At 40.1% G+C, this 72,089-nt stretch overlaps 3 protein-coding genes across 3 annotated transcripts; all 3 read left to right on the top strand.

Annotated features, from left to right (window-relative positions):
* The first annotated feature begins 35,202 nt into the window (after positions 1 to 35,202).
* LOC138883285 (uncharacterized) lies at positions 35,203 to 36,750 on the top strand. The gene has a single exon (XM_070163964.1). It carries the CDS (start codon positions 35,203 to 35,205, stop codon positions 36,748 to 36,750), a length of 1,548 nt encoding a protein of 515 aa, XP_070020065.1.
* A 363-nt stretch (positions 36,751 to 37,113) lies between these two features.
* Positions 37,114 to 37,776, top strand: LOC138883284 (uncharacterized). The gene has a single exon (XM_070163963.1). The coding sequence runs from the start codon at positions 37,114 to 37,116 to the stop codon at positions 37,774 to 37,776; it is 663 nt and encodes a 220-aa protein (XP_070020064.1).
* Positions 37,777 to 40,385: 2,609 nt separating this feature from the next.
* Positions 40,386 to 40,784, top strand: LOC138883283 (uncharacterized). Its single transcript, XM_070163962.1, has one exon. The coding sequence runs from the start codon at positions 40,386 to 40,388 to the stop codon at positions 40,782 to 40,784; it is 399 nt and encodes a 132-aa protein (XP_070020063.1).
* Positions 40,785 to 72,089: the final 31,305 nt, after the last annotated feature.

Raw genomic sequence — 72,089 nt, 5'->3', positions numbered from 1 at the left:
TGGACTTTAGGAGACTTTGCAAAGTTCCTGAGCATGTTTGGTACATTGGCTTAGGCGAGATTGATCTCCATTGCACCAACTACTTCATAGATTGGGAAAGGAGCTCAGATTCCCACCGCTCGTACTCCAAAGCAGTAGGCTCATGTTGGTCATACTCCGAGTGTGGTGACGTTATAGCTTGGTATTCTGGTACAGCTTGAGGACATGCCTGAGGCATCAAAAGAGGAGCAGAAGAGGCTTGAGAGGTTCAAAAGGTACAATCCACCTACTTTTAGTAGCACAACTGCCAAGGATGTACATGGTTTTCTAGAGAAGTGTCACCATATTCTCTGCACCATGGGTATTGTAGAGGTGAGCGAAGTTGCTTTTACTATATTTCAGATGCCAAGAGCAGCGTATCAGTGGTGGAAGGTTTATGAGGAGGGTAGATTGGTCGATGCAACACCACCACTTGGCTCAGTTTTCAGAGATGTTTTAAGGAAGTTTATTCCCAGACCCTCCAGTATATGTGGCGCACAGAGTTCGAGCAGTTGCATTAGGGTACCATGAGGGTGTCGGTGTATGCCATCAGGTTCAATGAGTTATCCTATCATGCACCTACTTTGGTTCCCACAGTCAGAGAGTGAGTTCGCAGATTTATTAAGGAGCTCAGTTATGGTCTTAGATTCAGCATAGCTCGGGAGTTGGAGACTGATACTTTATTTCAGCAGGTTATGGAGATTTCCAGGAGGCTAGAGCGTATTCAGGGTAAGGGGATAGAGGATAAGGAGACCAAGAGGTCTTGAGGTTCCGTAGAATTCAGTGGATTTTACACTTGAGATATGACCTATCATGGCGGAGGCTCAGGCAGTCGGCCAATCCAGTTTGCACTTCAGACTACTCGTGGTGCTCCAGTTAGTCAAGGTACTCATATGGGGAAGTCATATTTTAGTGCACCACCTGCACAGAGTTCCCACGGTGGTTATTCTAGTTATCCGGCATAGACTCAGTACGAGTAGCCACACCCGTAGAAGGGTTGTTAAGAGTGTGGCGATACTAGGCACATCATGAGAGATTGTCCAGACTCAGGAGAGGAGGATTTCATCAAAGCACTCAGGCTATAAGCTTTATTCCAGTTGCTACTCCACCTTCACAACAAGGTAGGGGTAGAGAACAGGCGGGTAGAGGGCACCGTAGAGGGGAAGGCCCCACCTGTTGATATGATTTTCATGGTAGGGCTGATGTCGCTGCACTAGATTGTGTTGTTATAGGTATAGTTTCAGTTAGTTATAAAGGAGCATCATTCTTATTTTTATTCGGTTCTGCTTATCGGAGTGAGTCCTCCTATCTTGCTTCACATATGGGTGTGTTTCATGATTCTTTTACTCTGCTTATGTGTTTATCCCTGTTGGAAGATTTTATAGAGGTAGCCTGTGTTTATCATTTTGTTTTGTTCACCATTGAGAGCTATAAGACCCGATTGAACTTTTATTCACTCATTATGGTAAGTTTTGATGTGATTTCTAGATGGTTTAGTTACGATTTGTGATTTAGGTGCTTTACCGGCATGGGAAGTTCATTACGTGCTATGATTTTGTCTCGAGAATTGAGTTAGTGGAAGATTTCGATCGGTATGATATGTATTATACTTGTGATTCAGAGTCAAGGATGGGATCCTCGTGTTTTATGTGGTTTGATATGTTTGAACCGGGCTACGTGCTGCAGTAGAGTTATATTAGGAAGAGATCCATGTGATTAGTTCATATGTTTTCTCCCTTATGGAATGGATTCGTTGTGTGGTACTGATAGGTAGTTGTGCCTGTCGAACTTGTTTGATAGTTCTTTCATATGTTTCTCTTTCAATATTCAGTCATATTCGCGTTGTGCTTATTGTGTTTAGCTTGTAAGGTATGCGCCCAGGTGGCGTTGGGTGTGACTTGTTGATTTGAGTAAATAGTTATGGGATCTTCATGTTTCTTGCATCATTGTCAGTGTTGTGAAGGTTGGAATAGGGTTCTAGTTGCTATGAGATTATTTACCGGTGCTGGATTTGGTTGTGGGCAGCTATCATGGCCAGAGTTATTGTTATGGGAATCTATGTGATGTGTTACGTCGTGTGGTTATACCTTGTGGGTGTATTCATAAGTCGTTGTAGCTGGTTGAGGTTGATACATTGTGTTAATGCGTGAATCGAGTATTTAGAAAATTATTGGATGGTGAAAATTTTGGTTCTAAGGCTTATCGGTGTGGGTGGAAGGAACAATCTTCAGTTGAGATGGTGATGTCAGGCTTATGAGGATTGGGGTGACATGAGATAACCCGCGAGTATGTGAATGATGAGTACATTCAGTGATTTGATGACCTCGGAACGGTTCTTGGCGCATTCGAGGATGAATGTTTGTTTAAGAGGAGGAGAATGTAATGATCCGATCGGTCATTTTGAGAATTAGCATCTCGTTTGGTGTCTTAAGGTCTCGATCAGCTTTGTATTATGTATTATGAATTGTGTGTGTGGTCGAGTTCAGTTTTCTAATGATTCGGGATTGACTTGGAAGAACAATTCTTGTTTTAGAAGCTTAAGTGAAAAGAGTTGACCGAAGTTTGACTTTTGTGTAAACGACTCCAGAATGGTATTTTGATGATTCCAACGGCTTCGGATGGTGATTTTGGACTTGGGCATGTGTCCGGATTTGGATTTGGAGATCCGTAGGTGGATTTGATGCATTTTGGCAAAAGTTGGAAGGTTGAAGGTTTGGAAGATTGAGAGGTTTGACCGGATGTTGACTTTATTGATATCGAGTTCAAATTTAGACTCCGGGAGTTGGTATAGCTCTGTTGTTTCATTTGGGACTTGCATGCAAAATTTGACGTCATTCCGGGTTGATTTGATATGATTCGACTCGAGTTGTAGAAGTTGAAAGTTCATCACGTTCGATTCGAGGTGCGATTCATAGTTTTAATATTATTTTATGTGATTTGAATTCTCGAGTATGCCGCATTATATTTTGGGATTGGTTGGTATGACTGGACGGGGTCCCGGGTGCCCTAGATGTGTTTCAGATGTGTTGTGGATCATTATGAGCTTTGTGGAACTTGCTGAAGAACCTGTATGCTGATATTTTTGCACATGCGGATAGGGGACCGCAGAAGCAGCAAAGGAAGCGTAGGTGTGGATTTTGGTTTGGAAGACTAGGACCGTAGATGCGGTCGTGTTGTCGCAAAAGTGGAACCGCACCTGCAGTGTATGGTCGCAAAAGCGTGAGGACAAAAATGCTTATGGGACCGCAGATACGGTCAGTGACTTTGGTTGGGTTCTCGCAGGTGCGAGCTCTTTGCTGCAGAAGAGGCCATCGCAGAAGCGACCTTGAATATCTGGCAGAATGTTTATAATTCGAGGGTTTGCCCATTTTTATCATATTTTGAGTTGTAAACCTCTGTTTTGGGTGATTTTGGAGGGGCTCTTCACGATTTGGACTGGGGTAAGTGTCCTTTACTCAGATTTGATTATTCCACCTTTATTTTTATCATTAAATTGGTGATTTGAATTGGAGAAATTAGAAATTTTTGTAAAAACTTTCTAAAGGCCGATTTGACGCCGAAATTGGATAATTTTGGTATGGTTGGACTCGTCGGAATGGGTGTTCGAATTTTGTGAGTTTTATCGGGTTCCGAGATGCAGTCTCGGGGTTGAATTTTCTTTGATTTTTATTTATGATATTGAGTTATTTTGGCTAGATTTGAGCCGTTCGGAGGTTTGTTTCACGCGAGAAGGTCATTTAGAGTATTGATTTGGCTTTTTGACGTAAGTATCTTGCCTAACTTTATGTGGAGGAACTACCCCTTAATATTTGAGTCGTTTGTGCTATTTGTGTCATGTAAAAGCCATGTATGCGAGGTGACGAGTACGTACTCAGGCCTTTTGTGAAAATTGACTGGTTTAGACTCTTAGGCTGCTTTCATAAATTTGTTTGAACTGGTTAGCACATGTTGTATCTTTTATTGTGTATTTTACTCTCACATGCCTTATTTGAATTTGTTAATACATGTCATATCCCTTACTTATCAAGTTTACTCTTATATGTTTTATTTAATGTTGTTAGCTCTTTTATCATTACGTGATTTTCGTTATTGTTGAGTTATTCTTAATTGAATTTGTTGTTACATGATATGCTTTTGTTGCTGGGTTATCCTCATGCATTTAGACATAGTTGTTAGTTCGTGACATCTCTCTCATTTTTAGCTTATTCCATAAAATAGAATCCGAAGTTTGCAATTTCATGGAAATACCTTCATTAGCGAGTTTATCCTTAAGAAATTAATTGAAGCTGAAGTTATTGAAAGCCATGGTTCTATTTTAATTGAAGTTGTGCTTAAAGGGGGCTTTGTTCTCTGTTGAATTACTTTCCCATTCATTTTGTTATATTGAGATTCTATACACACTGTGATTGAGCCATAGGCTATGTGATATGGTGATAATTGTGTCATTGTTTTGGAAAGGTTGTGGCCTATGGGCACTTGTGGTACGCGTTGATATGTTGTGTTATTGTGATGTTGGCATATGTGAATTGTTGATTGGTTGTTGTTATGCGGATCATAAAGGTGGCATCTCACTGTTTTTGTTATGTGGGATATAAGGGAGGCATCTCACTGTTCTTAATTGTGCGGAGTGATACGGGTAGCTATTGTGTTATTGTCCGGGCGAAGCGATAAGGGTGGCTATTATACGGAGTAATATATGTAGCTATCAGAGTAATATGGGTGTCTAATGATATTGTCAGGGCGGAGTATACGGGTGACTATCGAAGAGATAAGGGTGGCAAATGTCAAGGATGATGTGTGATTGCCTGGAGGCATTTTGTTGGTGATATTTGTGTTATGGCGTGTTTTTCCTTGTGTATGTCATACACATTATGTGACTTGTTGTGTTGCTTCGATGAGCTACTCGATGTCTTGATATTACTTGTCGACTTGGCTGTAATAGTACACGTATACAAGCATACACCATAACATGCCACTTATACTAGTTCAAGTGTATGAAACTTAACATCTATTGACCATGCCCACATATTCTTGTATTATTTGCTTCATGTTAATATCGAATCTATGACTATGTCGGGCGGATTGTGATTGTGAGCCTGTGATCATGCTGGGCGGATTGAGATATTGGCGTGAGTTGTCCGTTTAGTCGTGATTAAAAATGTGAGCACAAGGTGTCGTGAGTATATGATTCGTGGGTTTAGACTTGTGACTTGAGATTATAAGATGAGGTATCTCGGAGTAATTTCGTTGCGAAACCTGTGTCAGAATGACTTGATTAATTTGTTGTTATTGTCTTCCTTATTTGGTTTCAGTGGTACTTTCACCGTGTTCTTATTACTTTAGTATTTTTTATCACATGTTGATTCTTGTTTCCATTTACTGATTCCTTCTTTCATTATTAGCTTTATACTTCTATACTACACAGGTTATTTTGACTAGTAGGTGTTTTGACTTGCACGTCGTCACTACTCCACCGAGGTTAGTCTTGATACTTATTGGGTACCGACTGTGGTATACTCATGCTACGTTTTTTCGTATTTTTGTGCAGAGCCAGCTATTGGAGATATCGGACTCGGGCAGAGTTAGCTTATCGACCGCGAGGACTCAAGGTAGAGCTGCTTGATCGTCGTAGTCCCTTGGAGTCCTTTCCTTTCATTGTACTTTCATCTTGTTATTTGAACAATATTGCATTTCGATCTTTGAGATCTTTCCATGTGAATAGCCAGAGTTCGTGACTTTGTATTACCTAGTCTTAGGAGGTTGTGTGATTATTGCAACAAGGGTCATTTTGCTTTTGTTTCGGTATTCATATTGAACTCTGTTTTAAATTATCATAGTAAATCTGGCTTAATTGTTGAAAGTAATCATCTTACCTACTTAGAGACTAGGTGCCATCACGACACCTGTGGTGGGATTTGGGTCGTGACAGTTGGTTTAGATTAGTTAATTTCTTTGTTTTATTTTTAAAATTATTTTTCTTTTTCTTTTTTGAAATAAAAAGTGTATTTATTTAGTAAAATTCAGACAATATTAATGAGAGCAATATATTAAAATTTAAAATAAAACATATTTCCATGAGTACTAAAATATCTTCTATTATATTATTAAAAAAGCAGCAGACAAAAATATTAAATAAGTAATATACTAATAATTCTTATTAACAATATAATTGTATTAAATATTGAATAATATGATAAAGAAAAATACAGAATAAAAAATTTATCTGATGACTATATAAGTCCCTTTAATTTAATAAAGATTTTATTCATTAAAATTTAGGCAATATCTATTCTATCTTTATAGAATAGAAGAAGCAACTCAATATGATGATGCCAAGAGTAACAACAAAAATTTAACAAGTATCAAATTTAGGACAAAGCTCCAACAAATTTAGAGATTCAAAAACTATTTAAAAAATGATTTAAAAAAAGGACAAAAAGAAATTAACTACCTAAAATTAACTACTCAAACATGTGTGAGAGTTGTTTTAGGTTAGTTAATTTCTTCGTTTCTTTTTTTTTTTTAAATTATTTTTGTTTATCTTTTTTAAAATAAAAAGGGTATTTATTCATTAAAATTCACACAATATTATTGAGAAATGAGAATAATAGAATAAAATATAAAATAAAAAATCTATCAAAAGTAATAAAATAAATATATATCTTCTATTATATTACAAAAAGAACGCAACAGACAAAAATATTAAACAAAGTAATATGCTAATAAGTTTTTTATTAAAAATAAAATTATACTAAATATTGGATAATATATTCTATCTATATAGAATAGGAGAAGCAAATCATTGTGATGATGCCTGGTGTAACAACAAAAATTTTAAAAGTGTTAAATTTTAGGACAAAGCTCTAACGAATTTGGAGATTCAAAAATTATTATTTTTTAAAAAGGAAAAAGAAAATGATAAAAAAAAAAGCCACACAGAAATTAACTATTCAAACATGAGTGAGATTATTTTTTTTTGGTAACTAACTTTTTATTAATCACCAGTATTACAAACTATACAAAGTACCATAGTTAGCTAACACAGCTAACTATCATATTTACAGTATACTCTTTCTCTTCTGTCACGACCCGAATTTCCCACCCTCGAGAGTCGTGATGGCGCCTATAAATGAGAGTTGGGCAAGCCAAACCTTAATTACTTGCTACACTTTCATTTTTGCTTCTTTTAACAAACACAAGTCGATAATATGATAAAAGCAGAATTTTAAATAAATAAGCGGAAATCAACAATTATATATCTTAAAGCTACGTCTATTACAACTTTTAAAAACCTCAAATACCCCAAAACCTGGTGTCACAGTGTCACAAACTGTCTAAGAGTTACTACATACAAGGTCTGAAGAAATACAATACACTATTTCTGAACAAAGGAAATGAAATAGGAAATAGAGATAGAGGGAGACGCCAGGGCCTGCGAACGCCTACAGGTCTACCTTGGGTCTCCGAGTGGACTGAAGGAAGCCCTCCAACTACTGTCCGAAAGCTTCTCCTGGATCTGCACACAGTGCAGAGTGTAGTATCAGCACAACCGATCCCATGTGCTGGTAAGTGTCTAGCCTAACCTCGGCGAAGTAGTGACGAGGCTAGGACTAGACTACCAAATAAACCTGTGCAGTTCATATATATATATATACACAACGGAAAATAAATACAGAAATAACCAGTCAATATGGGAGGGAGAAACATGTTGTGGGGGCGATACTAGTTCCGAATAGATAGGCATCAAGTAAGGAAAGAAACGACATAACTAGAATATCAACAAAGAAGCAGAAATCAACAATTGCACGGCATCACCCTTCGTGCTTTTACTCTCAGCCTTACCAAAGCAGTTATATACTACAAACGTGCACGACATCACCCTTCGTGCTTTTACTCTCGTCCTCACCAAAACAATCATGTAATCAAAATGTGCACGGCATTACCCATCGTGCTTTTACTCTCTTTCCTCAATATATAATCAATAGAATCGACACGGAATGGTACGTCGTGCAGCATGACATCACCCTTCGTGCTTTTACACTCTTTCCTCACAATAACAAATAATGCACAGCATCACCATTCGTGCATTAACACTCTTCCTCACACAAACAACAATCACAAACAAAGGGGCAAAGGAATAAACAAAATAATAATAGAAATCCCGGCAAGGGAACACAATTAAACAATTAAATCCCGGCAAGGGAACAACATCAATAATCTCAACATCCCGGCAAGGGAGATGATTAACAAAGCAATAATATCCCGGCAAGGGAACAATTTAATAACTCTTTCTCAATTTTACTTCACAATTCACTTCACAACTCGAGCCAATGCTCTATAGGTTTGATTATCATTTATTCTTTCACAACTCGAGCCAATGCTCTAGAGGTTCGATTATCACTTATACTTTCACAATGCATTTCACAACTCGTGCCAATGCTCCAAAAGTTAAATTATCACTTATACTTTCACAATTTCACTATACAACTTGAGACAACACTCCTCAATGTTCATAGGTCACAATTCTTTCCACAAGCTTTACACAACAATTAGGAATCTTCACCAAGGCATAAATAATACAACAAAATCATGAAAACCATAATATAAGACCCACGGTCATGCTTGATACCAACGTGTAGATATTCGTCATCATGCATATACGTCGTAGTCGACAAGAAGCAAATAGAAAATAGGACACAACTCCTAATCCCTCAAGCTAAGGTTAGACCAAACACTTATCTCGATTCCTCGAACACAACTCAAGTTTCAATTATAGTTTTACCCCTCGATTCCACCACCAATTCACTCATATCTAGTCACAAGTTCATTAATTACATCAATAAATGTTAAATGAATCAATTCGAATGCATGAAAATGAGTTTTCTAAAGTTTTACCCAAAAAGTCAAAAATTGACCCCAGGCTCGCTTGGTCCAAACCCAAAATTCGAACCAAAACCCGATTACCCATTCCCCCACGAGCTCAAATATGTAATTTGTTTTGAAATCGGACCTCAAATCGAGGTCCAAATCCCCAATTTTTGAAAAACCTAGGTTCTACCCAAAATACTCAATTTCACCCATGAAAATAATTGATTTGAAGTTGAAATCATGTTAAAAGATATTAATGATTGAAGAAAACTAGTTAAAATGACTTACAATTATTTGGAGAAGAAAGGTTGTTTGAAAAGTCGCCTCTTATGTTTTAGGGTTTTGAAAAGTGAAGAATAATTGAAAAGTCCGTTTAAATATACTCCTCTCAGACCCTCTCCGCGAACCGCATAAAAAGAACTGCGACCGCGGAGCTCCACCGCGGACCACAAGAAATCGAGCGCAGCTGCGAAGGCTTGGCCTTGCTCACCGCGGACCGCACAAATCCCACCGCAATTGCGAAGTCCCCACCGCGGCTGCGAAGCTTCCACCGCGGACCGCGAGACCTGGCTTCAGAGACCGTAACTTCTCTGAATCTGCAACTTTTTTCTAAGTGTAAAAACAACCCGAAACTCACCCGAGGCCTCGGGGCTCCAAACCAAATGTCATACTAACTCAAAAACATCATATGGACCTACTCGTGCAGTCACATCATCAAAATAACATGTAAAATGATGAATTAAACCTCAAAACTCAACATTTTCATCACGAACTCTCAAAGTTCATACTCTTCAACCGAAAGTCCAACTCACGTCAAATAAACTCCGTTTTCACCAAATTTCACAGTTATCTTTCAAATACTATAACAAGTTTGTACCGGGCTCCAGAACCAAAATACGGGCCCGATAACAATGGTTTCATACATTAATTCTTTTCTTTATTCCTTAGATAATTCAGCAAAACAATTTCTTTCAAAAATTAATTTCTATGGTTTGGGACCTTGGAATTCATTTTCAGGTATACGCCTAAGTCCCATATTTTACTGCGGACCTCCCGGGATTGTCAGAACACGGATCCGGGTCCGTTTGCTAAGAATGTTGACCAAAGTCAACCATAATTAAAGTTTTAACTCTAAAATTTCTATTTCTCATATTTTCACATAGAAGGCTTTCCGAATATAGGTCCGAACCACGCACGTAAATCAAGGTGGGGTAAAAAGGGAGGTTTTTAGGCCTCGGAACACTGAATGCACTTGCAACACAAGTGATGACATTTTGGGTCATCACATTCTCCACCTCTAAAACAACAGTTCGTCCTCGAAAGGACATAAGAAGGAAGTACCTGAGTCCGGAAAAAGATGGGGATAACGGCTCTGCATATCGGACTCGGACTCCCAGGTCAATGCCTCAGCGGGCGGACCTCTCCACTAAACACGAACAGAAGGAATACTCTTCGATCTCAATTGACGAACCTGCCAGTCTAGAATAGCTACCGGCTCCTCCTCGTAAGACAAGTCCTTGTCCAACTGGACAGTGCTGAAATCTAACACGTGGGATGGATCACCGTGATATTTCCGAAGCATGGACACATGAAACACTGGATGCACGGATGATAAGCTCGGCGGCAATGCAAGTCTATAAGCCACCTCTCACACTCGATCAAGAATCTCAAACGGACCGATGAACCTAGGGCTAAGCTTGCCCTTCTTCCCATATCTCATCACGCCCTTCATAGGCGACACTCGGAGCAATACCCGCTCTCCAACCATAAAAGCCACATCTCGAACCTTGCGGTCTGCATTACTCTTTTGCCAGGACTGAGCTGTACGAAGCCTATCCTGAATAATCCTGATCTTGTCCAAAGCCTCCTGAACCAGATCCGTACCCAACAATCGAGCCTCTCCCGGCTCAAACCATCCAACCGGAGATCGACACCGCCTACCATATAAAGCCTCATAAGGAGCCATCTGGATACTCGACTGGTAGTTGTTGTTGTAGGAAAACTCTGCTAAAGGCAAAAACTGATCCGACGAGCCTCCAAAGTCAATAACACAAGCTCAGAGCATATCCTCAAGAATCTAAATAGTCCACTCAGATTGCCCGTCCGTCTGAGGATGAAATGCCGTACTCAACTCAACCTAACTCTCGCTGAACTGCTCTCCAAAAATGCGAGGTAAACTACGTACCTCGGTCCGAAATGATAGATATAGGCACACCATGAAGACGAACAATCTCCCGGATATAGATCTCAGCTAACCTCTCAGATGAATAAGAGACTGCCACAGGAATGAAATGCGCTGACTTGGTCAGCCTATCAACAATGACCCATACTGCGTCGAACTTCCTCCGAATATGTGGGAGTCCAACAATAAAGTCCATAGTGATCCGCTCCCACTTCCACTCGGGAAGCTCAATCCACTGAAATAAACCACCAGGCCTCTGATGCTCGTACTTAACCTGTGGACAATTCAAACACCGAGCTACATATGCAAAGATATCCTTCTTCATTCTCCGCCACCAATAATGCTGCCACAAATCCTAATACATCTTTGCGGCGCTCGGATGAATAGAGTACCGGGAGCTTTGGGCCTCCTCTAAAATCAACTCTCGAAGCCCATCCACATTAGGCACACAAACTCGACCTTGCAATCTCAAAACTCCATCATCATCTAAGGTAACCTACTTGGCACCTCCACGCTGCACCGTGTCTCTAAGGACACACAAATGGGGATCATCATACTGCCGATCACGGATACGCTCCAATAAAGAAGAACGAGCAACTGTGTATGCCAATACACGACTAGGCTCAGAAATATCCAACCTCACAAACTGATTGGCCAAAGCCTGAACATCCAAAGCAAGCAGTCTCTCACCGACCAGAATATAAGCAAGACTGCCCATACTGACTGACTTCCTACTCAACGCATCGGCCACCACATTGGCCTTTCCCGGGTGATACAAGATAGTGATATCATAATCTTTCAATAACTCCAACCACCTCCTCTGCCTCAAATTCAACTCCTTTTTCTTGAACAAATACTGAAGACTCTTGTGATCTGTGAACACCTCACATGCCACGCCATACAGATAATACCTCTAGATCTTGAATGCATGAACAATGTCTGCCAACTCCAAATCATGAACGGGATAGTTCTTCTCATGAATCTTCAACTTCCGCGAAGCATAAGCAATGACCTTGCCATCCTGCATCAACACTACACCAAGACCAACACGAGATGCATCACAATAAACTGTATAAGGCCCTGAACCTGTGGGCAAAACCAACACCAATGCCATAGTCAGAGATATCTTGAGCTTCTGAAAGCTCGCCTCACACTTGTCCAACCATCTGAGCTGGGCACCCTTCTGGGTCAACCTGGTCATTGGGGCCGCGATAGATGAAAACCCCTCTACGAACCGACGATAGTAGCCTACCAATCCCAAGAAACTCTGAATCTCTGTAGCTGATACTGGTCTAGGCCAGTTCTTGACTTTCTCAATCTTCTTCGGATCAACTTGAATACCCTCTGCTGATACAACATGACCCAGAAATGCAACTGAACTCAACTAGAACTCACACTTCGAGAACTTAGCATACATCTGGCTATCCCTCAAGGTCTGAAGAACCACTCTAAGGTGCTGCTCGTGCTCCTCCCGGCTGCGGGAATATATCAAAATATTATCAATGAAGACTATCATGAACGATTCCAAATAAGGCCTGAACACTCGGTTCATCAAATCCATAAAAGCTGATAGTGCATTGATCAACCCAAATGACATGACCAGGAACTCATAATGCCCGTACCGAGTGCGGAAAGCTGTCTTAGGGACATTGGATGCCCTAATCCTCAACTGATGATAGCCAGATCTCAAATCAATCTTTGAGAACACCTTGGCACCCTGAAGATGATCAAACAAATCATCGATCCTCGGTAATGGATACTTATTCTTGATTGTAACCTTGTTCAACTGCCTGTAATTCAATACATATTCTTATCGATCCGTCCTTCTTCTTAACAAACAACACAGGCGCACCCCATGGCAAAACACTGGGTCTAATGAAACCCTTCTCAAGCAAGTCTTGCAACTGTTCCTTCAACTCTTTCAACTTCAGCGGGGCCATACGATACGGCGGGATAGAAATGGACTAAGTACCCAGAGCCGAATCAATGCAAAAGTCAATATCCCTGTCGGGTGTCATACCCGGCAGGTCCGAAGGGAAAACATCAGGAAACTCTCAAACAACGGGCACGTAATCAATAGAAGGGACCTCAACACTAGAATCACGAACATATGCCACATAGTCCAAACACCCCTTCTCGACCATATGCCGAGCCTTCACATACGAGTTAACACTGCGGGTAAAATGACCAGGAGTTCCTCTCCACTCTAAACGGGGCAAATCCGGTAAGGCTAAGGTCACAGTCTTGGCATGACAGTCCAAGATAGCGTGGTAAGGTGATAACTAGTCTATCCCTAATATAACATCGAAATCGACCATGTCTAGAAGCAACAAATCCACACGAGTCTCAAGACCCCCAATCACCACAATACAAGAATGATGGACTCGATTTACCACAATGGAATCACCCACCGATGTAGACACATAAATAGGAATACTTAATGAATTACTAGGCATGACCAGATACGGTGCAAAATAAGATGACACATACGAGTAGGTAGACCCTGGGTCAAATAACACTGAAGCATCTTTATCACAAACCAGAATAGTACATGTAATGACTGCATCTGAAGACTCAGCCTCGGGCCTGGCTGGAAGGGTGTAACATCGGGGCTGGGCCCCACCACCCTGAACTACATCTTTGGGACGGCCTGCAGCTGGCTGGCCTCTACCTCTGGTGGCCTGAGCTCCACCTTTAGTACCTCTACCTCCACCTCTAGCACCTCTACCCCTACCCCTAGCTGGCTGGACGGGCTGTGGAACACCTGGTGCCTGTACCATATCACGAGAACCTTGATGTTGAGAGCTACTCGGTGCTTGAGGGCAAAACCTGGCAATATGACCCGGATCACCACACGTGTAACAAGCCCTCGGCTGTTGAGACTACTGGCCCTCATAACCTGAATGACCACCCCGAAAACTCTGAAGCGGCGGTGCACTGATAGGAGTAGGTGGTGCATTGTAGGACTGTTGATCGGGATACTACGTCTGGGGACCACGACCACCTGGAGTACCGTGAGAAACCTGGAGCGCTGACTGAAAAGTCCTAGGAGGATGGCCCCTACCATACAAATCTCGACCTCCGGATGAGGTACCATTGAATCGGCCTGAATGACGGGGCCTCTTGTCTGACCCATGATCGCCTCCCTATGACAGAACCATCTCAACTCTACGGGCCACATTGGCTGCCTTCTGAAAAGTAATCTCACTCCCAGCCTCTCTATCCATCTGAAGACGAATCGGCTGAATAAGACCGTCAATAAACCTCCTCACCCTCTCTCTCTCGGTGGGGAGTATGATGAGAGTATGGCGAGCTAAATCGATGAACCTGGTCTCATATTGGGTAACAGTCATGGAACCCTACTGAAGGTGCTCAAACTACCTCCGATAGGCCTATCTCTGAGTAACGGGGAGAAACTTCTCTAGGTATAACACTGTAAACTGCTCCCAAGTCAAGGCTGGTGATCCGGCTGGTCTCGCTAAGCAATAATCCCTCCACCAAGTCTTGGAGGATCCAGACAAGCGAAATGTAGCAAAATCGACCCCATTGGTCTCAACAATGCCCATGTTCTTGAGAACCTCATGGCAGCTGTCTAGATAATCCTAGGGATCCTCAGTAGATGCACCGCTAAAAGTAGAAGTGAAGAGCTTGGTGAACCTATCCAGTCTCCACAAAGCATCGGTATACATAGTTTCTCTATCACCGGTCTGAGCTACCACACCCGGTTGTACTGCTCTAACTGGCTGAACCGCTAGAGTCTGAATCTGAGGAGCTACCTGCTCCGAAGTGCGAGTAGCAGGAGTCTGGGCCCCTCCTCCAGCCTGAGAGACGGTTGGTGCTACAAGAAGTAAGCCTGCCTGGGTGACACTCTCCATGAGGCCCACTAATCGGACCAGAGCATCCTGAAGAACTGGGGTAGCAATAAACCCTTCTGGGACCTGAGCTGGGCCCACCGTAACTGCTGGAGCCGGAACCTCCTCATCAAAATCAACTTGAGGCTCCATCACTGGGGCTGCTGCTCGGGGCTAAGATTTGCCCCTACCTCCGCCTCTAGCACGGCCTCAGCCTCGCCCTCTTCCCCTCGTGGGAGCGGCTGCTGGGGGCTCGGGCTACTGAATGGAGGATAAAGAAGTGCGTGTTCTCGCCATCTGGAAAAGAACAGAGTAGAAGTTCAATTAGCATTGAGGAACAAAACCGCACGACGAGAAAGAACAAATGTGAAGTTTTTCCTAACTTTGTAGCCTCTGGGGGATACAAACGTCTCCGTACCGATCCCTCAGACTCTACTAAGCTTGTCTGTGAACTGTGAGACCTATGTAACCTAGAGCTCTGATACCAACTTGTCACGACCCGGATTTCCCACTCTCAGGAGTCGTGATGGTGCCTACTAATAGGAGCTAGGCAAGCCAAACCTTAACTACTTGCTACACTTTCATTTTTGCTTCTTTTAACAAACACAAGCCGATAATATGATAAAAGCAGAATTTTAAATAAATAAGCGAAAGTCAGCAATTATATATCTTAAGGCTACGTCTATTACAACTTTAAAAACCTCAAATACCCCAAAACCTGGTGTCACAGTGTCACAGACTATCTAAGAGTTACTACATACAAGGTCTGAAGAAATACAATACACTGTTTCTGAACAAAGAAAATGAAACAGGAAATAGAGATAGAGGGAGACGCCAGGGCCTGCGGACGCCTGCAGGTCTACCTTGGGTCTCCGAGTGTACTGAAGGAAGCCCTCCAACTACTGTCCAAAAGCTTCTCCTGGATCTGCACACAGTGCAGAGTGTAGTATCAGCACAACCAACCCCATGTGCTAGTAAGTGTCTAGCCTAACCTCGGCGAAGTAGTGACGAGGCTAGGACTAGACTACCAAATAAACATGTGCAGTTCATATATATATATATACAACGGGAAAGAAATACAAAATTAACCAGTCAATGTGGGAGGGGGAACATGCTGTGGGGGCGATAATAGTTCTAAATAGATAGGCATCAAGTAAGGAAAGAAACGACATAACTAGAATATCAACAAAGAAGCAGAAATCAACAATTGCACGACATCACCCTTCGTGTTTTTACTCTCAGCCTCACCAAAGCAGTTATATACTACAAACGTGCACGACATCACCCTTCATGCTTTTACTCTCGTCCTCACCAAAATAATTATATAATCAAAATGTGCACGACATCACCCTTCGTGCTTTTACTCTCTTTCCTTAATATATAATCAATAGAATCGGCACGGAATGGTACGTCGTGTGGCACGGCATCACCCTTCGTGCTTTTACACTTTTTCCTCACAATAACAAACAATTCACGGCATCAACCTTCGTGCTTTAACACTCTTTCTCACCCAAACAACAATCACAAACAAAGGGGCAAGGGAATAAACAAAATAATAATAGAAATCCCGGCAAGGGAACACAATTAAATAATTAAATCCCGACAAGGGAACAACATCAATAATCTCAACATCCCGGCAAGAGAGATAATTAACAAAGCAATAATATCTCGGCAAGGGAACATTTTAATAACTCTTTCTCAATTTTACTTCACAATTCACTTCACAACTCGAGCCAATGCTCTAGAGGTTCGATTATCACTTATTCTTTCACAACTCATTTCGCAACTCGAGCCAATGCTCTAGAGGTTCGATTATCACTTATACTTTTACAACTCATTTCACAACTCGTGCCAATGCTCTAAAAGTTAAATTGTCACTTATACTTTCACAATTTCACTATACAACTTGAGCCAACACTCCTCAATGTTCATAGGTCACAATTCTTTCCACAAGCTTTATACAACAATTAGGAATCTTCACCAAGGCATGACAACGAAATCATGAAAACCACAATATAAGACCCGCGGTCATGCTTGATACCAACGTATAGATACTCGTCACCATGCATATACGTCGTACTCGACAAGAAGCATGCAAATAGGACACAACTCCTAATCCATCAAGTTAAGGCTAGACCAAACACTTACCTCGATGGCCTCGAACACAACTAAAGTTTCAATTATAGCTTTACCCCTCGATTCCACCACCAATTCGCTCGTATCTAGTCACAAGTTACTTAATTACATCAATAAATGTTAAATGAATCAATTTGAATGCATGAAAATGAGTTTTCTAAAGTTTTATCCAAAAAGTTAAAAATCGACCCCGGACCCCCTTGGTCCAAACCCAAAATTCGGACCAAACCCGATTACCCATTCCCCCACGAGCTCAAATATGTAATTTGTTTTGAAATCGGACCTCAAATCGATGTCCAAATCCCCAATTTTTTAAAACCTAGGTTCTACCCCAAACACTCAATTTCCCCCATGAAAATAATTGATTTGATGTTGAAATCATGTTAAAAGATGTTAACGATTGAAGAAAACTTGTTAAAAATGACTTACAATTGATTTGGAGAAGAAAGGTTGTTTGAAAAGTCGCATTTTATGTTTTAGGGTTTTGAAAAGTGAAGAATAACTGAAAAGTCCGTTTAAATATACTCCTCTCAGATCCTCTCCGCGGACCGCATAAAAAGGACTGCGACCGCGGAGCTCCACCGTGGACCACAAGAAATCGAGCGCGGCCGCGAAGCTTCCACCGCGGGGCGCGAGACCTGGCTTCAGAGACCTGCAACTTCTCTGAATCTACAACTTTGTTCTAAGTGTAAAAACATCCCGAAACTCACCCGAGCCCTCGGGGCTCCAAACCAAATGTCATACTAACTCAAAAATATCATATGGACCTACTCGTGCGATCACATCATCAAAATAACATGTAAAATTATGAATTAAACCTCAAAACTCAACATTTTCATCAAGAACTCTCAAAGTTCATAACTCTTCAACCGGAAGTCCAACTCACGTCAAATAAACTCCATTTTTCACCAAATTTCACAGTTATCTTTCAAATACTATAACAAGTTTGTACCCGACTCCGGAACCAAAATACGGGCCCAATAACAATGGTTTCAAACATTAATTCTTTTCTTTATTCCTTAGATAATTCAGTAAAATAATTTCTTTAAAAAATTGATTTCTAAGGCTTGGGACCTCGGAATTTATTTTCGGGCATACGCCCAAGTCCCATATTTACTGCAGACCTCCCGGGATCGCCGAAACAAGGATCCGGATCCGTTGGCTAAGAATGTTGACCAAATTCAACCATAATCAAAGTTTTAACTCTAAAATTTCTATTTCTCATATTTTCACATAGAAGGCTTTCCGAATATAGATCCGGACCATGCACGTAAATCAAGGTAGGGGAAAAAGGGAGGTTTTTAGGCCTCGGAACACTGAATGCACCTGCAACACAAGTGATGACCTTTTGGGTCATCACATCTTCCTAGCTTCCTATTTTAATAACTGTATCTCTGAACTATATATGCTATTTTAGGAAGAGCTCGCACACAACAAACACATGCGATCTCTTTGGCTTTCCTCTCCCATCCTCTACTTGGCTATTCTATTTTAATAGTTGTATCTCTGAACTATACGTGAGTGAGGGTTGGTTTAGGTTAGTTAATTTCTTTGTTTATTGTTCATTTTTCTATCTTAAAAATAAAAAGTATATTTATTCATTAAAATTTAAATAATATTATTGAGAATAATAGAATAAAATTTAAAATAAAAAATATTTCAAGAGTAATAAAATATATATCTTCTATTATATTACAAAAAGAAAGTAGCGGACAAAAATATTAAATAAAGTAATATGCTAATAAATTTTTTTATTAACAATGTAACAATATTAATATTATATAATATAATTAAAAATACAGATTTTTTTTATTTGATGCCTATATAAGTCCCTTTAATTTAATAATAATAATAATTTTATTCATTAAAATTCAAATAATATTATCGAGAATAACAGAATAAAATTTAAAATAAAAAATATTTCAAGAGTAATAAAATATATATCTTCTCTTATATTACCAGAAAAGCAAGCAGATAAAAATATTAAACAAAGTAATATGCTAATAAAATTTTCTATTAACAATGTTATAATACTAAATATTGGATAATATAATAAAGAAAAATATAGACAAAAAAGTTATTCAATGACTATATAAGTCCCTTTAATTCAATAAAGATTTTATTATTGGATATATCGTATTGACAAATAAGATGATAATTGAAATTTATTAAAGCAATACGATTTAATATGTTCAAACAAACCCAATCATAATTTAATTTAATTAAATATTTTTTAATATTGATCGTGGGCAAGCGCGGTTACGACTACTAGTAGGGTACTAATAGGAGAACTTTATAAAAAGGATAGCTAGAGACTAGTATCATTTGGCTGAATTTATCAACTACTCCATAAGAAGCTTATCTCCAACCTCTTTCTTTCTCCTTCAATGATTTCATGGGTCCACTTTCGTATGGAGTAAAAGAGTGTATTTTGTTCTCTTCTCCTTTCCTCCGATTAATGGAATAAAATATAGGAGTAAATTTAGTGTAATTCAACTTTACCTAGTGATATATATCCATCAAGTTAAGCTCTCTAATATCTTTTTCTATTATCACTAACGATTGTGAAAGGATAGATACTTTCAGGGGTCGTTTGGTAGGGTGTATAAGAATAGTGCAAAATAATATGTATTAGTAATGTATGCATTAGTAATGCAAGCATTAATTATGCAAATATTATTTCTTATCTATTATTTGGTGTGATGTATTAAAATTATAATGCATTGTATAATTTTTAAAAAAAATAGTTGCTTACAAAAATGCCCTCTATATTCTCTAGCTTTAAGGGACTTTAAGGACAATTTTGTCTTTAACCATGCTAATGCATGCATTAAAGCCTTTGTATTACTAATGCTATGTTTTTCTATGCATTACTTATGCATAGGATAATGCCAAGTATAATGTATAACTGATACAAGTATTAGTTATACACAAATTAAAAAAAGGTACTAAACAAGGTATTAGTAATGCATAGAGTTAATGCTTGCATTATTATTTCTAATACCTCCTACCAAACGACCCCCAATTTGAATTAAATGTTTTAGATTTGAGTCTTAAAATAAAAGAACTTCAATTGGAAGTGCTTTTTCTCATTTGCCACTTTCTATTCATCCTCCTACTCAGTGAGCAACGAGCATCCTATTGAATATAGCACTAAGTCTAGGACGCCATTCAATCACTCGATTGGACAATTTAAAGGCATATATTTAGCCATTGTTTGGGGAGTATATGGACCAGGTTAGTTTGGTTTTTATCAAAATCAAACCAAATCAATTATATCGGTTTAGATTTGTTCGATTTTATCGGATTTTCGGATTTTTGGTTACTTAAATATTATTTCAATAATAATAAAACATAAAAACCAATATGATACCTAAATAATAATAATCACTTCACATTCGAAAAAAGATATAAGAATTTAATAGATCTTAACATATGATATGAATATGGAAGAACAAAAAGATTGACGTATTTCAATAACACTTGATGAGAAAGTGATCATATAACTCATTATTTAAGGTTAATAAATATGAAGCACTTCATATTTTATTAAATATTATATCCCGCAAGAGAATCCCAAATATTTCTAGATATTTTTTAAGAAAATTCTATATAAAATCTTAATAGTATTTATAAAAATTATATATTTATATGTTGGTTTGGTTCGAATTTTTTACTCAATAATATACCAAATCAAATCAAATCAAATCAAATCTAATCGATTTTTTAATTGGTTTGGTTTGAATTTTCGATTTGATACGACTTTCCGGTTCGGTTTATACACCCTACCCACTAATCATACATTTTGGTTTCCTATAATATTCGTTATTAACACAGAAAGTGTTCAACTCTCCGAACTCCTTGATTAAATGTGGATGATGATTATCATATATAAAGTTGCATCTTGCTTGTTGATTGTCATAATCTCTACATTTAAGACTTCTCATTCTCATCGCATTTGATTGCTTATAAAAATTTATCAGCAGCTGGGGATTTAGTGTAGTGGATACGTCACATGAATTCAGTATCTTTTGTTTTAAATCCAAAATTTATATTAAAAAATCATTAAATATATAACCTGAAATCTAATCTGTTAATTTATTTATTATTGTATATTAATTTGTGATCGTTATAGAAATCTATAAGCTTAAAATTCTGAATCCGCCTCTATTTATCAAGGATACATTTTATACTTGTAAAATTGATCGTAAATGAGGAAATATATATGCATGAGCATTAGCAGTGTCAATGGTTCGGTTCGGCCTGCTATTTTATAAAATTTGTATACCAACTTTTTTGGTTATTCTATTATATATAACCAAAATTAAACTTTTTGAAACTGCCTCGTTGGTTTCTCTTCGATATCGGTACGGTTCGGTTAATTTTCATTATTTTCTTAAAATGTTATGTTAAAGTCACTAGTAGAAGTAGAATGCAATAACATAATTTTTTTTTATATGACTTAGCAAAACTCACTAGACATTTTTACTGTTTAAAGGGTGATGAATTAAGAAAATATGAAAGATGGTACATTATATAAATCCATCACATATTCTACAACGACGTAAAAGAAACTAAGCAAATACAAAAAATATAAATCACATGAGTGAAAAGATATTAACCAAGTCAGGACTCGTGAATAAAGTTTATAGAAGTTAAATATGCAAAAAGATAAATCTAAATTATACGAAAGGAAACACATTCAATACATTATATTTTGTTACTCATAATTGCTAGATTACCTTGTGTCTTGCTAGTGAATACGCGGAAAATATTTAGTTTCAATAGGAGTAACGTAATAGGTTTAGGAATTGGGATTTTGAGTTTAATTACTTATTGACTGTAACTGTTTTCATAATTTCAATACCAAAAAAAATATTAATACTTCATTATTTTTAAACTTATTGGTACGATTCGATATTTTTTTGATTTATTTTTATAAAATAAAAAATCTATCCTAATTATCAGTACAATTACAAATTTATATAAAAACCTACGATTATATTTTAAAAAAAATCAAAAAATCAGTTTGGGATGGTATGATTTGATTGGTTTAGTCGGTTTTTAAATAACCATTGACACCCCTAATGAGCACAATCAATTATCCTTATTAAACATATTATGAGATGCTTTTTCATGCTTCTGCGTTCACTTTTAACTATACTCATATTCCTTCTAATCGACCTAAGCAATAAAATAATTTTTTTATTATATACATTATACTTGCCAACATAAGGATATCTTTACTTTCTCCCCTTTTAAACTAGGACATTATATCTTTTAATCATTTTTGTGAAAGTACTCTTCATCCAATTTAATTGTCGTTATTCATTTTCTTAAAGAGCCAAATGGATCAATTTTATACGAAAAATAATATTTAAGAGATTGAGAGACTATGTAAAGAAACTATTATTATACTTTTATTATATAAGTATCAAAAAGTTATTTAAACAAATTTTGTCCAAGTTAAAAAATAAAATTTCAATTGTGGGGCCTCATAAGTCGAAAATTGAACGCCGAGTGGACCCATAGTATTGACTCTTTAAGATCTATCTACTGCTAATACACACTTAGGTCCGTACATTTAATAAGTACGTGTTGTCACCAGCTTTCCTTGTTACACTTTTTTTTTCCCTTTCAAAATTTGCCTGTGAAGTTATCTTGAGTAGTAGCAGGAGCTAAAGCTAGGATTAAGCTTATCGATTAAGGAATCTAATCATTTAAGTTATTGAATTTTAAATTAATAATTTATTCATATTTATTAAACTTTTTAAAGACAAATACATGGTTGGTTAAACCAGTAATTTCTACTCTTCCTAGGCTCTAGAGTAGTAGAAGGGGGAAAAGAATGAATAATTTTTGCATGATTTTGTTTACCCGTAAAACAGTACAGTTAAATATGTAATGTGATTTATAAACACGTGAATTAATTTGATCTAGAAATATGAAGTAAACAAGAAGAAAAATACGATTAAGAAATAAATTTAAAGTAAATTCAAGCCTGAGTATGAACTTAGCCTCTCTGGTGACAGAAGTAAAAACAATATTCAAGAATAACGACAAATAATAATATTACAAGATGAGAGCTGACTTAAGCTTTTGTGTACATAGTTCGTGTTTCACAATGGATAACAATTCTCCTATTTATAGCTTTATTTAAGGAGACAAGGTCCCTAAATCAAGCTCCTCTTAAATAAGAATAAAACAGTCATTGATGACTGCATAACAGTTGGCTATGAATGCAGATATTTTTTGTAACGGCTGCTCATTGAATGCAACCCAATGACAATTCTTTGAATCTTTGTTATCGGCTACTCTATTTTCGGTTCATCCAGCACCGATCACATGCTTGCACCGGGTGTCAATTATTTGCTGACTCATATTCTAACTATCTTCAGTTCCACGTATCACTTTATCATTCGTCCAACTATCGCTAACCAATTTTATCCCATGCAAATTTGTCGGTATAAAATTGTAGGAAAAAGATATCAAATCACTACAACCCTTAGCTTAGAACCTAAATATAGTAGTCAGTGCAGACATGTGATTTTTGACCTTCCCCAAGATTTTAGATATTTTAGCATTTAAATACTTAGTTTAGGTCTAATATAGTTATTTCAACTAATTTTGACTCTTTTACATTATTTTTATCATAAAATTGAAAAATACAAAAATAGTTTCATTTTTCTCTATTTAATTAATGTATTAGGTATTTTTAGAAGAATATTATTTTTTACCCATTTTTATTATAATTTTAAAAATACCAAAAATAGCTTCATGTCATAATATAGTTTGTTTTGACTAATTAGTAACGATTTTACAATTTTTATCGTATATTGTTTTAGAAAAGAAATCAACATTTTTAGTCTTGGAAAACCAAAGGGGCCATTTTTAAAGACAATTTTAGCCCAAATAGAGGCCCAAATCAGCAGCTCAATCCCATGACCCATCTTCCCTTCTCTTTCACTACAAACCCTAGAAAAGACCTAAATCTAGAGACCCCCAGGAGCTCCCTTCTTCTTCATAACCTAGACTACCAAGACCTAAAAACCTAGACCATAAGAACCTACCGTTGTCGCAACTCCACCCCCACCACCAAGCAACAGCTGCCGCATCTCCCTTCCCTACCATCTCCTACGCCAAACAACCACCCTCTCCAATACCAGACCCCTCATCTCACCTTCTTCTTCACCAAACACAAACCCTAGGAATACATCTAAGAACACAACCAACCTCCCATGCAGCAGCGCCATTCCTCTTAATTTATCTCCAACCTCTCCAACACCAACCATCTGCAACTCGACTCGCCGCAAACCAACTCCACCTCCCTTCATGATTTCTTCTCAAAGCCTTTCGATTTTCCGTCATAGAGCTCACACGCACACGCAGTCACATATAGGAAGGAAAATAGCTTTTGTTGCTGATTTCTAAGGCAAAGAAAAAAATGAAAATAGCAGCTTCTTCTCCACTTAGCCAACTCTTCCGCCTCCAACACTGATAGCACTTTTGTACAGCTCCAGTTCCTGAGTCGCTGGAAGATTTCGCATCAGCTAGAGTTTCTATTTGAATAGACTGATATTCGATGGAGTTTTTTGAGGTTTCGTTCAAATTTCTGTTCGTGTTTGAATTCTCGTTGTCGTCGAGGTTTTTTCGGTCCGGGTTTCTATTCATACAACATCACTGTAACTGACAAATCTATTTGAGGTCTTTTTCCCACCCCTTTCTTTAATTAATGCATGATGTTTTGGTGTTCTGTTTAGTTCTTTTAGTTTGAATGGCTTTGCATTTCCAGTGAGTTTGTCATAGCTCTTAAAACTGATTCTCCATGTTTGCCTTTGAAATGTTCTTATTGGACATTAGTACATTAGAATGAATGATGGATTTGGAATTAAGACACAAGATGCCTAAAATAATTCATGGTTTATGGGCTGATTCAGAAACGGACTAAGGCAAAAACAGTGATTTGGTTTAAAAATGACATTAAAGTGAATATTGGAATGGCGGTATGGGCTTTACATCTGATGTGCTTGCCGTTTAAGTTTTGAATTATTTATTTTTACCATGTCATTTTATTCAACTAAGTCGTATTGAATTATTATTTTGTTTGACACTTTCGCTAGGAGCATGTTTAGGCCGACCACACTTGGGTGGGCAAACCTTAGGATTTTTTGGTTCGGATTGTGAGGCGAGATGTCGTCTCCTTAGTTAAATTTATCCGGGGAATGCCCCGAGGGATTTGTATATATTTTATTTCAGGGGTATGTCTCGAAGTGAATGTAATTGGATGCCTAAAGCGAACTCGTAGTACCTTTACTCTCATTTTATTTTTAGTTTTTATCTTTCTTTTATTAAGTGAGGACGACCTCGAGCCTCTTGTATGTTTATTTTTCTTTTTTGTGTTTATTTTTACCTTAATTCGAATATTCTAAAAGCCAACTAGATTGAGTACGCAACCATGACTTTCACGAGATTTGGGGAGTGCTTAACACCTTCTCCCCGAGTCAAATGAACCCCCTTACCCGAATCTCTGGTGCAGACTTAGTTTTGGAGTCCAGAGTGTTTAAAAAGGAAAAAATCATTTTTATAAAACGGTGACCTGACACACCGAAATCAATGTCAGGTGGCGACTCTGTGTTAATCCTTTTGAACACGAATTTTTGTCACTTTCTAATTGAAAACCCTTTTGAGCTTTACAAATCCTTTTATTTATTTTAAGAGGGTTAGTGAGGTTTGTAAAAAAAGGGATGTGACATCTCTGACAACTCTGCTGGGGGGTTGCAGGTTCGAGCTGGTACTTGATCTTGTTGGCTTTTAGGATATTCGGTTGATGTGTTTGTTTTCTTTATTTGCTTTGTTTATTTGCTTTGTTTGTCTTTTTTCCTTGTTTTGTTGGTTATTTGTTTATCGCTTTTCTGAATGTGTTACTACTTTATAAACTATCATCATTTGCATAACCATAGTTCTTCTTTCTACAACAAGTCTTGGAGTATGCGTCGCATGCATGAACTCTTTGTTGAGTCACCCTTAATTTAGGAGGGGGGCCGTCGGACGTATGGAGTGGGTGGAAAGCTTGAGTAGCTACCATCGACCATACGCTCCCCTGAATTGCCTTGTTAGTGAACTCCAAACTTAGGTCATCCTTTAGGTCATTCTTATTTGCATCATGTCATTTGGACCTAGTAAGGCTCGGTCCCTGGCACCGTGTCCCTTTGTAGGAAGCCTATCCAAATTTTGTCAAAAATGGGCCCGTGGCCCAAAAAGACATTCAATCATCCCTATGTGATACATGTTGCATCTTTGAGGGTAAAAAGGTCATTTGGCGGACCGATATTTGGGAAAGAAGGGTGAAAAATGAAGCAAGTAGGGCCCAGTTATATTTTTCTTTCACAACTTTTTCAAGAAAGCCAAAAAAAAAACAAAAAATGAAAAATCCAAAAAGATTTTATACTTTTCCATCATTTTCCAAAAATCAAAAAAAAAAAAATCCAAAAGATTTTACACTTTTCCATAATTTTCCAAAAATTCAAAAAAAAATATCCAAAAAGATTTTACATTTTCCATCATTTTTCAAAAAGACAAAAAATATATTTTTTTTCAAATTAGTGTCATTTTTAAGCTTTCTCCCATATCCAATCTTTCCGAACTACGCAAACCTGATTCTTGTATTTCGTGATGTGATACGTAGGTAACTCACATAGGGTCCGGTCTTCCTTGTAAGTCTTAGGTTCTCGGCTTTGCAGGGCCTTAGCCAAATTTTGCATGTCTAGCCATTTTTGGCCATATCGGCCTTGTTGCAAAATAGGGCTATTTTGCGAAGTGGTTGTTGAACCGTGTCTGGAGAGTCTAGAATCCACAATTAGTTGTCTCTTCTTTGTTTAAGGTCCATTCCTATTGAATTTGCATGCTTAACCATTTTTGGCCACATAGGCCATTTCTGCAAAATGGGGTCATTTTTGCAAAGTAACTTTAGAGGTTATGATTCCTTGATGTTTAGGGCCATATAAGGTGTTTCCTTATTGAGTTTTGCATTTTCAGTCACTTTTGGCTACCGTAAGCCTTTTTGCAAAAATAGCCTTAATCATGCCTTGCATGTGTCCAATAAAAGGTGTTGTGGCGTTACATATGTCTTGAGTCACTAACTCTATTTGATCTTATTTTTTCCATTCAGGTATGGAGCAATTTGGTAGAGTTTGAGCATGACAAATACCCCAGGACCATTCTAGTTAAGACCATTGCATGTACGAGCTACTTGACGAATTTTTTTATTTTTTAGTCTATCTTATGTTGTCTTTTAATTTTAGTCTTGTACAGTAGTATCGAGTCTGTCAATCTAGTTAAGATTGTTGAGCCTTTTGTTATGGTACTTCCTGTTTTATATTTGAAAAACCAAAAAAACTTATAAATGAAAAATCTAAAAAGATTTTTATTTTTAGTTTATTTGTCCATTACTTTTTTCAGAACTACGCTTGATCTGATTCATGAGGGGCATGCTACGTAGACAACCTACATAGGGTTCGATCGAATCATTATTAAAAAAAAAAGAGAAAAAAAGAAAAAGTTGTGGGATGTGAGAAATGAGAGGAAAGAAAAGAGTAACAATTAAAAAGAAAAGAGAGGAAGGAAAATGAGCGAACCAAGAAGTATTAGAAAAGAAAGAAAAGAGAAGATTGAAATGAACAAAATTTGGATGATGCCAAATGACCATGTGACCCTCGAAGTCACTCTAGAACTGTTAATTGTTGCTATTTGCATTGCACATAATGTGATATTTATATCTGATAAATGCCCTAACGCTAACATGTTGGATTTGTTTTGCTCCTTTTTGTTACTTTCCTTGTTATCATAACAGAGGGTGGTTAGTTTGTGGCACTTTGACAATTCGTTCATACAACACAAGGTCAAAGAGCAAGTAGCCATGGCTAGCAAAGAAACAGATACTGGGTTGTAGACCCACCAAGGGAGTTTGTGGAGTCGGAGTCTGAATTGAAAGAGGAGGTCCAAAGGTTGAAACAACAGATGACAAAAATGTATCAGTCTTGGATCAGGGGACATCCTCTACCTTTATTCCCCACTAACTACACTGAAAACCCTACAACTATCCCACCACTATCACAAACCCAGGTTCCCACTGCTGCTGATATCTCCCCACAACATTTTCACATTCAACCCCTCAAAAGCACATCATATCCCGCTCCTTTGACCACTCGTGTTTTTGTAGCTCATCCACCAGCTACTCTTCCTCGATCCTCCAATGAGACTATGTTCCAAGCTCCAGATGTCCAACAGTATGCTCTAAAACCAATTTTCAAGGTCTCAGGTCCATACTCTTATGCTCCTCATTTTGAGCCTCCCGGTGAAACTACAAAGCCTGCTAAGACAATGGAGCAGGATGAGATATCCAAAAAGCTGAAAGGGTCTAAAATGCCAAAGCTTAATTTATATGATGGGCGTGGAGATCTAGTAGCCCATCTGACAGGTTATTGCAGTGAAATAAGAAGTGTTTGAAGGAAAGATAAAGTATTGTTGGCGTATTTCAGTCAGAGTCTGAGTGGGGAAGCTCTAGAATGGTACACCCGCCAAGACGCTAGTAAGTGGCATGCATGGGATGACCTGGCTCAAGATTTTGTTTGGCTCTATTAGTACAATGAAGACATTATCCCAGACCGTTCCTCCCTATCTCAGATGGGAAAGAAACCCAAGGAAGGCTTTAGGTAGTTTTGGTTCAGATGGAACGAACAAGTTGCTGGGATCAGTCCTCCGATTGATAAAAAAGATGTTGTAGAGCCCAGCCAAAGACATGATCTAGTGGGCATTCCTGCTAAACGCTTTTAGCCTCAATACCGACCCCATGAATATCCTCGTAGTCCAAATAATCCTCCCCAATGCTACTTTCCTTCACAAAATCCCCAAAGTCACACCTCACCTCCCAAGTACTCTATCCACAATGCACTGCCATATGCTACACACCCACGAAACCCGCAACAGCTTGCACCGCCTCCATAAATGTCTTACCCACCTCTACAAGCATATCAACCCCCTACCCGAAAGAGGTTCCAACCAAGGCCGGAGTACAAAATCAAAAGGCAGCAGCAAAGAGAAAAGTCTTTCACTCATATTGGAGAATCATATGCTAGTCTATTCCAAATGCTGAGGCAATTGGACATGTTAAAGCCGATTCAGATAAAAATGCCAAAACGCTTTCCAAAGAGTTTTGATTTTTCTCAAAGGTGCGCATATTGCTCTAATGCCCCGGGGCATGACATAGAAAAGTGTTGGATTCTGAAAAGGGCAGTCCAGAAGCTTATTGATGCAGGTGACATTACCGTGCAAAATCCAAATGCAACAGATATTAGCCAAAGTCCATTGCCTGTTCATAATGAGACGCATATGGTGGACCTGATTTATGTGGAAAAGGAATATGAGAACTCTTCTGAATCCCTTGGAGGGCCACCTACCGCAAAGTTTTCAGCGCTATCAGTTTCGGTTCCAGAGGTTGATCTTAAGGACGAGTTGGCAAAAGGGACCCAAAAGCTATGTGCTAAGGTCAACGTGATGGAAATTGGTGAAGGTCCTAGTAATTTTGATGTGCAACCCAGTGGCTAAGATGTTGAGCTTGGTAATTGGAAAGACACTCCTTTCTTGGCTAGCCAGGGAGGAATTTTGGTGGTTTATTTTGTTGTCATTTCTGTTTTTAGGTCATTTCAGGGTTGTAATCCCGACATTGTCTTGTGGCTCAAACCCTTCTGTTTCTTATTTTTCCTAGTTTGTTTAGTGGTAGTAAATCGTCTAGTGTTATCTAAGATTGTTCTAGGGTTGTAACCCATGTCTATTTTGCTTATTTTGTTCAAACCCTTTTCACCATCTGTCTAATGCAATCTCCTGTTTTTTGTTAGTTCTAGTCAATTTTTAGGTCACTTTTCCTTTTATAGTTCTTTTCATGCTGACTCTAGTGACATGACATGCACATATAATTCTCAGCCTGGTCTTGAAAGTTAGTTTAATCATGAAGCAATGGCACCGTTTTGAACATGATAAAAAAGGCATTTGAGGAAGCAAATAAAGATTCACGCATTCTGAGATACCTGAAGCTTGAGTGAAACTGAGGTAGTAAGTTTGGTATGACGAAGGCATTTTATTCTGCTACCCAAATACTTTTATCTTTACTACCCCTTTTGAGCCTTACTTTATTTTGTTTTGTACCCCTCTTTGGAATCAGAAGTAGAGTTAGGAACCAGAAAAGAAAAAAGAAACGAGAAAAAGAAGAAAAAAATAGAGAAAGAAAAAAACCAACTTTGTGTTTGAACTACGTTCGACCTGATTCTTATCACCTCAAGATACGTAGGCAGCCTTACGGTTCGGTCACACCAAATAAAATATTTCATAATCCCCGAAGTCAAGAGTGGGGCAGTTTTTCTTAGAAATCCCATCAAAGCAAAAATCCAAAAAATTCCCAGACTCCAAGAAACGGGGGCAGAAGTTTAAATTTGGCCAAAAGATCTGATTCCAAAAGTTGTAATTTTGAACCCTTTCATCTTAAATTATTTTGAGCCTTCATGCCACCCTTTCTTTCTAACCCTATCCAAAAGCCTACATTACGGTCCAAAGAAAGACCTTCCGACCAATCTTTGAGGATGTCAAATAAAGTGTGTGGTAAAAGTATGATATTCTTGTATCATGGGTAATACCTTGTTCTCAGCACAAAGAGAGAAAATGATAAAATGATAGAGTATTATCGATGAAAACCCTCATGGGCACCGTAAGGCGACGGTGAGTTGAGGAAAAGAGCAAAAAAAATGAGAGAGGCTTGATGGTGAAAACCCTTCAGGGCACTACAAGTCGACTGAAGATTGTAGACCAGATGGGACAATTGAAGCGCTGAAGCCCAGTTTCACAGCTTAGAGGCGTAACAAGAGTTAAAGATTAGACTTTCTTGATAGATTAGGCCGCTTAATCCAAAATGTATGTCATGGTCAGTGGAGATGACCTTCAAATCATATTAGTTCCTACTTTGTTCTTTTTCTTCAATAAAAATATTTTCTTGTTAGATACTATCTCTTCTTGTTTTTCCCCTTATTTTGTTCCTCTTGTTTTGTTTGAGTCCCTTTGAGTCTGTTTCATCGGAACAAGTGAGAAATGACTTCAAAATCTGCCATCAGCTTTTTAATCACGCAAAGCCGACTCTGGCAAGCACATCAAAATGGCATAAGACAGAGGAGAATAGTGTGTGCACTGAGTTAGTGATAATAGATGTTCTTTGGGATTGATGTAAAATGCAAAGATTGGGTGGATGTTAGAACACGAGTGCAATGCATCTGGCATAAGGTATTGGACTTGAACGAATCAGGAATATTTCTTGTGATAAGGGTTGAAAGAAAATGGGTAGTCGATAACAGTCAAGGTTGTCCAAGTTGAAATCAAAGTTATCTTGGCAAGTGTATAAGCAGCCGCCCTCAAGGTCAAGGCCACAAACTAACCACCACATTTAAACTCACAAGTTTTTATTGTTTGAAACAGTAACAAAGCAGTGCAAACAAGTGGGTTCAAAAACAAGAAAAAAAAGTAAGAAAAAGAAAAATAAAAAGAAGAAGAGAAGAGCCGACAAAGGGAAGTTTCTCAAATCTTTGCCCTTACCTGTCTTGTAAGTGTGCATAAGATGTTGCCATTGCTCTTCACAGTTTTCCTCCTAGGATAAAAAGTCCTAGTCTGATGGATTTTCCTCTCAATCAAATCTTAGTCTGATGAATTTTTCTCCTAAGATAGAAAACCTAGTTTGATGAATTTTCTCCTAGGATCGAAATCTTAGTTTGATGGATCTTTCTCCTAAGATAGCAAAAAGAGATCTAGTCTGATGAACTTTCTCCTGGGATCAAAATCTTAGTCTGATGAATCTTTCTCCTAAGATATCAAAATCTTAGTCTGATGAATCTTTCTCCTAAGATAAGAAACCTAGTCTGATGAATTTTCTCCTAGGATCGAAATCTTAGTCTGATGAATTTTTCTCCTAAGATAACAAAAAGGGATCTAGTCTGATGAATTTTCTCCTAAGATCGAAATCTTAGTCTGATGAACTTTATCTTAGGATCAAAATCTTAGTCTGATGAATCTTTCTCCTAAGATAAGAAAGACCTAGTCTGATGATTTTTCTCCTAGGATCAAAATCTTAGTCTGATGAATTTTTCTCCTAAGATAAAAAACCTAGTCTGATGAATTTTCTCCTAGGATAAACGTCTTAGTCTGATGAATCTTTCTCCTAAGATAAGAAATCAAGTCTGATGAATTTCTCCTAGGATCAAAATCTTAGTCTGATGAATCCTTTTCCTAAGATCTAAAAAAAGGGACCTAATCTGATGAATCTTTCTCCTAGGATCGAAATCTTAGTCTGATGAATTTATCTCCTAAGATAGAAGACCTAGTCTGATGAACTTTCTCCTAGGATCAAAATCTTAGTCTGATGAATCTTTCTCCTAAGATAACAAAAAAGGGACCTAGTTTGATGAACTTTCTCCTATGATCAAAATCTTAGTCTGATGAATCTTTTTCCTAAGATAACAAAAAAAAGAAGGACCTAGTTTGATGAATTTTGGATCAAAATCTTAGTCTGATGAATTTTTCTTCTAAGATAGAAAACCTAGTCTGATGAATTTTCTCCTAGGATCGAAATCTTAGTCTGATGAATTTTCTCTTAAGATAGAAGACCTAGTCTGATGAATTTTCTCCTGGGATAGATTTTTAGTTTTCTTAAGTTATTAATCTTTAGTTTTCTTTAAATCAGGGGTCCCGCCTGGAGAATATGGTCAGTTTTTTACTTCAGTCAAGCTTAGTTTATAGTTTTCCTCAAGCTCAATCTTAAATGTAGGAGATGCCCTTCCTAGTCTGGGTCATTCAGGTTTTATTCTTAGCAGACGCACTTGCTAGTCAAATATTCTTGGTTTTATTCATAGGGGACGCACATCCCAGTCAAGTCTTTAGTTTTACTCTCATCATTGCATCAATAGCATAGGTGATTTACAATTTTGTTAACAACTCACAAATTTTCCTAGTACAAACTGGGGCAGAAAATTTTATTTGTTTTGTTGTTTTGATTACAGGTACCCACCTGGAGAATGGGGGAATTCATTTCGGAATTATTTCAAGTTTCAAGTCAGTAGCAGGAGCCCACCTGGAGAACAAGGGAAGTCATTTCAGAATCCAATTCAAGTTAGAAGTAGCAGAAGCTCGCGGCAAGAATGTGAGTCAACAGTCCGAGATGATCAACAGAAGTAATCTCAATCCAGAATAAAAAAGAAAAACAAAAAAAAGAAGAAAAAGAAAAGTTAAGTGAATCCAAAATGCGGAAGCTGGGGCAAGAGGTGGATCGCTTAAGACATGACTAAAGTCACAAGCATGGTGTGTCTGGTTTTGATCCAAAAAGCTGAAAAAGAATGAACTAGCACCTGCAACTAGCAATCATCAAGGTTCAAATCTAAAGTCTGCATGAAGAACCATTCAATACTCAAGATCAAGCTTCAAAAGACTTATAGATAGGAATTTTGTAATTCATAGTTGACAGGCTTAGTTAGTCTTTTTCATTTTTTGATTTTGATGTAATAACAGGACTGTAGACCGGAACCTCGATAGAACGGCGCCTCGACTGACTCTCCACTTCAGTATACTCTATCACCTCATTCACTTCTGAACTACACATGGCCTGATTCCTTTATAGCCAAGGATATTGATAATCGGCTATATAGTTGTTATTTACACCATAATTGCCCATGCTTTGTTGTTGTTTTATAATGTAAGTTGCCAATAAAATGCTATAATTAATGCTATTTGGTTTCGCAGGGAATATAAGATGTGAGGAAGCAACATGAAGTGTTTAGAGGCAATAACGTGAAGAAAACACCCACTCAAGAAGTACCCAAACACAAAAGAGCAAAAAGAGAAGGAACGCGGAGACAAAAAGGCCCAGCACACGCACCGCGGTTACCATCGCGGTCCGCGCCGCGGTTGGAGGCAGTGTTCTCCGCGGTCAGCACCGCGGTCGACTCCGCGGCCGCGGCGGCATGTTCACAGCCCAGAAAGTTAAGGGGCCAAAGTGTCAATTCTGGAAATTTTTTGTAAAACCCTTATAAGATGTAGGAAACTCGCCCAAGAGAGGGGAGGGATTATTTTGAGATTATTTTGGCAAGAAAAACAAGTGTGAGAGATCACCCAAAACATCATAGTTCTTATTCTCTTCTATTTTTCTTGCAATTTTCCATTATGAATATTTTCGTAGTCTATTCTTACGTTGTCATGAGTAGCTAAATACTCTAATCTAAGGTTTTGGTGAAACCCATTGGGGATGACTTGGTTGTTATATTAATATAGTTTGAATTGGTTGTTAATCTCTATTTTTTCATCTACGTTTTGATTGTGGTTAGTTGAAAGGGCCCTCAATTATCCGTTCATATTTATTATGTATCTTCTTGAGAGAGGGTGCATATTTAGGTAGTTGTTTGAACAACATCACTCTCGGAGTATAGACGAGAGTCATAAACGAGGGTTTAGATATTAGATTAGAGATAACGATACCTCGGATGCAATCTAAAAGAACGGTAATGTGAATCTAGCTAGCGTAGCTTGAGAGAGTGCGTCTAGTAAATTATCATAATTGCTTGAGAGAGATTTATGATAACCGGAGAGTTCTTGATTGATAGAGACAACCAAGGCATCGATATAAGAAACATACAACCGAGGAAATCACCAACGGGGGAAACCATTACCTTAGACCTTATTCCAACTGTTTACACATCAAGCATAGTCAATTTTCAGCTGTTAATTATTTTCAGACTTTAGTTGTTAGAAATATCATCAATTGTGAATTACAAAGTTTGGGAAAAATTGATTCTGTGAATTTAGTAAATCAGTCAAAAGTAATTGATAGGTTAATTCTCTGTGGTTCGACTCTGGGCAGAATTACTCAGATTATATTTGTTACGTCCGTGTGTGTCTTTGTATAAGGCATAGTTTGGCGTATCAAATTTTGGCGCCGTTGCCGGGGAATTAATGGTGTTATCAATTACAATTGATAGAAGTACAAAAATTCTAAGTGTAGTCAGTTTTCTCTATACCCAATCTTTTCATTGAAATTCTAACGTTTGAACTCTTGTGGAAAGCAGGTGTATGCCTAGAAGTTCTTCGAGGATTGGAGAATTGTTAGAAGGACTCTCAGACCCTGAGAAAACATTCAGGGCATTGAACCGTGCCAACAAAAGACTTCAACAATCTCAACAATCACACCAACTCGAATTTGACATGGGTGACGTAGATAACGTCAACGGAAACGTCAGGAATGAGCCAGCCGACTTAAATGTCAGAAGGGTGGCACCTCTTGTGCCTGAAGCTGCACTTTATGACTGGCCCATAGCTGATAATCTGGCCACTGCCATAGTTGTGCCCACAATTCAAGCAGAGACATTCCAGATCACCAACAACATGCTGCATCTACGGCAAAATAAAGGACTGTTCTCCGGGTCACACATTGAAGACCCGCAACAACACTTGAAGAATTTTCTGTCAATTTGTATGACCCAAAGGCAGCCAAATGCAACTCCGGAAGCTATCAAGCTGCTACTGTTTCCATTCTTGGTAACCGGGGAAGCTCAGACTTGGCTAAATTCGCTCCCAATCAACTCTATTAGAACCTGGGAGGAATTAGTCAAGCAGTTCCTGAACAAGTTCTATCCGCCTAACAAGACTGCAAAACAGATTGATAACATATTGCAGTATAGGCAGCAACCCTCTGAGTCCTTGCAAGAAACTTGGGAAAGATTTAAAGGGATGTTAGTGAAGTGTCCTCACCATGGCATTCCAAACCAGATGCTCGGCCAGAGATTCTACATGGGGCTAGCTGACAATTTGAAAGCAAATGTGGATGCGTCAGCTGGAGGTGCATTTTTAAGTAAAATATTCACTGAGTGCAAAATCCTTCTCGATAAGATGTCACAAAATTTAGGGTGGATGACTAGAGGTACAACAATGGCACCCATAGTGCATTCAGTTCCTCTTGACCCAAATAATTTGCATGCAGAGAACATGGACACACTCATGACGCAGATGAGCATATTGACAAAGAAAATTGATGAGATGAGTACAAAACAGGTGCACATTGTTGATACAACAAATGGAGGACTGTGTACACCTTGTTTTAATCAGTCTTATGTGTGTTCATGGAGCAGAGAAGGTGAAAATCAAGGGGCAAGGGAAGATATGAATTATGTCAACAACTATGGGGGTCAGAGGCAAGGAGCACATCAGTGGAGACCGCAGCAAAATCAGCAGTACATGCCTAATATGCAGCAGCCTGGGGGTATGCACCCTCAAAACCAATTGGTGCCAGTACCATATCAGAAACCACAGGGCTATCCACAGCAAAATCAGCAACAATTGACATACCAACCACCCCCTCAGCAGCAAGATAACAACATGGTGGAAATCAGGGGTATGCTTCAGCAACTCATTGGGACAAATAATAAAGTGCAGGAAAAATTGGCAGTGCTTGATTCAGCCATAAAGAATATTGAAACGCAGCTGGATCAGCTGTCCATGGCTTTGAACAACCGTCCTCTGGGAACTTTGCCTGCAGACACAAACATAAACCCCAAGGACCAAAACCCGAATCAGCTGATGGCAGTAAGTCTCCGGAATGGGAGAGATTTAGACAGAGAGTAGAAAATTGCACAAGCCAGCAAGGACACTACACCAGCCACTCCAGTTCAATTAGAGGTAGAGGAACCAACAGAACTTACTGAAGTGGTGGTTGAGCAGAGTCAGGAGGAAAAAGGCAAAGAAAAGATGAATGAGCAAGTTGCAGAACAGGTGGCACCTCTTGTGCCAGAAAATTCTAACAGAGAGAAGCCAGCAAGCAATGCACAAAGGGTGATACTTGCACCCTTCCCTCAGAGACTGGTCGAACAAAAGAAGGTAGACCAATATAAAAAGTTCATGGAGATGCTGCATCAAATTCAGTTGAATATTCCTTTGATGGATGCCTTGAGGGAGATGCCCGATTACGCTAAGATGATGTAAGATCTAATGTCACGGAAGTTTGATTTTCAGGATCTATCCATTGTAACTTTGACACAGACCTGCAGCGCAGTGGTGGCAAAACCGATGGCTCAAAAGATGTCGGACCCAGGTAGCTTCACTATTGCATGCACAATTGGAAGTTATGCCTTTGCAAAGGCATTGTATGATTTGGGAGCCAACATAAATCTGATGCCGCTGGCTGTGTACACCAAACTGGGCATTGGTAGAGCTAGGCCAACTTCGATGCTACTACAGCTGGCTGTCCGCACAGTGAAGAGGCCCACTGGTATTCTTGATGTTGTGTTGGTACAAGTGGGGAAATTCGTGTTCCCTACAGACTTTGTTATCTTGGATTGTCAGGTGGATGAAGAGATACCCCTTATTTTAGGGAGACCATTTTTAGCCACAGGGAGAGCACTGATCGACTGTGAAACTGGGGAATTAAAAATGAGATTGAACGATGAGGAAGTCATATTCAATGTTCAGCAATCTATGAGGAGACCAAGTGAATATGCTAATTGCTCTCTAGTGGAAGCAGTGGGTGTAATCCTGCAAGAAGATGATATGACCCTAACTATAAAAGATCCATTGGAGACATGTCTGACGAATTTAGAAGAAATGAATGGTGAAGGGTTAGCTGAATGGGTCATGGCACTGGAAGACCGATGATTTTGGTCAAGGGAACCTCAGTTCGAGTCCCTTGAGCTAGAAAAAGGGTCACTCTTCCAGCAAAGCCATCAATAGAGGAACCACCCAAGTTGGAACTGAAGCCACTCCCAGATCACCTCAGGTATGTGTTCTTAGGCCCTGATTCGACTTTGCCTGTTATCATATCATCCGGTTTGTTAGATGTGCAGGTAGAACGACTCGTACAAGTACTGCAGGAAAACAAGACTGCCATAGGCTGGACCATGGCAGACATAAAGGGTATCAACCCAGCCTTCTGTATGCATAAGATTCTTCTGGAAGAAGGGCACAAACCTTCCAGGGAACACCAGCGAAGGCTGAACCCAAACATGAAAGAGGTTGTAAAGAAAGAAGTAATCAAATGGTTAGATGCGGGAATCATCTTCCCCGTCTCTGATAGTAATTGGGTCAGCCCTGTCCAATGTGTGCCGATAAAAGGGGGAATGACTGTTGTAAAAAATGAGAACAACGAGTTGATCTCAACTCGTATAGTCACATGGTGGCGTATCTGCATGGATTACAGGAAATTGAACACAACCACCCGGAAGGACCATTTCCCCCTACCTTTCATTGACCAAATGTTGGACAGGCTGGCTGGGAGATCGCACTTCTGTTTCTTGGATGGATATTCGGGGTACAATCAGATATCAATATCCCCCGAAGATAGAGAGAAAACGTCCTTCACCTGTCCGTATGACATCTTTGCCTTTCGGAGAATGCCTTTGGGCTTTGCAATGCACCCGTGACTTTTCAACGGTGCATAATAGCCATCTTCACAGACATGGTGGAGGATATTATGGAGGTCTTTATGGATGATTTCTCCGTGGTGGGAGATTCATTCGAAGATTGTCTTCACAACTTAAGGAGAGTGCTTAAAAGATGTGTGGAGACAAACTTAGTGCTAAACTGGGAGAGCCATTTTATGGTACAAGAAGGTATAGTCCTGGGGCATCGAGTGTCCAGTAAAGGAATTGAGGTCGACCATGCTAAGGTTGACGTGATTGAGAAGTTACCAACGCCCACTTCAGTCAAGGCGGTGAGAAGTTTTCTTGGACACGTTGGATTCTACCGGCATTTCATAAAAGATTTTTCCAAAATGGCTAACCTATTGTGCAAACTCCTTGAAAAGGATCAGCCCTTTGTGTTTTCTAATGATTGCAGGTTGGCATTTGAGGAACTGAAGAAGAGATTGATCACTGCACCCATCATTGTTGCACCCCAATTGGGAGCAACCATTTGAGCTCATGTGTGATGCCAACGACTATGCTATAGGAGCAGTCTTGGGGCAGCGAAAAGATAAGCTGATGCACCCGATTTACTACGCAAGCAGAACGCTAAGCGGTGCACAGCTCAATTACACAATGACGGAGAAGGAGATGTTAGCGGTGGTGTTTGCGTTTGACAAGTTTCGATCATATCTGATTGGTTCCAAGGTAATTGTATACACTGACCATGCAACACTCAAGTACCTAATTGAAAAAAAGGAGTCTAAGACGCGCCTGATTCGTTGGGTGCTACTGTTGCAAGAATTCGACCTCGAAATTTATGACCATAAGGGCACAGAAAATGAAGTCGCTGATCATCTATCGCGACTTGAAGGAGTTGAAAAATCAGTCGAGGTCGAAGAGATCCTGGAAACCTTTCCAGAAGAGTAGCTGCTCGCAGCCAGTCTTGAGGAAGCGCCATGGTATGCAGATTTTGCAAACTACCTAGCCTGCGGTATTGTTCCCTATGACCTTTAATCTGTCCAAAAGAAAAAGTTTTATCGTGATTGCCGCATGTATTATTGGTACGAGCCTTATTTTTTTAGAATTTGTGTTGATAATATGATCCGGAGGTGTGTCCCCGAGATAGAACAATCTTCTGTTTTGCAGGCTTGTCACGCATCAGCATATGGAGGACATTTTGGAGGAGCCAGGACAACTGCGAAAGTGCTAGAGGCCGGGTTCGTTTGGCCAACAGTGTTTAGAGATGCACACCTATGGGTGATGGGCTGCGACGAATGTCAGCGAACCGGGAACATTTCCTGTCGCCACGAGATGCCCATGAATCTGATTCAAGAGGTAGAGGTGTTTGATGTTTGGGGGATTGACTTCATGGGCCCCTTCGTCAGCTCATTTGGCAATAAATACATACTTGTTGCTGTGGATTACATGTCTAAATGGGTGGAAGCTGCAGCGTTGCCCACTAATGATGCAAAAGTGGTGATAGGTTTTGTGAAAAAGAATATATTCACCCGATTTGGGATACCAAGAGCGATCATCAGTGATGGAGGCACTCACTTCTGTAACAGAGCCTTCGAGAAATTGCTTGCAAAGTATGATGTACGCGACAAGGTGGCTACCCCTTACCATACACAAACCAGTGGGCAGGTTGAAGTGTCCAACAGGGAGATAAAAAGTGTACTAACCAAGGCGGTGAATGCCACACGAACTGATTGGGCAAAGAAGCTTGATGATGCACTCTAGGCCTATAGAACTGCGTTCAAAACACCAATAGGTATGTCACCATATATGTTGGTATTTGGGAAGGCCTGTCATCTGCTGGTGGAGCTAGAACATCGAGCTTGGTGGGCACTGAAACAATTGAACATGGATCCCGAAGCAGCTGGACAAAATCGACTGACAGAGTTGCATGAGCTGGAAGAATTTAGATATCAAGCCTTTGAAAGCGTGAGGCTCTACAAGGAAAGAATGAAGAAGATGCATGATAAGCACATTGTGGACAGAAATTTCAAACCCGGTGATAAGGTATTATTGTATAATTCAAGGCTGAGATTGTTTCCGGGTAAGTTAAAGTCCCGATGGTCAGGACCATTTAGAGTGGTGCAAATGTTCGCAAGTGGAGTTGTCGAGATTGAGTCAGAAGATGGGACAAACAAGTTCTCAGTAAATGGGCAAAGGTTGAAACATTACCTTGGAATAGCTGAAGAAAAAGGGAATACAATGGTGATCAATTTGAAAGAACCCCAGTACGCGAATGAGGAGTAAAGGCCCAACCACTTGCATCGTGTCACGACGATAAATCAGGCGCTGCGTGGGAGGCAACCCAGGAATGTATTGTAAGTGTAGTATGTAACTTCGTGTAAAAAAACAAAAAAACAAAAAAAAAAACAAAAACAAAAACAAATATTTTTGCCAGCTGCGACCGCGGCCAGGACCGCGGATGGACCGCGGACCGTGGCGTCGACCGCCGAAATCACTGAGCGATTCAGTTTTTCACCACAGCCGCGGCTCGGACCGCGGGAGACTCTGTCTCAAACCGCGGCGTCGACGTCCGCTGAAATTTAACTTTTTTTATTTTTTTTATTTTTTTTCCCACTCTTCGTTTTAATTTTAAAACCCTTCCCTATATCAAAATAAACAATCCCCCCTCCTAAAATCCCCACTTCTCTCTCTAACCCTCCCCTCCATACTCTCTTCTTCTTCTTCCTTCTTCACAACACCCCTCATCTTCTTCCCCCCCAAGGTATGTTTTTCGACCCCCCCTTTTCCTTTCCTTCTGTTGTTTTTGTTGCATTATGCTAGTTCATGTTGTTCTAATATAGTGTTAGTGATAGGATTTTGTTTTGTTTAGTTCTTCTTCTTCTTTTTAGTGTAATTTCGTTTTTAGCATATATCTGGTGAAAAGGCTGTGTTTTGAATGTTTGGAATGGTGTTGTTGGTGGGTGATGGTTAACAGAAAGTGTGGAATGTGTGGGTGTAGTAGATAGTTGAATTGGGAAAGTTTTCTTGATTCCCTTGGGACCATGAATATGAAGAAAATGCCTTGTCCACAATGTGTTTGAGAAATTGCCTTAATGGTGATATAAGGAGATGTGGTGACATGGTTGTGGTGAAGTCTGAGTAACCACCCATAGCCACACATTTTAGGCTCATCCTAATACGTGCTTCTCTGTTTTGACAGGTATTATGAGTTTAGCCCGTAAGAGACGACACACCGGGTCCTCTACTAGTGGCCCAGGAGGCTCCTCCCGAGCTAGGGGCCAAACCAGTGCACCACGGTTTGATAGCACTCGGTTCGTCTCTGCAGAAGCAGAGGCAAGGTACAATCAGAAAATTGCCAGGAAGTTACTCCATGAGGTCCATATCGACAGGAAGGCTTTGGTGAGGGAATGCCCCAATATGTTTGATGAGCTACAGAGGTGTTAGCTGGACATCTTCTTTAAGGCTCCCGAGGAAGCAAATATTCAGCTAGTGAGGGAATTCTATGCAAACCTGCCAGAACACGAGGACAAGGTTGTGACTGTGCGCAACACCCCAGTTAATGCTGCTATAGAGGTCATCCATAGAGTGTATCTCCTCCCCGCATTCACGGGTGATGATCATTACATCATGGCTAGTCGACCGATGGTTGACTGGGACAGAATTCTGGAGGTCATCTATATACCTGGCAGACAGCCCAAATGGGTAGCACAACCGACGACTCTGCATTCCAAGTCTCTTACTTGGGAGGTCAAATGTTGGCTCACCGTCATCACCACTCGGTTGCTACCATCCAACAATACCACCGGTGTAAATGGGCAACGGGCCGCTATGATCTACTACTTCATGACTCACCAAGGGTTTGATGTCGCCCGAGTCCTCTCTGAAGAAATGTTCATCCGATCGCCCGAACTAAGCAAAGGCCACTACTTCCCTTCGCTTGTCACCTGTATATGCCTCCTTGCTAATGTTCCTGAGAACTCCCGAGTTGATGGGAAATTACCTATAAAAACCCCTTTCCGAGCGAGAAAAATTGGGCAAGAGGGACGAGAGCCAGTACGACGCAATGATGACTCGTCTGATGAGTCTGAGTCTGAGGATAATTCTGATGCTGCTGAAGCTATTGAGATCACAGCCCCTCCTAGAGGGGGCGAGGCAGGATCGTCACAGCCACACTGGAGCACTCGGATGGATGCTTTGGAGCGGGAAATGACTGGACTGCGGACCTCCATCACTGACTTGGGGTCCCACATGGATGTTGTGGCTGACCGACAGGTGAAGTCGGAAAAGAAATTCATGGGTTGGTTGAGAGCACTGGGTCGCGCCTGCAACGTGAACCCAAACACAGTTTTAGATCAAGAGTGACCCTTCAGGGAAGTTTCTTTACCTCACTGCTCTTTATATTTTCAAGCCATGGGGACATGTCTTAATTTTAAGTGTGGGGTGGGGGAAACTTTGTTGTATGTTGTAATTGTGAATATTATCTGTTTGTTTTTGTTTTGTGTTAGTTGCTTTGGAAATAGAGTAACTGTTTTTTTTAGGAAGTTAAAATAGAAGCGACTTGTCCCGACGATGGATCTCTTTCGGCGGGGTTCTTGAGGGACTAAGTAGAGGAAAAAAAAAATTGAAATATAAAGACTCTTCCTAATGACGGATTCTTTAGACAAATTTTCTTGAGGGAAGCTAGTCTATAGAAAACACCAAAAAGATTTTTTATTTCTTAGGTAGTGTAGTAACTCCCCCTTGGTTTTTCTTTGGGCATTGGTTCTTTTTCAAGGGTTTAACTTGAACCGGGTGTAGGTAGATTTTTTTTTGGTTTTAGGATAGGATTAATGGGTGACGAGCTTAAAATTGAAAAAGAAAAACCCTTAGCATTCTTACACCCGAACACGATAGATGCTAGAGTGTAGCGCTTAGCTTCAAGGGTTGAACCTTGTTTAAGTGCCTTAAAAATTGTATGTTTGTACCTAACTTGAACACTCAAAAGAGAATGTTTTGATAAACTAATCCGGAGTGAGTCATGTGCCATGTGAGTATGAGTATCATTGTATTCCATGTTGTACATTTGATGCCTAGAACTTGCCCTGTGTGTTTGCAAAGAGAAATAGTAGCTTCATTCGGTTTTAGAAGTGATATAGGCATTTCTTTGTTGAGCCAGACATATAAAGTGAACCCACCTGAATGCATTACATCTTAGTTAAACCTGTTTCTTTGGCCATCACAATATGAACCTTAACCACTTGTTTGAATAGCCTGCTATTTGAACCAATTTTCCTCCATCTCACTAAGCACTAGATTGGTATTGAGATGATGTGAAACAAAAGTGTGGGGTGGCGGTTTGGTTTTTGAAGTGGAACCATGGAAATAGAGAAAAGGTGCAGAATGTGAAGCGTAAAAAGAAAAGCACCCCGAAAAAAAAGCGTTCATATATATTTTGTAGTGATTAATAAGTGGTAGCTTGTACAAATTGCACCTAATGTATGTGGATGTTTAAATAAATGTGGGGGAGTGTTGGCTTACAAAATGATCATTTTTAAATTCAACGTAATTGTATTAAAAGTGCTTAGGGAGGTTAGTCACTATATCCAAATGTATCCTACCCGTCCCTTAGCCTACATTACAACCAAATAAAGTCCTATTGATCTTAGACTGAGTGGGGCTCGATTAGTCGAGTACTACACTAGGGGCAAGCCTATGGTGCATCTTTGTGGCATGTGAATGTTCTTTTTGGAGAGTGAGCGAATTATGTCTATTTGAGTTCCTAATTGTTATCACTATCATTATATATATGGAACTACTCTCTTGTGTGATGTGAGGGCATGTGATTCACAAAGGAAAGGCGCATCTTGACTATTGTGTAGAGTGGTTTGAGTAAGTGCAAATGTTACAGGGTACAAAAAACTTGATTCTTGAGGTAAAAGCTGTTCACTACTAGGTGTAACTCTTGCGAAATGTTCATGGCGTGAGTCGTTGAGGGAAAAGCATAAGAAATGAATTTTTATGGAGTGTGGTGAATTGCTCGAGGACTAGCAATAATTTAAGTGTGGGGTGTTGATAATAGGCTATATAGTTGTTATTTACACCATAATTGCCCATGCTTTGTTGTTGTTTTATAATGTAAGTTGCCAATAAAATGCTTTAATTAATGCTATTTGGTTTCGCAGGGAATATAAGATGTGAGGAAGCAACATGAAGTGTTTAGAGGCAATAACGTGAAGAAAACACCCACTCAAGAAGTACCCAAACACAAAACAGCAAAAAGAGAAGGAACACGGAGACAAAAAGGCCTAGCACACGCACCACGGTTGCCACCGCGGTCCGCGCCACGGTTGGAGTCAGTGTTCTCCGCGGTCAGCGCCGCGGTCGACTCCGCGGCCGCGGCGGCATGTTCACAGCCCAGAAAGTTAAGGGGCCAAAGTGTCAATTCGGGAAATTTTTTGTAAAACTCTTATAAGATGTAGGAAACTCGCCCAAGAGAGGGGAGGGCTTATTTTGAGATTATTTTGGCAAGAAGAACAAGTGTGAGAGATCACCCAAAATATCATAGTTCTTATTCTCTTCTATTTTTCTTGCAATTTTCCATTATGAATATTTTCGTAGTCTATTCTTATGTTGTCATGAGTAGCTAAATACTCTAATCTAAGGTTTTGGTGAAACCCGTTGGGGATGACTTGGTTGTTATATTAATATAGTTTGAATTGGTTGTTAATCTATATTTGTTCATCTACGTTTTGCTTGTGGTTAGTTGAAAGGGCCCTCAATTATCCGTTCCTATTTATTATGTCTTGAGAGAGAGTGCATATTTAGGTAGTTGTTTGAACAACATCACTCCCGGAGTATAGACGAGAGTCATAACCGAGGGTTTAGAGATTGGATTAGAGATAACGATACCTCGGGTGCAATCTAAAAGAACGGAAATGTGAATCTAGCTAGCGTAGCTTGAGAGAGTGCGTCTAGTAAATTATCATAATTGCTTGAGAGAGATTTATGATAACCGGAGAGTTCTTGATTGATAGAGACAACTAAGGTATCGCTATAAGAAACGTACAACCAAGGAAATCACCAACGGGGAAAACCATTACCTTAGACCTTATTCCAACTGTTTACACATCAAGCATAGTTAATTTTCAGCTGTTAATTATTTTCAGACTTTAGTTGTTAGAAATATCATCAATTGTGAATTACAAAGTTTGGGGAAAATTGATTTTGTGAATTTAGTAAATCAGTCAAAAGTAATTGATAGGTTAATTCTCTGTGGTTCGACTCTGGGCAGAATTACTCAGATTATATTTGTTATGTCCGTGTGTGTCTTTGTATAAGGCATAGTTTGGCGTTATCAGATATGTAGGCAGCTCAGGTACCAGGGCTCGGTCACATTCCTCTTCCTCTTAGTTTGTGGTCTCCCTAAATAAGGGTCGGGTCACAAAACTTGTCTAGTCGTTCTTTGTCTGAAAACACTTCGTGTTTCCAGTCAAAGAGGGGCAGCTGTAGACATGTGATTTTTGACCCTCCCCAAGATTTTACATATTTTAGCATTTAAATACTTAGTTTAGGTCTAATATAGTTTTTTCAACTAATTTTGACTCTTTTACATTATTTTTATCATAAAATTAAAAAATACAAAAATAGTTTCATTTTTCTCTATTTAATTAAGGTATTAGGTATTTTTAGAAGAATATTATTTTTTGCCAATTTTTATTATACTTTTAAAAATACGAAAAATAGCTTCATGTCATAATACAGTTTGTTTTGACTAATTAGTAACGATTTTAAAATTTTTATAGTATATTGTTTTAGAAAAGAAATCAACATTTTTAGTCTTGTAAAACCAAATTGGCCATTTTTAAAGACAATTTTAGCCCAAATAGAGGCCCAAATCAGCAGCTCAATCCCATGACCCATCTTCCCTTCTCTTTCACTACAAACCCTAGAAAAGACCTAAATCTAGAGACCCCCCAGGAGCTCCCTTCTTCTTCATAACCTAGACTACCAAGACCTAAAACCCTAGACCATAAGAACCTGTCGCCGTCGCAACTCCACCCCCACCACCAAGCAACAGCCGCCGCATCTCCCTTCCCCACCATCTCCTATGCCAAACAACCACCCTCTCCAATACCAGACCCCTCATCTTACCTTCTTCTTCTTCTTCTTCTTCTTCTTCTTCTTCTTCTTCTTCTTCTTCTTCTTCTTCTTCTTCTTCTTCGTCTTCACCAAGCACAAACCCTAGGAACACTTTTAAGAACACAGCCAGCCTCCCACGCAGCAGCGCCATTCCTCTTGCTTCATTTCCAACCTCTCCAACACCAATCATCCGCAACCCGACTCGCCGCAAACCAACCCCGCCTCCCTTCATGATTTCTTCTCAAAGCCTTCCGATTTTCCGTCATAGAGCTCACACGCACACGCAGTCACATATAGGAAGGAAAATAGCTTTTGTTGCTGATTTCTAAGGCAAAGAAAAAATGAAAATAGCAGATTCTTCTCCACTTAGCCAACTCTTCTGCCTCTAACACTGATAGCACTTTTGTACAGCTCCAGTTCCTGAGTTGCCGGAAGATTTCACATCAACCAGAGTTTCGATTTGAATAGACTGATATTCGGTGGAGTTTGTTTGAGGTGGTTTCATTTAGATTTCTGTTCGTGTTTGAATTCTCATTGCCGTCGAGGTTTTTTTGGTCCGGGTTTCTATTCATACAGCATCGCTGTAACTTACAAATCTATTTGAGGTCTTTTTCCCACCCCTTTCTTTAATTAATGCATGATGTTTTGGTGTTCTATTTAGTTCTTTTAGTTTGAATGACTTTTCATTTCCAGTGAGTTTGTCATAGCTCTTAAAACTGATTCTCCATGTTTGCCTTTGAAATGTTCTTACTGGACATTAGTACATTAGAATGAATGATGAATTTGGAATTAGAACACAAGATACCTAAAATAATTCATGGTTCATGGACTGATTTAGAAACGGACTAAGGCAAAAACAGTGATTTGGTTTAAAAATGACATTAAAGTGAATATTGGAATGGCGTTATGGGCTTTATATCTGATGTGCTTGCCGTTTAAGTTTTGAATTATTTATTTTTACCATGTCATTTTATTCAACTAAGTCGTATGAATTACTATTTTGTTTGACGCTTTCGCTAGGGGCATGTTTAGGCCGACCACACTTGGATAGGCAAACCTTAGAATTTTTTGGTTCGAATTTTGAGGCAAGATGTCGTCCCCTTAGTTAAATTTATCCGGGGAATGCCCGAGGGATTTGTATATATTTTATTTCAAGGGTATGCCCCGAAGTGAATGTAATTGGAGGCCTAAAATGAACTCGTAGTACCTTTACTCTCATTTCATTTTTATTTTTATCTTTCTTTTATTAGGTGGGGACGACCTCGAGCATCCTGTGTATTTATTTTTCTTTTCTGTGTTTATTTTTACCTTAATTTGAATATTCTAAAAGCCAACTAGATTGAGTACGCAACCGTGACTTTCATGGGACTTGGGGAATGCCTAAAACCTTCTCCCCGAGTCAAATGAACCCCTTACTCGAATCTCTGGTGCAGACTTAGTTTTGGAGTCCAGAGTGTTTAAAAAAGAAAAAATTATTTTTTTATAAAACGGTGACCTGACATACCGAAATCAATGTCAGGCAGCGACTCTGAGTTAATTCTTTTGAACACGAATTTTTGTCACTTTCTAATTGAAAACCTTTTCGAGCTTTATAAATTTTTTTATTTATTTTAAGAGGAGTTAATAAGTTGTAAAAAAAGGGGTGTGCTAGTTGGCATATCAAACATGATGTCCTAGGTCCATACTAGGAATAATCAATTATATATGCTGTCGGCTTTCTACTGTTACTGGAGTCTGGAATGACATATCATCATGGATTGAAAGCTTTGATAGGTCATTTGATTCACGGAAGTATGAACTTTTCTCTTTCTTTCTTTTTTCTTTTCTTTTTATAAATAAAAAAATACCACTGTTTAATTTTTATGTATAAATGATTTGATTATGTTTGGTGGGGAGAAATTTAATTACTTGAAATTTGGGTCAAAATAACCTGGATCATATTATAGCTTATGGAAGTTTTTCCGTGGAAAATTTGGGTCCATTTTAAGCACGTTTTGTGTGTTCAGTAATTATTAATTAAGCTTAACGTGAACAAGTGCTTTGAAGCTTTACGAAATATTCAAAAGTAGAAAAACGGAGTAGTCTAGTAAGATGAGCAAATTAATAGCAATATGCTTAATATACCAATAACTAAGTATGAAGTACATACCAACTGCTTTTTGTCCACCGACTAAAAAATCTCGGTATATTAAAAATCAGCCCGAATTTTTCTTAAATGAAAAGAAGCAGAAAATTCCTATGGAAAAAGACGAAATGCTGAGATAATTCTTAAATCTGTCACGCACTTATAGATAAGATGGCCTTTAATGGCGTCAACAACATGGACTTTAATCAGCTACCATGTGATTCCCCTATTTAATTTTATTTCCAATTTTCTCTATGACGAACCTTCTTCCCTTTTCCTTGGAATAATTATGAGTTAGTGACGATTCGGCCGGTCATTTTGAGAGTTAAATCCCCGATTCCCTGTTAACTGCTTTCCCCATATCTATTTATGCTGTTGTGACTTACCGGTAGTGTTCGTTTTGGGTTTTGGAGTGTTTTGGGACACTTAGTCTCTAAATGGAGGCTTAAGTCTTAAGATTTAAACCGTGTCAGAACTATGTGAAGACGACCCAGAATGGAGTTCCGTCGGTTTCATTAGCTCCGTTAGGTGATTTTGGACTTAAGGGCGTATCCGGTTTGTGTTTTGGAGGTCTGTAGCTCATTTAGGTTTGAAATGGCGGAAGTCGAATTTTTAGAGATTTGGTCCGGTAGTGGAATTTTTTGATATCGGGGTCGGATTCCGAATCCAGAAGTTGGAGTAGATCCGTAGTGATGATTATGACTTGTGTGCAAAATTTGGAGTCAATCGAACATGGTTTGATAGGTTTCGGCATCGGTTGTCGAATTTGGAGATTCTAAGTTCTTTTAGTTTGAATCGGAGGATGATTTGTATTCTTAGCGTTGTTTGATGTGATTTGAAGTCTCGGCTAAGTTCGTACGGTATTTTAGGATTGGTTGGTATGTTTGGGTGAGGTCCCGGGGGCCTCGGATGTGTTTCGGATGCTCAATGGGTTGAAATTTGGACTTATGCAATTGCTGAAGATTTCTGGTGCTGGTGCAATTGCACCTGCAGAGTTGTCACCGCAGGTGCGAGCCCGCAGAAGCGGGACTTGGATTGCAAAAGCAACTTGAGGTGAGCAGAGCAGAGTCCACAGGTGTGAAGATTTTCCCGCACCTGCGATGGTCGCAGAAGCAGAGAGTAGGGCACATGTACGAGCTTGGGTCCGCAGGTGCAATGTAATTTCCGCACCTGTGACATGCGCAGATGCGGTCAGCAGTCGCAGAAGCGGAGGAAGTTGGAGTAAGTGATTTCCGCAAAAGCGGAGGTTTCACTGCAGATGCGGTACCACAGGTGCGGTTTTGGGCTGGCAGAAACGAGTTCGCTGGCAGAAAAAGGGCAAAAATCGAGGGTTTGAATTCATTCTTTATTTTTTGGACTTAAGAGCTCGGATTTTGGCGGTTCCTTGAAGGATTTTCAGAAGAAGTTATTGGGTAATGATTCCTAACTCATTTTTGGTTGTTTTCCCTTAATCCATTGTTGATTTCATCATTTAATTAGGGGTTTGAGTTGGAAAATTGGGGAAAATTTGAGAAAAGTTTTTAGGCCGAATTTTGGGGTTTTGATCAAGATTTTGGTATCGGATTTGAGTAAATTTGGTATGGTTAGACTCGTGAGTGAATGTGTATTCATAATTTGTGACTTTTACCAGATTCTGAGACGTGGGACCAGGGAGGCTTTTTAGGGCGATTTTCTAATTTCTTGATTTAGCCTTGAATTCATTAGCTAGATTAGTTTCTTGTAGTTATATTTATGTTATATAATTTATTTGGCTAGGTTTGGGCCTATATGCGGATATTCATGAAAAGAGCATTGTGACGGATTAATTTGAGCTTGGTTCGAGGTAAGTGGCTTGCCTAACCTTGTGTAGGGGAACTCGCCATAGGATTTGGTATTGTGTTGATATGTGGGCACCATGTACGTAAGCTGATGAGTACGTACAGGGGCTATTTGTTGTAAAACTCCATTTTCACTAAGTCATAACCTGTTTCTCCTTATTTGAAGTACACTAGCATATGTAACTATCCTGTTTAGTTTAGAATAGCATGCCTACATATTTTAACTACCTATCTGAACTCTGTGCAAAAATATTTAGTGAAATTACCTGCTTTCTTTGACTTGCACTTAGTTTAAACTATAGGTTTTCTTGTTGTAACGGTTATTTCTATTGGTTGAGCTGCATATTTACTTTGGGACTACTGAACAGTATTTTGGGAGATCCCCTGTACTGCATATTTACTTTGGGACTATGGAACGGTATTCCGAGAGACCCCCATGTTCTGCATATTTACTTTGGGACTACGAAACGGTATTCCAGGAGATCCTCCAGCACATTTACGTCTGGGACTACGAGACGATATCTCGGGAGATTCCCTGTTGTTATCTCTGTATTCTGAGTTGTTGTCTTTCTATGATTCCATTCCTGATAGATTTTCATATTTATTTTTACTGCGATATTTCAATCTGTCTTATTTCATTATATTTATCCCAGTAGGGCCCTGACCTGATCTCGTCACTACTCGACCGAGGTTAGGCTTGGCACATACTAGGTACCATTGTGGTGTACTCATGTCCTTCCCTGCACTTGTTTTTTGTGTGCAGATCCAGGTACCGCTTATCAACCGCATTATCAGTGAGGCGAGCCAGCTGTAGAGATTTCAAGGTATATCTGCCGCATCCGCAGACCTCGGAGTCCCTATGTACTCCTTCCCATGTCAAACATTTCTTGTATTTTCTTCTTTTATTAGACTCGGGAATTTAGAAGTACTGTTTCTTTCTGTAGCTTGTGACTTTTGACATTTATCGTTTTGGGAGAGTTTATGTACTTTTCGAAAGTGATTATTGTATATGCCGAGCAACATCTCATTTCATTGTTTAAATTTACTTGTTAGTTGATAGGCTTTTTTATGTTTTCATTCCTTTTTCTGCAAATGTTAGGCTTACCTAGTCGTAGAGACTAGGTTCCGTCATGACGGTTCACAGAGGGAGAACTTGGGTCGTGACATGAGCCCATTTGGATGGGCTTATTTTAAGTGACTTTTAATCCATAAGTTAGGAATTCTAGCTTTTGACTTTTGACTTATTTTTTATCATTTTAGCTTAAAGACAAGTGCTTTAAAACACTTTTTTACTTTATCCAAACACTACAACATAACTTAAAAGCTATTTTGGTTTAAAACACTTAAAATAAGCCAATCCAAATGGGCTCTATATTTCCTTACAGCTCTTTTTAGAGAGGAGCCTTGAATCAACAATGAAGTTGTTTCTATGTAATCTATAGGTATCAGATTCAACCGTGGAAGCAATCATTAATGCTTGTATTAGAGTAGGTTGTTACATCACACCTCTTATTGTGTGACTATTCGGGATAGGTTACCTTGAACACCATGCTGCCTTTTACAACTCTTTCTATCCTAACTTTTATTCTTATCATGTGCGTAGTCGAACTTTATTTTATTTTCCTTGATCAAAGTACTGAGTTTGCTATATGGTGCAAGTAACAATTGACCTAGGGTAAATTGATATAATAAATATTATAAACGGAAAGTTTTCTGGCAATGCAGTAGGCTATTTGTTGCTTATATATGGTTTACTATCACGACCCCAAACTCAGCCCATCGTGATGGCACCTATCGTGGAACTAGGCCAGCCTCAACTCAATGAAAAACGAACCACAACACTAAAATTTAGAACATTTGTGGAAGAATACTTTTATCATTTAAGAAAATAAAATGTTCATAACATAAGCAAAATCCATAACACGATTCAACCAGCCCAAAACAAGGGTGTCACGAAGTACATGAGCGTCTAGAGAAATAACATAGTCTATTACAATGTCTACTGAATACAACTGAAACACAACTAGAATAAAGAAGGAGGGTCAAGATCTGCGAACGCCATGCAGATACCTCAACAATCTCCCAAGCCTGCAACCTCGATCAGTGACTGCTACCGGGACCGAAAGCACCTGGATCTGCACATAAGGTGCAGGGGGTAACGTGAGTACACCAACTCAGTAAGTAACAAGTCCAACCTTTGGACTGATAGGTAGTGACGAACGTAACCTTGACAGAAAATAGAAATAAGTTGTGCAGTAAAGTAGGCATGTTATTCTTTCAGGAATACAGTTTAACAGTGAAATAAATACAGATCTGAGCAATGTAAAATATAAGGCTCAACTAACTCTTTATACCAATGCACGGAATGTATGAAATGCGCCATGTGCTCTCAATCTCAAGTGCTCAACCACTCGGTACTGCATATGGACATCCGGCCCAAGAAAATCCATCCCGGAACATATACGATACTGATTGCAAGTCATCTAGTACCGAGGAACAAGGGTAATCCAACCCTAAGGAGAAATCCATCTCCAGGTATATATGTATACACACTCAACCACTCAGTTCCGCATATGGCCATCCGGCCTAGGGAAATCCATCCCGGAACATACTCAACAACGACTAGACATCACTCCGTACCGAGGAAAAAGGGAAATCCATCTCCATATATCAATCCTTTGGAAAAATCCATGTCCAGGTAAATCCATCCCTCAATAATATCATTATCGCCCACTGTGGGTGTGTAGACTCCGGAGGGGATCCAACGTCACAACCGCTATAACAAGCCAATGAAGGAATATTTAATAATTTGATGCGGCGTGCAACCCGACCCATAACTGTCACTCATAATCAAGCTCTCGGCCTCTCTCAGTCATCACTCTGCAGTCTCACCCATGGCTCACAATGCCATGAAAACTAGCCCAAAATAATGATATGAGGTGCCAACTTAATGACAACTGAAACTGAGGCATGATATGATATGCAGGAACAAGACTGAGTACATAATATCAATGAACTAGTGAGATCACAGCAAGAAACGATCACTAGGGTCTCAACAGTATCGGTGTGAAGCCCTAACATGATAATTAGCATAATTTACAGCTCACCTATTTAGTCACATAATAAAATACGGATATTGGCAAGAAAGAGCCACTACGCAGTGCCATGGAATGAACCAGGTCACAATTCTCGCGGTGCACGCCCACATGCCCATCACTTGGCATGTGCGTCACCTTAATACAATCATATAACACATAATTCGGGGTTTCGAACCCTCAGAACCAAGTTTGGAAGCGTTACTTACCTCAAACAAGCCAAAATCCTACTCCGCGATGCCTTTGCCCCTCAAATCGACCTCCGAACACTCCGAATCTTGCCATAAATAATTCGATACAATCAACACGAGCTAAAGGAATTAATCACATAAGAAAATGCTAAGCTTAAGGCCAAAAGTGAACAAGTCAATTCAAAAGATGGGCCCCAGGCCCACATCTCGAAATCCGACAAACCACTCGATTACGAGACTAACCATACTAGTTTCACTCAATTCCGATTTCGAATCGGCTTTCAAACTCAAAAGTTCATTTTATGAAGTTCCACAAAAAAAAATTCCCAATTTTCATCCCAGTTTTCAAATCAAATGATGGATTCCATGATATATTCATGTATTTTAACCTAAACCGAGTTAGAATCACTTACCCCGATGAATTTCTTAAAAAACTAATGAAAAAATTGCCAAAGTCCGAGCTCTCTAGGTCAAAATATGAAAATAAAACCCTGAATATCGTATTTATAGTGCACCCCTCAGATTCAAATCTTGCTGACCGCCAAAAACCACCACCACCGCGCTCGCCGCTCCGCTGCCCGCAAAATTTTCACCGCGACCGCAAATGCCTCCAGTTCCTGCAGTGGCGCCCCTTCTTCCGATGTCCGCGTCAGCCTTCACCACTAATCGCGAAAATACTGCCTCCCTCACAAAGTTCCTCCGGCGACTATGAAATTCCGGCACGGTCCGCACTCCCAACTGCAGAGACCAACATCAGCAACACCAGCAATTGTTTTCAACGGCTATACCCATCCGATAACTACTTGAAACACACCCGAGGCCCTCAGGATCTCAACCAACCCCACCAATACGTCCCATAATATCATTCAAACTTAATCGTATCTACGAATCACTCATAAAAACACCAAACATCGAATCAAATTTTGGATTCAAGCCTAAGAACTACGAACTCCTAAATTCCACAAATGACTCCAAAACCAATCAAACCTTGCCCGAATACTCTCAAATTTTACACAAGTCAAAAATGACCCTACGAACCTACTGCAACTTCCGAAATTCCATTCTGACCCCGCTATCTAATTTTCCACTGCCGACCCGAAATCGCCAAATTTTCAATTTCGCCAATTCAAGTCTAATTCTACCACGGACCTCTAAATTATATTCTGAACACGCTCCTAAGTCCAAAATTACCTAACGGGACTATCCGAACCATAAAAATCCCAATTCGAGATCGTTTACTCATAGGTCAACATCCGATTGACTTTTTCCAACTTAAGATTCTAAATAGGAGGCTATGTACCTCATTCCCCTCCAAAACCACTCTCGACCCGAATCAACCAACAAGATATGGTAAAACACAACTGAAGAACACAAGTAGCCTCCTCCACGGACCGACCTCTCCACTGCACTTTCACTGAAGCTATATCCTTTGATCTCAACTTGCGGACCTGCCGCTCCAAGATAGTCACTGGCTCCATATCATAAGTCAAATCATCGTCTAACTAAACCGTACTGAAAACCAAAACATGAGACGAATTGTTGATATACTTCCGGAGCATAGAAACATAAAATACCAGATGCACTCCTGACAAGATAGGCGGCAAAGCAAGCTCATAAGCCACCTCCCCAATCCTACGAAGTACCTCAAAAGGCCCAATGAACCGATGACTCAACTTGCCCCTCTTCCCAATTCTCATAACGCCCTTTATGGGTGAAACTTTCAATAGAACCTTCTCCCCAGCCACATAAGACACATCACAAACCTTTCTGTCAGCATAACTCTTTTATCTTGACCGCGTTGTACGAAGCCGCTCCTGAATCACTTTCACCTTGTCCAAAGTATCCTGCACTAAGTTTGTACCCAAAAGCCTAGCCTCACCCGACTCAAACCATCCCATTAGAGATCTATATTGTCTCCCGTACAAAGCCTCGTATGGAGCCATATGAATACTCGGCTGATAACTGTTGAAGTGGTAAAAACTAGTCTCGTGAACCTCCAAAATCAATAACACAAGCGCGTAACATGTCCTCCAAAATATGAATAGTGCGCTCGGACTGCTCATCCATCTGAGGGTAAAAAGTTGTGCTCAACTCAACCTGAGTACCCAACTCTCGCTGCACGACCCTCCAAAATGGCGATGTAAACAAAGTACCTCTGTCTGAAATGATGGACACTGGAACACCATGCAAGTGAACAATCTCTCGGATATAAATCTCAGCCAACCGCTCTGAAGTATAAGTAGTACACACAGGAATGAAGTGCGCGGACTTGGTCAGCCAATCCACAATCACTCAAATAGCATCGAACTTCCTCAAGGTCTGTGGGAGTCCAACTATGAAATCCATGGTGATCCGCTCCCACTTCCACTATGGAATATCTATCTGCTGAAGCAAGCCACCCGGTCTCTGATGCTCATATTTCACCTATTAACACTTGAGACACCGAGCTACAAACCCTACTATATCTTTCTTCATTCTCCTCCACAAATAGTGTTGTCTCAAATCCTGATACATCTTCGTAGCATCTGGATGGATGGAATATCGTAAGCTGTGGGCCTCCTCTAGAATCAATTCCTGAAGCCCATCTACATTGGGCATATATATCCGGCTCTACATCCTCAATACCCCATCATTACCAATGGTCACATCTCTGGCATCACCATGCAGAACCTTGTCCTTGAGGACTAACAAATGAGGATCATCATATTGCCGATCTTTAATGTGATCAAACAATGAAGACCGAGAAACCACACACGCTAGGATCCGACTAGGCTCCGAAATATCCAACCTTACCAACCTATTGGCCAAAGCCTGAACATCAACCGCAAGAGGTCTTTCACCAACAGGAATTAATGCAAGATTGCTCATACTCACTACCCTCCTATTTAAGGCATCAGCCACCACATTGGCCTTTCCCGGATGGTATAAAATAGTAATGTCATAGTCCTTTAGCAGCTCCAACCATCTCCGCTACCTCAAATTGAGATCCTTCTGTTTAAATAAGTGCTGGAGGCTATGATAATCAGTAAACACCTCACAAGACACACCATATAGATAATGCCTCCAAATCTTCAATGCATGAACAATGACAGCCAACTCCGAATCATGAACATGGTAGTTCCTCTTATGGAGCTTCAACTAGCGAGAAGCATAAGCAATCACTCTACCCTCCTATATTAACACACATCTAATACCGACCCGAGAAGCATCACAATATACCGCATAAGAAACTAAAGCTGACTATAGAACTACCATTGGAGCTGTGTTCAAAGCTGTCTTGAGCTTCTGAAAGCTCGTCTCACACTCATCCGACCACCTGAAAGGAGCACCCTTTTGGGTCAACTTAGTCAAGGGTGAGTAATAGATGAAAATCCCTGAATGAACCGACGGTAATAACTTGCCAAACCTAGAAAGTTACGAATCTCTGTGGATGAGGACGGTCCGAGCCAACTCTGGACTGCCTCTATCTTATCGGATCAACCTGAATACCCTCACTGGACACCACGTGCCCAAGACAATTGAGCCAAAAATCACACTTAGAGAACTTTGCATAAAGCTTCTCCTCCCTCAACCGATGCAATACAACTCTCAAATGCTAATCATCCTCCTCCCGACTATGCAAGTATACCAGAATATCATTAATGAATACTATAACAAATGAGTTGAGATAAGGTCGAAACACGCTGTTCATAAAATGCATGAACCCTGCTGCGACATTGGTCAGCCCAAAAGACATAACAAGGAACTCATAATGACTATATCGGGTCTTGAAAGTTGTCTTAAGAATGTCTGAGTCCCTAATCTTCAACTGGTGATACCCTGATCGGAGATCAATCTTGGAGAACACTCTCCCTCCCTAAAGCTGGTTAAATAAATCATCAATACGAGGCAAAGAATACTTGTTCTTGATTGTGACTTTGTTCAACTGCCTGTAATCAATGCACATCCTCATGGTTCCATCTTTCTTCTTCACAAATAGAACAGGCCCAGCCCAAGGCGACACTATAGGCCGAATAAACCTCTTATCAAGGAGTTCCTGAAGCTGCTCCTTCAATTCTTTTAACTCTATCGGTGCCATACGATACGGTGGAATAGAAATAGGCTGCGTTCCCGACACCAAATAAATACCAAAGTCAATATTCCTATCAGGCGGCATGCCCGGCAGGTCTATAGGAAATACATTCGGGAACTCTCTCACCACCGGAACCGAATCAATACTGGGAGTCTCTGCACTGACATCCCTCACAAAAGCTAAATAAGAAAGACAACCCTTCTCAACCATCCGTTGGGCCTTCAAGAATGAAATTATCCTGTTGGGAACATAATCCGTCGAACCTCGCCACTGAATCCATGGCACCCCCGACATAGCCAACGTCACCGTCTTAGCGTGACAATCCAAAATAGCATGACACGGAGACAACCAATCCATACCCAATATCATATCAAAGTCTACTATACTAATCAACAAAAGGTCTACTCAAGTTTCCAAACCCTATTGCCCACAAAAGTGGATACACGAACAAATGAAATAATAGACTCGCGGGGCATATCCAGATAATGAGAAAAATATGATGAAACATATGAAAAAGTGGAATCAGGATCAAATAATATAGAGGCATCCCTATGGCAAACTGAGATAATACTTGTGATCACAACATCTGAAGCAATAGCATCGGCTCTGGCAGGGAGCACATAGAAACGGGCCTGACCACCACCTGATCGGCCTCCCCTTCTAGGGAAACCCTTAGCTGACTGACCTCCACCCCAAGCTGACTGGGCGGGTGGGGAAGTAACTGGTGCTGAAGCCAAAGGCTGACTCCTCTGCTGGGATGAACCTCCCGAAAGGCAGGAACATAACCTCTTGATATGACCCAAGTCTCTACACTCAAAGCAACCTTTATCAGCCACTGGCAATGGGGACTAAAGGGAGCCCCGAGCACCGGGATATCCACTAGAAGAACCAGGCATAGATTAGCCCTGAACTGATGGTGCATAAGTCGAACTCTGAGCTAGAAGGGAACTGATAGATGAGTGGCCCTGATGTGAACTATGAAGACCTTGGCCAGATGATCCACCACGGTGACCTGAACGAGCTAACTGAGCATGTCTGAATGGACGGCCTCTGCCGTGCTGGAACTAACCTCCAGAAGGCACACCACCAAAGATACCAGATCCCCGAGGCCTCTTGGCCTCCCTCTCAACTTGCTTCTCAAAAGAAGCGCCAAATAGCATGACGGGCCAACTCGGAGAATCTTATCTCATACTGCGTCACAGTCATACCCTCCAGACGCAACTGCTCAAACTCCCTACGCAGCTCCTCTCTGCAGGACTGCGGTACATACTTCTCTAGTAAGAGAATAGAGAACTAATGCCAAGTAAGGGGCGCTGCACCAACAAGCCTACGCCTCTCATAAGCCACCCGCCAAGTAAAGGCAGCTCCATAGAACTAAAAGGTAGTGAACGAGACCTCACTGGTCTCCAGAATACCTGCTGTACGAAGAATCTTCTAACACTTGTCCAAGAAACCCTGGACATCCTCGACCTCTCTACCACTGAAAGTCAGAGGCTGAAGTATACCAAACCTCTCCAATCTATGCTGCTCGTCATTAGGCATGACTGGAACTACGTAGTTCTGAGCAGGTGCGACCGACTGGGCTGGTGGTGCCCCCGACGTTTGAAGTCCCTGAACAACCTTCTCGGGTGTGCGGGCGGCGGAAGTCTGAGTGCCTTCCCCGGCCTAGGAAGTATCTACTGTAGTAGAAACAATGACCGCCTGAGCAAGACTGGTGCACACGGTCAAAATTTGAGCCAAGGTCTCTTTAAAACCTGGAATAGCCATAGGCACAGCTGGTGCCTGAGCTGCTCCCGTTGGGGCATCTACATGCGGAACCTGACCCTGAACTGGGGCAGCTGGTGGATCTACTGATGCTGCCCTAGCTGAGGTGCAAGCTGCACCTCCACCTCTGCCACGACCTCTACCGCGACCTCGGCCTCTCGCAACCCTAACTTGTGGTACTGGTGGCTATCCATCCTGACCGGTAGTACGTGTCCTCATTATCTGTGAGAGAATAGAATAGCAGAAGTTTAGTTGTAGTATCAACTAATTCGCACAAAAAGAATTCAAGAACGTGAGTTTGTCACGACCCCAAATTCAACCCGTCGTGATGGCGCCTATCGTTGAACTAGGCCAGCCTCAACTCAACGAAAAACCAACCATAACACAAAAATTTAGAACATTTGTAGAAGAATACTTTTATCATTTAAGAAAATAAACTGTTCATAACATAAGCAAAATCCATAACAAGATTCAACCAGCCTAAAACCAGGATGTCACGGAGTACATGAGCGTCTGGAGAAATAACATAGTCTACTACAATATTTACTGAATATAACTAAAACACAACTAGAATAAAGAAAGAGGGTCAAGATCTGCGAATGCCATACAGATACCTCAACAATCTCCCAAGCCTGCAACCTCGATCAGTGACTGCTACCGGGACCGAAAGCACTTGAATCTGCTCACAAGGTGCAGGGGTAATGTGAGTACACCAACTCAGTAAGTAACAAGTACAACCTTTGGACTGATAGGTAGTGACGAACGTAACCTCAACAGAAAATAAAAATAAGCTGTGCAGTAAAGGCATGTTATTATTTCAGGAATACAATTCAACATTGAAATAAATACAGATCTGAACAAGGTAAAATATAAGGCTCAGCTAACTCTTCATACCAATGCACAGAATGTATGAAATGCACCATGTGCTCTCACTCTCAAGTGCTCAACCACTCGGTATTACATATGGCCATCCGGCCCAGGGAAATCCATCCCGGAACATATACGACGCTGACTGCAAGTCATCCGGTACCGAGGAACAAGGGTAATCCAACCCTGAGGAGAAATCTATCTCCAGGCATATATGTATACACACTCAACCACTTGGTTCCTCATATAGACATCCGGCCCAGGGAAATCCATCCCGAAACATACTCAACAATGACTAGACGTCACTCGGTACCGAGGAAAAAGGGAAATCCATCCCTCTGGAGAAATCCATCTCCATATATCAATACTTCGGACAAATCCATGTCTAGGGAAATCCATCCCTCAATAATATCATCCACACCCACTGTGGGTGTGCAGACTGCGGAGGGGATCCTACGTCCCAAGCACTATAACAAGCCAATGAAGGAATAATTAATAATCTGCTGCGGGGTGCAGCCTGACCCATAACTGTCACTCATAATCAGGCTCTCGGTCTCTCTTAGTTATCACTCTCCAGTCTCACCTACGGCTAACAATGCCATGAAAACTAGCCCGAAACAATAATACGAGGGGCCAACATAATGACAACTGAGACTGAGGCATGATATTGTTACGACCTAAAATCCACTGAGGGTCGTGATGGCCTCGGACACACTGTCAGGCAAGCCAACACTAAGAAGTTAATTAGATTCCCATTTTAGTATTTGTTAAAATCATTTTCTTTATACATTTAAACAACAATTAATGAAATTCACAGAAATAAACATGAAGTCTTTAACAAACTTAATATTAAATTATCCCATAATCATCCTAGAACCCGCTGTCACAAGTGTATGAGCTATTTCTAGGAAATCGAATGAAGTACAATAACTGTCCAGAATACAAATTGGATAGAAGGTAAATACTATACACTAAAAGAGACTATGTCGGCTGCAGGTCGCCTCGAGAGATGCAACTCACCTAAGTCTCCGTATCATCCATGCTGCTATGCCCATGAGGCCGCTAGAGGTATATGTGCTTGTGCAACAAAAATGCACAACAAGTGTAGCATGAGTACAAAAACAACGTGTACTAAGTATCCCGCGTAATCTCGAAGAAGTAGAGACGAGAGATCAACCTTGACACTTACTAGTGGTCCAATAATGCTACACCAATAATATAACAAATCAGGGATTTTTTATAAACATGATTGTAACTCAATAGAATGAAGCAATTAAAGAATTCTTTCTTTTATAGGAAATTCCCAAATTTCTTTTTATTATTTATACGTGTATCTTAGGCAAGGGAGAACAAATATTGACATTTATAGTTTCTAAGGCAAACATTACAAGCATGCACAAATCATGCCGAGAACGTACGGTCCGATCCAATAATATTTAAACTATGCACTGCCATAGGGTCGAATGGATCGAACCATAGATGCATCTATTTAATCTACTGATGCGTTCGGCCCGTTCCAAAATAAATAAACATATTCAAGCAGTCAACCAAGAATTCATCAGGGAGCAATTATTCAGGAAAAGGCAAGTTTCTCTTTTAAAAGTCAAGAAATGTTGTCTAGCATTTTAGAAATTTATTTATACATTCAATATGTGTTTAGGAATTTTTAAATTGACAACAAGGTTGCAAATATTACAAGTAAAGCATGATTTTGGGCCCTAGACTACCTGGACTTAAGCATAATAGTATCCATGCACGGAATCTCATCACCTCGTGCGTACATAGCCCCCATAAATAGGAGCACATAACCAATTAACTCACCTATGGGGACAATTCCCTCTTACAAGGTTAGAAAGGATACTCACCTCGCTCCGAAGCCTATATCCCAATTCAAGAACGAACCAAACCTCCAAATCGGAGCCGAACGATCCAAAACTATTCAAATGAGGTAAGAACTAGTCAATACATGCTAAAAAGTCCATATTCTAATTATTAAACTAATTTTCCATCCCTAAATGCAAGGCTCCAAAAATTCATCCCTAGGCCCATGTGCCCAGATTCCAAAATATTTTGAAGAAAGTTGTTACCCATAACCTAAGGATCACAAATATATGATTTCTACTAAATTCCATAATAAATTTCGTGCTTAAATCGCATTTTTGTCAAAACCCTAGGTTCTTGCCTAAACCCTTGATTTTACCTAATTTTGATATGTTGATCTACCCATAATCTATGTATTTAAACTCACGTTGTGTAGAAATTACTTACCTCAAAGTGCTAGGTGAAAACCCTCTTCCAAAAGCTCCAAAAATCGCCTAAGACCAACTGAGAAATGAAGGAAATGGGCTAAGTCTCGGGATAAAATGACCTGGGTTCTAGTCGTAGATGTCGCATTTGCGACATCTGGCTCGCAAATGCGATGGTCACATTTGCGACAAATGCATCGCAAATACGAAGTCAAGGCATCCCTGCCCAGGTCGAATTTGCGACTAGATTCTTCGCAAATGCGAAGGTGACAGCCTCGCAAAAGCAACCCTTAGTTCGCAAATGCAAACTTTTCCCATAGCAGCTCAGGATGGCAAATGCGAGCTCCATCTCGCAAATGTGATGGTCGCATTTGCGACCAAAACACCGCAAATGCGGTCATACCAGTACCAACAATCCCACTTCTTAACAAATCACTCCGAAGCTACTCCGAATCTTACTCGAGCCCCCAAGGCTCCAAACCAAACACCCGCAAAAGTCTAAAAACATAACACGGACTTGCTCGAGGCCTCAAATCACATGAAACAACACTAAAATCACGAATCACACCCCAATTCAAACTTAATGAACTTGAGAAATTCCAACTTCTACTTTCGATGTTTAAACCTACCAAATCACGTCCGATTAACCTCAACTTTCGCACACAAGTCATATTTTACATTACAAACCTATTCCAATTTTCGGAATTGAATTCTGACCCCGTTATCAAAAAGTCCACTTCCGGTCAAATTCCTCAAAAACCTTCAAAATTCTATCTTTAGCCAAATGACTCCAAAATGACCTACGGACCTCCGAATTCACTTCCGATCACGCTACCAACACCATAATCACCATACGGAGTTATTCCTAGACTTAGAGTCCCAAAGGACATTGATAACACTGAAATGCACTTTAACCCAAACTTATGAAATTCTTCCAAAAATGCTAACTTCCACAATAGGCGCCGAAATGCTCCCGGGTCATCCAAAGCCCGATCCGGACATACACCCAAGTCCAAAATCATCATACGAACCTGTTGGAACCTTGAAATCCCGATTCCAAGGTCGGTTACTCAAAAATCAACCCTTAGCCAATTATTCCAGCTTAAAGTTTCCGAAATGGGAATTATCTTTCCAAATCAACTCTGAACTTCCCAAAATTCAATTCCGACCACGTGTACAAGTCATAATACCTAAAGTGAAGCTGCTCATGGCCTCAAACTGCCTAACAACGCGCTCGAGCTCAAAATGACCGACCGGGTCATTACATTCTCTCCCAATTTAAATATATGTTCGTCCTCGAACGTGCTAAGAACTGCACTGGAGATGCATGCAATCACTGATAAATACCTCGTGCACCTACCCGTTCCATCACAACTCAGCTGAGCATATTAGCTCAATCAATTCTTAAGATATTCCCTTTTATTCAAACAAATAAGCTTAGAGCCAAATTCTAACATCCGAAATTCTCTACTAGGCGTGCTTCCAATATATGAACACCGTATCACTCACTATACGAGTTACCAGAACACGACTGCATACCCTTGATGAATCCTCACCATGCACCACATCATTCACAAGACCATAATAACATTCTTTGATCGTAATAATCGACATTACTCGAATCTGATGCTCACGATGCACCTCATGATATACGAGTCTTGTTCCCACTCTCGCAATACCACCACGACGGAAGAGATGTGTAGAAATTTATAACCAACTATCGAGTTAACAAATCATTGAGTCTATGCTTCTGACAAGAACCATTACCACATTCTAAACCAAATAATGATCTTTGCTCTTTAATATACTTCATATAATCCGACTGCGCTGATCCTAGATCCAATAATCTCGTCTCACCCAGTACGAACTGCTCAGGCAATAAGCTACCCCGGTCATGATCAATAGTCTCATATGATGCCACAACATGCCAATATGCTACAAGCTCGAACGTGATACATAAGGAAAATGAACTCTAGAAGGGACTACTCAACTCACGCAACTAATATGAACTCTCTTCAGAAAATGGGAAACAAAACACACAAAAACAGATATAGGGAAATGTACTCAACATCACACTGTTGCAGCGTGCAACCTGATCCAAACAACATACCCGTGGTAGCGTGCAACCTGATCCACACATAAAATTTCACATAAGAAGATACACACCGAGCTAAATCACTCATTACTACAAAATATCAGATATCGGCCACAAGCACGCTAAGTGCACAATACCATCCCCGGAGAGACATATAGCGCCATAGGCTACAAAACTCAAGCACAACTGAGGTGTGATATATGATCTGAATCTCAAGAGCCATCCTGCTCACATAACACCGTCGCTACGCAAAACCTCAACACATAAGAAATTTAGCAAGTCGCCTCACAACTCAACAACAACAACAACAACGACCCAGTATAATCCCACAAGTGGGGTCTGGGGAGGGTAATATGTACGCAGACCTTACCCCTACCCCGATGGGTAGAGAGGCTGTTTTCAGGAGACCCTCAGCTCAAAAAAGCAACAAGAGCCGATATATTAGTACCATAAAAATGCATAATAAAATAACAACAATATAAGAGATATGAAATATAGAATACGAAATGCGAAATAGATGGCTGGTATAGTAAAAACTAGCAGGTAAAACCCTGCATCAATAGACGACCAATGACATTCTTAGTCTAACTCCTAACTGGCTAGTCTCACCCTATTGTGCTGTAGAAATATTCACAACTTTCCCCTAACCTACAACCTTAATGCTCGACCTCCATAATTCCCTGTCAAGGGCCATGTCCTCAGTAATCCTAAGTCGCGCCATGTCCTGTCTGATCACCTCTCCCCAATACTTCTTAGGTCGCCCTCTACCTCTCCGCGTGCCCACTACAGCCAGTCGCTCACACCTCCTCACCGGTGCATCAGTGCTCCTCCTCTGAATGTGCCCGAACCATCTGAGTCTTACTTCCCGCATCTTGTCCTCCATGGGGGCCACGCCCACCTTCTCTCGAATATCTTCATTCCTAATCTTATCCATCCTTGTATGCCCGCACATCCACCTCAACATCCTCATCTCTGCTACTTTCATCTTCTGGATGTGTGAGTTCTTTACCGGCCAACATTCAGTTCCATATAACATGGCAGGCCTAACCACTGCTCTATAAAACTTACCTTTTAGTAACGGTGGCACTTTCTTGTCACACAAGACTCCCGACGCTAACCTCCACTTCATCCACCCCACCCCTATACGGTGTGTGACATCCTCGTCAATCTCCCCGATCCCCTGAATAACCGATCCAAGGTACTTGAAACTACCCCTCTTGGGAATGACTTGAGAGTCAAGCCTCCACTTCAACTCCCGCTTCTGTCGGCTTAACTCCAAATTTGCACTCGAGGTATTTCGTTTTCGTCCTGCTCAACTTGAAACCTTTAGACTCAAGAGCATGTCTCCAAATCTCTAGCCTCTCGTTGACGCCGCCTCGTGTCTCGTCAATTAGAATAATGTCATCAGCGAATAACATGCACCATGTCACCTCCCCTTGAATATGATGAGTCAGTGCATCCATCACCAGGGCAAATAGGAATGGGCTGAGCGCAGACCCTTGGTGCAACCCCGTAATAACTGGAAAGTGTTCAGAGTCACCTCTTACTGTCCTAACCCGAGTCTTAGCTCCATCATACATGTCTTTAATCACCCTAATATAGTCAACCGGGACCCCTTTATCCTTTAAGCAGCTCCATAAGACCTCCCTTGGAACCCTATCGTACGCTCTCTCCTGATCAATAAACACCATGTGGAGATCCTTCTTCCTATCCCTGTACTGTTCCATCATCCTCCTAATAAGGTGGATAGCTTCTGTGGTAGATCGCCCCGGCATGAACCCGAACTAGTTGTCTGAAATAGACACCATCCTTCGCACTCTCATTTCTACCACTCTCTCCCAAACTTTCATGGTATGACTTAGTAATTTGATGCCTCTATAGTTGTTACAGCTCTGGACATCCCTTTTGTTCTTATACAACGGGACCATTGTACTCCACGTCCACTCTTCAGGCATCCTATTAGTCTTGAATATAACACTAAACAATGCAGTAAGCCATTCCAACCTAATATAGCATCACATGGAATAGCCGACGACGAAATAACATCCAACGTTCGAGTGCTCCTCCATAAGGAGTGCTATGCCAAAATGAACACCTCCGACCTAATATAGAGCCCATATTCATATTTAAATCCATTCACAGACCTTAAGCCAATTCTGATCATGAAGAACGAGGCCAAAAATCTTTCTTGGTTCCATAATAACCCTTTTCCCCATAACACACAAGAACAACCGTCATAATCAGAGTAATCCTCCACAGTCCACAACTCAATAAACCGAGTTTCCTCCAGGCATAAATTCTCAAATTAATGATATCACCACAATCTTCATACTTGGTTTAATTCTTCAATAAATCAAGTGACTACATGCCATACTTATACAACCTTCCCGTGGGGCACGCTCCCACGACCTTCAGTAACAGATAGCAGGTCTGCACATCCATACCAACGGCTGCACTAACGCTGAAAAGCGATCAAGAATCCTTAACCAGCATGCAAAGCCCTTTCACAAAACACTGATCTCAGGTGACGTCGAAGACAATGCCAGCTTACTTTAAACATTCAAACCATTTTCCTGCTTATCCGAGCTCATGACATCTTTGTCAACACCGAACCACAACCTTTATCCTCACTTTCAAATTCCATACCACTCACTGCACCCAACATGCCAATATGCGATAGCACAAGATTTTCATCATACTCCGGAACCACTAATAGATTGATACTTCATCATATAGAAACTTTTCACTTGAATCACTTCAGGAGAACCATAGCAACACACAAGTGAATTCTTATAACCGTAGAATATGAAAATCTTTAAGTAGTGTTCTAAGCCACCATAGCCCTTCCGGGATCTGCCTACACATAACAGGGCCATAACACTAGAATACTTCCGAATAAAATCAATTGGGCAGCCGTCAAGCCTCGCACGTATCATCACAAATAACCGACATAACTCAATCACGCTGGAGGAACTGACCACTGCCACAAATATGCCAATTCAACCATGGATAACCAATCTAACTTCTTCTAATTTATCCTTAATCGCCTCAGAAACAATAATAACTCCATTTAACACATAACAGCTCAATCTGCACTCCTCCTGAGTGGCCTTGTATCATGAGACTATGCTGTCTCAAATCCCACAAACCGTCTCATGCCCTCCTTGTGCGCATATTTGCATCTTCATCTGATATACCCATTCTGAAAATCCCTTTGCGAATCCAAAGTCATTTTCTCTCATTCCTTCAAATGTTACACTACAAGCCGAAAATATCATAGAAAATTCTAAGCCTCTTTTCATGATCTGCTACAAAACTCGATTCTTGACCATACTTATGGGCTCGAAATCATTAGGCACCACACTATAACCTTTGAACCCACTAGGACCGTTGTTGAGAGCCACCCATTCTGACTTGGTCCCGAATATAATCAACTCCATAAATCTTGTAGCACATGAACACCCTCTCGACGAAGCACCCGGCCGAATCACTTTCCTTGAAACCCGCATCTACTCAAGGCATAAATCCTGAATCCTTCCCCAAGTCTGAACGTGAGTCAATAAGGCCAACTATAGCACACTTTTAACAATTCTTTTGCTCACATTAACTCTTATGTTCCTTTCCCTTAGATGAAATAATTCATCCATATGCTAACAACCAGAAATCTCACAAATAGATGACAATGCTATCCAACCGTAGGCGGTGGGACTCTCCCACTTAGCTTGAAGCCACTATCACACAACTCTGGAATCCACCAAGATTCTTTATCTCTCATTGACATAACCTTGCGCGATCTACCGCCAAATTCCTCGAAATCCTTACATTAGCATTTCATGAACACTCTGAATCTCTAGTAACATTCACATATTCAACTTCTTACTGGATAACCAGTAGGATTCTTCGCAGAAGCTTTGCCAACCACGCGACCGCTGATCTGCTCGCAGGAGATAACCCCTTGTAGGAATTACATGTCGTCATCTCCCAGCAACGCTGCAATGCACCATTATAAAGAAATCAGTAACCCATCTTGAGCCCATGCTCATTCACTAGTTGTACGGGTCCGTTCATTCCTCATGGACATCCACTAAAATGCACGACAATATCTCCAAATTCAAAGTTATGTTGCTCATCTCCTCATATCAAGCATCTCATTTCAATTGCATCCAATCTCTCGCCGTATAACAACCGATGATTCAAATTAAGCCCGTTGACCCAATCACTATCCACTAAAATTCCCAAATCGCTCCAAAATTTTCCTCAAGGTGTGCAGTTACCCTGCCACTGAACCCATATGCTATTCTGCTACTCTCCCACTATGGGCAAACTCACTTCTTTAAGAAACTATTCGATTTCCGCTTCTTACACCCAACCTTCCAGAATTTTAACAACTGTATGACACTCCGTACGTGTCCTTCCCCATCCTTCGCTGCCTAGTTGTTACCTTACGTCAAATCTATCTCTAACAACCGCTCCTCCAATACTAGTTCACAATATCCTGCCCCAAAGGCAAATTGTAGAAGACCATGACACCGGCGAACTTAACACATCCAATCGAGGATGACGATACCACGTTGCAGATGAAAATTCCACCACACTTGAAAACACCGAGTCTTGTTACTCCATCAACCCAAACCTGGTCATTCATAGCCCGATTGGCCTTCCTTCGCCAGAAATACAACACCGAATCTCTGAATCATGCACTGAGAAAACCTCCTTCCAAGTCATTCACTGCCCCAACACGTAGGCAAGTATCCTATTATCATGTCAATACCGTGCGATAACCAATCATGAACTATCATAGCAATCCGCGCATAGCCTCAAGCTCTCAGAAGTGCAGCTACTGAGCCAAAATGACAGAATATCCTTCCACATGGTGACGACAATAGCCCAACCACCCATGGCAGTAGAAACATCCCGCACCACATTTGTAGAACCATTACAATTCTTCAATTCTCGATTTATAATAAGCATTTCGCATCGCATAAGATTGAGTAGGAAGGAAACAAGGGCGTAAGCCTTGAAGGAATCAAACTGCACGATAAGGAATCAAGAAGGGAAGTGCTCCTAACAGCCTTGTAGCCTCTCGAAGATAAGTATAGACATCTCCGTACCGATCCACAACACTTTACTAGAGTCGATCATGACTCGTGAGACCTAAGGGAACCTAGTGCTCTGATACCATGTTGTCCCGACCCAAAATTCACTAAGGGTCTTGATGGCGCCGGACACACGGTCAGGCAAGCCAACACCAAGAAGTTAATTAAATTCCCATTTTAGTATTTGTTAAAATCATTTTCTTTATCATTTAAACAATAATTAATGAAATTCACAGAAATAAACATAAAGTCTTTAACAAACTTAATATTAAATTATCCCATAATCATCCCAGAACCCGGTTTCACAAGTGCATGAGTTATTTCTAGGAAATCGAATGAAGTACAATAACTGCCCGGAATACAAATTGGACAGAAGGTAAATACTATACACTGAAAGAGACTATGCTGGTTGCGGGTTACCTCGAGAGATGCAGCTCACCTAAGCCTCCTTATCATCCATGTTGCTATGCTCATTAGGCCGCTAGAGGTACATGTGCCTGTGCAACAAAAATGCACAGCAAGTGTAACATGAATACAAAAATAATGTGTACTCAGTAAGTATCCCGCCTAATCTCGAAGAAATAGAGACGAGAGGTCGACCTTAACACTTACTATTGGTCCAATAATGATACACCAATAATATAACAAATCAAGGATTTTTTATAAACATGATTGTAACTCAATAGAATGAAGCAATTAAACAATTCTTTCTTTTATAGGAAATTCCCAAATTCCTTTTTATTATTTATACATTTATCTCAGGCCAGGGAGAATAAATGTCAACATTTATAGTTTCTAAGGCAAACGTTACAAGCATGCGCAAATCATGCCGAGGACGTACGGCCCGATCCAATAATATTTAAATAGTGAACTGCCAGAGGGTCAAATGACCCGAACCATAGATGCATCTATTTAATCTACTGAGGCGTTTGGCCCGTTCCAAAATAAATAAACACATTCAAGTAGTCAACCAAGAATTCATCAGGGAGCAATTATTTAGGAAAAGGCAAGTTTCTCTTTCAAAAGTCAAGAAATGATGTCTAGCCTTTTAGAAATTTATTTATACATTCAATATGTGTTTAGGAATTTTTAAATTGACAATAAGGTTTCAAATATTACAAGTAAAACATGCTTATGGGCCCTAGACTACCCGGACTTAAGCATAATAGTATCCACACACGGACTCTCATCACCTCGTGCGTACGTAGCCCCCATAAATAGGAGCACATAACCAATTAACTCACCTATGGGGACAATTCCCTCTTACAAGGTTAGAAAGGATACTCACCTCGCTCCGAAGCCTATATCCCAATTCAAGAACGAACCAAACCTCCAAATCGGAGCCGAACGATCCAAAACTATTCAAATGGGGTAAGAACTAGTCAATACATGCTAAAAAGTCCATATTCTAATTATTAAACTAATTTCCCATCCCTAAATGCAAGGCTCCTAAAATTCATCCCTAGGACCACGTGCCCAGATTCCAAAATATTTTGAAGAAAGTTGTTACCCATAACCTAAGGATCACAAATATATGATTTCTACTAAATTCCATAATAAATTTCGTGCTTAAATTGCATTTTTGTCAAAACCTTAGGTTCTTGCCTAAACCCTTGATTTTACCTAATTTTGATATGTTGATCTACCCATAATCTATGTATTTAAACTCACGTTGTGTAGAAATTACTTACCTCAAAGTGCTAGGTGAAAACCCTCTTCCAAAAGCTCCAAAAATCGCCTAAGACCAACTGGGAAATGAAGGAAATGGGCTAAGTCTCGGGATAAAAACACCTGGGTTCCAGTCGCAGATGTCGTATTTGCGATATCCGGCTCGCAAATGCAATGGTCACATTTGCGACAAATGCATCGCAAAAGCGAAGCCAAGCCATCCCTGCCCAGGTCGCATTTGCGACTAGATTCTTCGCAAATGCGAAGGTGACAACCTTGCAAAAGTGACCCTTAGTTTGCTAATGCAAATTTTTCCCACAGCAGCCCAGGCTCACAAATGCGAGCTCCAACTCGCAAATACGATGGTCGCATTTGCGACCAAAACACCGCAAATGCGTTCATACCAGTGCCAACAATCCCACTTCTTAACAAAT

Source organism: Nicotiana sylvestris, chromosome 12, assembly GCF_000393655.2.
Source record: "Nicotiana sylvestris chromosome 12, ASM39365v2, whole genome shotgun sequence".
Taxonomy (NCBI): Eukaryota; Viridiplantae; Streptophyta; class Magnoliopsida; order Solanales; family Solanaceae; genus Nicotiana; species Nicotiana sylvestris.
Note: the sequence above shows the minus strand (reverse complement) of the source record. Positions and strands in the feature narration are given on the sequence as shown.

Bases quoted from the DNA above. Each gene is read 5' to 3' on its own strand.
- LOC138883285 (XM_070163964.1), top strand. From the start codon at position 35,203: ATGCCTAGAAGTTCTTCGAGGATTGGAGAATTGTTAGAAGGACTCTCA.
- LOC138883283 (XM_070163962.1), top strand. From the start codon at position 40,386: ATGGATCCCGAAGCAGCTGGACAAAATCGACTGACAGAGTTGCATGAG.
- LOC138883284 (XM_070163963.1), top strand. From the start codon at position 37,114: ATGTCACGGAAGTTTGATTTTCAGGATCTATCCATTGTAACTTTGACA.